At 41.9% G+C, this 72,089-nt stretch overlaps 1 pseudogene across 1 annotated transcript; it reads left to right on the top strand.

The window, feature by feature from the left end:
- The first annotated feature begins 6,222 nt into the window (after positions 1 to 6,222).
- On the top strand, positions 6,223 to 6,810 carry LOC309545551 (translationally-controlled tumor protein-like; annotated as a pseudogene). The gene has a single exon. The product of its transcript is annotated as a translationally-controlled tumor protein-like (transcript).
- The last annotated feature ends 65,279 nt before the right edge of the window (positions 6,811 to 72,089 follow it).

Consider the following 72,089-nt stretch of genomic DNA (forward strand, 5'->3'; position numbering starts at 1 on the left):
TAGGCGTTTTTGCAAGCGTTTGCAAGCGTTTTACAGGCTTTTTTTTGGGCGTTTTTAACAGGTGTTTTTGGTGACCAATGGAAAAGCAGAGTGTTTTTTTTACAACATTTGCAAAGGAACCTCCCAGGGACCTCCTCCTCTGCATTGGACCTCCCAGGGACCTCCTCTTCTGCATGATCTTTTTTTTTTTTTTATGGTTCTGGACATGCTACAGAGCTGAAACTTCACAGGTACACTTTTTAGACCCACCAGACACTAAAATTAAAACTAAATCCAAAGAAATCTTTTTTTTTTTTTTTTTTTTTTACTTTTTTTAAATTTTTTCAATAATTGGCTCTCTATCAAAAACGACAATTTTTAAGAACTTTTTTTTGCCTGATTCATAGTCCCTGGGGCATGATCTAGAACCCTAGGCACTTTTTAGGGGCATTTATTGGGTTTCAGGGCTTCAAAATGGTGTTTTGATTCCATATATATATCTACATTACGGTCACCTTGGCATAGCAGAGTCAATTTACCCTAAACTACATTACGGTCACCTTGGCATGGAAGAGTTTGGTCACCCTGGCATAGTAGAGTCAGTTCACCTAAACTTCGTTACGGTCACCTTGGCATGGAAGAGTTTGGTCACCCTGGCATAGCAGAGTCAGTTCACCTAAACTTCGTTACGGTCACCTTGGCATGGAAGAGTTTGGTCACCCTGGCATAGCAGAGTCAGTTCACCTAAACTTCGTTACGGTCACCTTGGCATGGAAGAGTTTGGTCACCCTGGCATAGCAGAGTCAGTTCACCTAAACTTCGTTACGGTCACCTTGGCATGGAAGAGTTTGGTCACCCTGGCATAGAAGAGTCAGTTCACCTAAACTTCGTTACAGTAACCTTGGCATGGAAGAGTTTGGTCACCCTGGCATAGTAGAGTCAGTTCACAGTCACCTTGAGTTCGGTCACCCTGGCATAGCAGAGTCAGTTCACCTAAACTACATTACGGTCACCTTGGCATGGAAGAGTTTGGTCACCCTGGCATAGTAGAGTCAGTTCACAGTCACCTTGAGTTCGGTCACCCTGGCATAGCAGAGTCAGTTCACCTAAACTACATTACGGTCACCCTGGTATGGCAGGCTACGGTCACCTTGGTATGGCAGGGTCTGGTCACCTAAACTGCCTAACTGCTGCTCTCCATGTTTCAGGAAAATGTGCTCACAGCAGAGGCATGCCAAGGGGGTGAAGACCTGGGTGGAGAGCTGGGTGGAGAGTTGTGCTGTTTGAGCTGATCAGGAGCAACTAAACGCTTGTAAAACGCCTGTGAAACGCCAAATATCACTTTACATTGAGGTCTATGGGACAAAACGTGTGATCTGCCCAAAAAGAATCTCAAGTACTTTTTTGAGCGTTGGGCGTTTTCCTTAGGGCGTCAAAACTCTCAGATGTGAACAGGGGTCATTGCAATGAATGGGATTTGTCTTGTTGGGCGTTTTGAGAGCTGATCAGTGAGCAGAAAAACGCTCCAAAAACGCCCAAAAACGCCTACATGTGAACGGAGCCTTACTTCAGTGTCCTTGGTTGACCCTTTTGAGGAGAGTCCTTTTTCTCCTCTTCTTTCATGTTTATTTAGTAATTCATTGATCAACAAACACTAATTAGCCCACATGTGGGCAAATGCAACCCTTTTGTTGTATTGGTTGATTGCTTCTGCCTGCCTAGGACCTTTTGCCAAAAGCTCAGGATATGCAAGTGCTTTGAGGGTAAAATGCCAGAGGCTGCTGCAAGGACTGTGACTGCTCATATAGAATTTTAGGTTAAATTATTGTTCTCTCTACCTTTATTATTACTCTGAGGCTGCTAGTGAAGGGCCCAATACTGCTGAAACAGGACTTTGTTTAAGTATCTGTCCTCTAAGACATGTGTGTGTTTTTGAGTAGTGTACGCCCCCATCCCTCCTTCCTGCTTATGTTCAAGATCTGCAATAAAACTTCAAAAAGACACCCTGAATTTATCAGTGGCCTACTGGGACTTGGACCAGGGCTGGCAGCCTCTAAACAGGTAGGAAGACCTGTATATTTCCAGTGACTCCTTCTTGGGTGATCGCTACATACAGATCTTTTAAGTAAGGAGCTTGGGGGATACATTAAACCTGAATGTGAAGTTGAGTACAAGGTACTCCTTTAAAAGTGACAATAATTTTCTGACACCAATGTAACGCATATATGCGTCATCATGGAGGTGAACCTTTTTCCTTGGCACCTGTGTGCACCATTATTTCTGCTGGATGCGTTCTTCATGGCACACCCCCAACACAGAGATTGCGCTGTAAGTGACAACTCTATATCCCATTCTAGCAATTGGGTGATGAAAGGACTTGGCTCCAGAGCACATGATAATTGTGATAGCATGTGAAACCCATCCCTGTACAACATATCTTTTTCTCCTAGCAAGAAAGTAAATCAAAGAAAAACATCTGTAAAATAATAAAAATGAAATAAAGCTTAAATAGCTACATCAGGGCTAAATCTATAGTAGTTTTAAAATCATTGTCAGGGTCAGGATCAGCATGCTTTAGGTAGGATTAAAAGAAGAGCTCTTTATTTGTTGTCAGCATCAGTGTCATTGCTAGTGTCAGTGTGTTTTAGGTAGGATGGAAAAAGCAAACAAATCTATTTCTAGGTGCTACTACAGGGGCAAGCAACACATAACACACACATATATGATTGCATTGTGAATATCAAGTATAGCACATGAGTGTTTCTTGATCCTCAGAAGTAGGAGGGGACACTTTAAATATATATTTTTTTATTTATTACTTAATTTATTTTTTTATTTTTAGACTGTTGCTTTAAAAACATTATTTTTTATCACTTTTATTGGTATCACAAGGAATGTAAACAGCCCTTGTCACAGCACTAGGCATGTGACAGGTACTCTTTTAAGAGGGATCTGGGGGTCTATAAGACCTGCCCTTGAAAACATTCAAAAGATCTGTGTTTTTGGAATACTTTCAATTTTCAGAAAATGGCGCTGTTGACATCCGGGTAAACCGGAAGTGCTGTCATGTCATTGCTTCTGGGTTACAATGATGAACAACCGATCAAAGCCAAATCTGGCTTTGCTTGGCTGTCTGGCCAGCCGACAGACATGCCAGCTGGTTGCTTGGGTCTCCTGGAAGAACAGGAGAGCCCGAGAGAGCCACAGAAGGTGTCCCCCTCCCGCTGCTTGTAATAGCAATCAAGCAGGTAGTTAGCCACTCCGATTGCTATTATGGGAGAGCCGACCACCAGCTCTAAAAAACAGTAACAGGAGGATGCCTGCGGCTGTTGGCGTCCTTCCGGTATAACCACCTAAAGTCCAACAATGTATGTGTTCGTTAAGTGTTTATTATATTCAGATAAAATATGAGTTGTTACAGCAATTAGAATCTGGTTTTGTTTGGAGTTTAAACCAATGACATTGAAACTATTAACAACTGTTCCATTTCAAATCAGAAGGGATATATATTCAAATGGTTAATTTGAAGTGCAATTAAAATCCTTTACCTAATGTACCAGCTCCCTAATCATAATTCAATAAAAAAGATATTGATAGCTACCAAGAAAGTATCCTGCTCTTCAGGTGTTTTGTTTTTGACAGCTGCTCCTAAGTCCTTAAGGCAGAGCTGGGACAAAAATTTGCATAGCTGCACAGGGGTATCCATGGGTATTGAAAGTTGCTCCTGGGATATTTTATAGGTAGATTAAAGGTAACATATACACAAACACCTTTAACCAAACACTACATCTAACCTTAAACATTGCAAAGCAAAAACATTTCCTTTTAGTTTCTGCTACCCCTTAGCACAGGTCTCCTGAGTCCAATAATAAATCTGGGCTTGAGTCCAGAACATGAATTTCTCTAGCATTATGGACATACTTACAAGCTGTTAGGATAAGAACTTTTCCATATCCTTGTTTAAAATCAGCAGGAATGCCCACATAACCCACCTAGCTGTCATTTCAATTAACATAAATGATAATCCTATCTGGCCTCCTTAGTGCTTTTGAGTTCATCTGTAAACATGGATAGATAAGTGACCCTACATAAATCAACTGTTTCTGGCAACAAATTGTCTGCAACTTTTAAGGTAAAAAAAAGGGTAATTCATGACATTCTGATGTTGTTTCTATAATAATGTAATAAACTATGCAATTACCAGAAACTTAATAAAACATCAATCAAGTCCTTGGTAAAAAAAAAAATATATATGGAGTAATGAACTAATTAAGCGATACTCATTGTCCCAGCGACCCAGATCAATCCCTTATCTTAATTTGAGAAGCAGTATGTGAAAAGAGCAAGGGGAGACTGTGAACGAAAATCTTAATTAAGTAAAGAAAGATTGTTGCTTCCTCTGTACTGCCAAAGTCTGGTTTGCCGCAAAGACTCATGGGAAATAGTTAGTGCTTTTTGGCTATATTAAAAGTTTTAAAGGATTATTACCCTATAGATTGCATAGTCATAATTACAGTAGCTAGTTCAAGCTTGCTATTGTCTTTAGTAAACTCAAGGAACTATGTGACTTTTGAGAATTTATATTTGAGGAAAACAATTCAAACATAATAACGCTACTTTGTTATATATTTAATCATATTAAAATGCCTTTTGTCATTTTCAAGGAAAGGAGAATAGAAAACATTGTACAGTAAATAGAATAAATATGCAAACACACAGAAAGCAAAGACTTATCATTTGAACTTTGACTTAAAGTCTATTTACAACAGATTTTAAATTGATTTTTAAGGCAGTAGAATAATAAACTTATATAGTCTTTAGTATTTATTCTGTTCTCTTGTGCATGTAAATATATACGCATTCATTGTACCCTTTAATGAAAAAAAATACACTTTTTCAATGAAGGTCTTGCATTAATAGTTGCTGATTTTATGTGTTTTTGCAAGCAAGCACTAAACTCCATTTTTTTACAGTTTACACATGCCAACAAGCAGCTTGTAAACACTTCACATTTAAGTAAAAAGGTAGCTGTAGGGGGCTAAATTATCAACAATAATGCTTCTGAAAGTCTGTGGCCTCCCTACAGGGTAATAACAATTATTTAAAAATGTTTTTATGCTTTCTCTAGGCAATTGTTCAATGTGTTGTAAGTAATCGTGATGACATCATCAGCAATGAGCTCCGCTTACTAGACCATCATAAGCTTACTGGGTCAGAGCTAGGACATCTTGTGGTGAGCTATCAATTTATAGGAATTGGTTTATACCAAGTGGAGCATATATAATATGATGAGTGGTGATTTTTCCCCCTATTTGTGAAGGTGTTTTTATAAATTTTTTGTCTTCAATAAAGTCCACCAGTGAGCATGATTAGTTCCCTTCTATTTTGTGTTTCTTTACCTGGAGTCATGAGCTAGGGATGATCTTTGAAGGAGTGATAGTGAAGATCTTACTATCATCTATACCGTAGTTAGAGAATGCCCTGTTTTGACTTCTTTTCATCACTGAGGTCAGTACTTTGAGGTGAGCAGATTTATTTGTCATGTGGAGTGTTTTGTTCATCACATAGTGGAAATTCTGGAGAGAAGATCATGGATGGTTCAATTTGATTGAGATTCAATTACCTTTGGACTTTTCCACATATTGTACTTGTTTAGTTCATTTGTGATATATATACTGTATGTTATGTGAAGAGTTGTGCACAGTCATTTTGGTTTGCATGCTGCACTCTTTTATTTAACACTCTAAGTTTGATGGCATTTGTATTTTTATTTTTAATTTTATTGAACTGGACGATGCGGCCCAACATTTGGCTCGTGTGTACTAGGCTTTAATCTAGGAATCTTCAGTGCATGAGATGATTAGGTGTGCATAGGGTCTTGAATGGTATGGAACTGTGTCTTGATTACTAGATTACATGTGAAAACAATAGATTAATTGAAGACTGTTTGAGCTTCTAGAACAGCAATCCAGTATAATGATTGCACATTACTTATCTTTCTCACAATGCAACTCTGCCCAGAATGACTGAAATCAATATGATCGCTGGGGATGTACAAAAATCATTTTGCAACTTATCAAGATGATTGCTTCATTTTCAAACAGAACTATGAAAATCACAGATAGAAGCTGATTGGTTGATATGGGCATCAAGAAATGTACTTGTTACACCTATTTTACTCCCCACCCTTAGCCAGGGTTAAAGCTCCCGTATGCCGCTTCAGAACTCTGACTCATAATTCACCGTCACCATGATCATCTACAAGTGTGTCATCAGCAATGATGAAATGTTCTCAGACATCTACCCAACAAAAGAAGTCTGCAATGGGCTGTGTATTGAAGTTGAAGAAAAGACCATACCAAAAGATAAGGTAACATTGATGACTCTCTTATTGGTGGAAACGCATCTGCTAAACGCCAAGATGAAGGAGGTAATGGTGTAACAGTATCAAGAGTTGACATTGTGATAAACAACTTAAGGAAACTGGCTTCTCAAAGTATGCGATCAAACTATATATTAAAGACTATATGAAAACAATTCAAATTCATCTACAGAAGAATAATCCTGAAAGAGTGCACCCTTTCATGACCGGAGCAGCAGAAAAAGTCAAAGAAATTCTTGGAAACTTCAAAAACTTGCAGTTTTTCACAGGACAGTAAATGGACCCAGAAGGTATGGTGAGCTTTTTGGATTACCCCGAGGATTTTATAACCCCTTTCATTACTTTATTCTTACATGGCTTGGAAATGGAAAAATGTTAACCATTTGGGTCATTTGATGCAACCAACTGCTGCCGATTTTCATTCATACCACACCAGAATTAAAGTCTTATGACCACCTTAAACTGGACTGTTATCATCAAGCTTCATTTATTTCAGCCCTAAATTATTGGAGTGGAGATACATTTTTAAACTTTTTTTGTCATTTAGTCCAAATAAAATGATCATACTCCACTTTAAAAAAAAAAAAAGGAAAAAAAGTAATGTACTTGTTACAATGCCTTTCATACATAAAACCTTCCAAGATTATCTTAATTCTTTGCAGGATTAGGATAAAGCACACATTTGCCACCAGGTGATGGATATACATATCTGTATAATAAAGAAAAATGTACCCTTATGTCTCCCGTACTCTTCCTATACCAAGTATCCTCCTAATAACATACTTGAGATCAACTGGCACTATTGTGTGCTACTTCATAAGCTCCTACAAGCCTCTGTGAAGGCAGCAGCTGTCATATTTGGATGTCCAGTAAATAAATCTGGATTTTGACTCAACCTGGAGTGCTGCCAATTCCTTTTCCCTTATCAAGTTTTCACGGAGGCGAGCCGAGGCATGCACCAGTTTGAGTCATCAGGCAATCACACCACCTTGAGCAGTGAGTTCTTGTCTTTTCAAGGCAGCAGCTCCACTGGACGCCTATGAGGAGTAGACTGCACGCTCACAGTGCTTTATGGCCTATCAGCACAAAAGAGGCCAGAATCACGCAGCTATACTTTATATCCCAGGTCCCTATCACTTGTTGATCAGAAATCTGTACTTATATAGGGTAAATACATTATGGGATGATGAGTGGGGAGCATTAGTATTTAGTTTGCTGTAATTGCAGTTGCCCTGTAAATGCAATCCTGAAAATATGGAAAAAACTTTGCATAACATTTAAAAGCCACATAAAGAATGACAATTATGTATACAGGTATTTGGTATTGTAACTGATATGTGTGCAGTTAAATTTTAAAAGAACTATAAAAAAAAATAGGTTACAAAGCTTTTGTGAGCAACATTAACAATGGTTAAATAATTCTCAGTATCAACTCCTTCACCGATAGGAGGTCATCCTGTTAGCTATAATTTATATATTAAATGGCTGAACAGTTAATGACTCACTATTTACTTTAGAACACCTATGAGATGTGACAAGTAATTTATGTCAGAATTCTAGAACATTGCTCTAATTTGTATGGTCAATAAATGGAAATCCCACAAGACATCCACCTATAATGAACATTAAGAGGAAGACAGGACCAGAGACCTTGAATTGAACTCTGAGGTACAGAGACCTGTCTTCAGTAATTCATCAGATACATTACTGTGCCAGAACCCCACAAGCACGAAGATTCCTTAATTTCCAGTACAATCAGAAGTATTTATTTGATTAATATGCTATATACTATTGTACTACACAATACACTACAGTTATAATTTTTGCATCATTTTTATATATTTTATATAAAATGCATAACCATAATGAATGAGCCTCTGGCAATGCAACAATACATTTGTTTGTCTTCCTATTTGGCATTGATTTGGTTAATAATTCTCAAATATGTTTTTCAGACTGCATCAAAAGTATATTTTTTGGGATTTATTTTTACCAGCACAGGTAATTTGAAGAGTAACTCAGACGAATCGATTAAATTCAAAACTGAATACTCACCTTTACATGTGTAGCGGGGTCTTCCATTATACAAGTTCTAAAAGACTGCTGCTTGACATTTGAGAGGAACTCGGCTCCATCTAGTGGCCAAAAGGACACATTGCAGTGGCTATGGAATGTCTTTTGATGTTATTTTCCTTTCAGGAAGTTGAGCAGTCTTCATCGCCCATAGTGCTTTGAGAATACCAGGGTGCACTGCTGCACCGCACAGCCTTCTGGGGGAAGCTTTATAAAGGAAGGGAGGAGCCAGGCTCACTCTCTTGGGAAAGACACAGTGAGACAAGCAGGATGCCAGTGCTGTGGGCTGATGCTGTATGCTAGGCCGAAACTCCTGGGCCTTAAGTGACTAAGTTGCAGTGTTTCATCTCCAGTAGAGGATCCCTCCTGGAGGTCCCATCGATGTTCTACAGAGACCAGACTCATCCACCCCAAATACCTAGCGCGGCTGGTGACAGAGGCCGGAGACTGAGACAGCAGCGGAGGCTTCCTGGGAGACAGTCCTGTTGGTGAGAGGGCACCTGCCCAAAAACTGACTCTATCTATCAAAGAAGTAACTTTAGTCAGGATTAGCCTTAGAGTAGTAGAAGGCAATATACCAGGTGGCCCAGTACATCTCTCACAGAAGTTTTACCGGCAATCCTGCACAGACACCCCGCGGTGATTACTAACTGTTTGCTGCCATTCTCTCTATTGATCACCCATCCTCAATGTGGATTACAAATTGCGAGTGCACCAACGTTGCTAGCGAAGATATAGAGAAGAAACAGCGGACTCAGATAGGTCTGACATTCTGATACTGTGTCTAACTGAATGCTGAGCCTTATCTCCAAAAGTATAATAGTGATTAAGATGGCGGTCCTATAGGCTCTGAGACATTTCCTGAAACAATTAATGTGCCCTTGAGGAGTGATATCACAGTATTTATCTTATCTTTGATTAATTAATTAGTATATCCTTTTACAAAGTCATATTTTACTGTATCGAAACTGTTTATTTGATTCACAGTAAATAACTTTCCTGTTTAAAAGCAAGCTTGTGTGTGGTCACCTTGTATTACCCAGAAGGACTGCAGCTGGAGAGAGGTAACAGGTCATTATTATTTATTGAAGTGTTATATTCCAATCTGTGTAGCCATTTGGTATTCCAGTCCTATTCTGGGTCAGTTGTGCCTAGGGAGGGTTCGAGCCAATTCTGTGGGTTGTTAGGCAGGACGTAGACCCAATAATCTAATCAGCAGCTCCTGCGGGGGTGGTGCTACACGTGGGGGCTCGTCCGGGGTGATCTACAGTCCTGCAACACAACCCTCTCAGCCACAGAATCCCCCTCAACGCAGAAATGGATCCTACCGCTGCAGCCGAGTGGTGCAGGGAAGAGAATGTCGTAGTGGAAAATGGCCTGGTGGTTGAAATCAAGGGAGAGGTCTGGACTGAGGAAAAACTCCTCCCAGTTTTAAGGGCACTGTCCACAGACAGGAAATTCTGGGTGACTGACATAAAGACAGACACCATCGTTCCACACACGTATACATTGTGTGAGTGGAGGAAGGGGGTCCCTGATTACTTTAAGGGAACCAGTGTAAAGACTACTGACCAAACAGAACTTTTCTTAATACATCCAGAAGTCCTTACTGAAGGTCCCTCATCCACCACTCCTGGGGGATCCAGCAAAGAAAAAGGTGTCCAAGAAGGGAGTCCAGAGTCACCACCTTTGTCTACCTTTAGCTCAGAACTGTGTGCTGTTCTCGGGGAAATCGTAGCAAAATGTAGTAAGGACTCCCCAAACTATCTGATGACTGAATATAGGAAGCTCAGGACATTCTCTGGGAAACAGCCTGTGCCTTCGACAGAAGATGGGTTTGAAGAGTGGTTAGATACCGCCACTCAGGCTTTGGAAGAGTGGGAGGTACCAGAACAGCACAAGAAACAGAGAATCACAGAAAGTTTAAAGGGACCTGCACTAGAGGCCGTACGTAATCTCAAGCTAAGCAAAAAGAACTGTACTGCACAGGATTATCTAGACATTCTACAAGATGTATTTGGTCGGACGGAGAACGTGGCTGAACTTCTTTACCAGTTAGACCACTGTTACCAAGAAGAGGAAGAGAAGTTGTCCGAATTTATTAGACGCCTAGATAAGATCATCCACCAGATCTTGATAAAGAAAGGGATAGACCCCCGGAAGGTAGATGAGACTCGTGCACGGCAGGTGCTGAGAGGGGCTCAACCCTTAGATCCCATTGCCATACTGTTGCGAACTCGCCAAGATGGTGGCATTCTGGAATACCCTGACCTGATCCGAATGGTCAGAGAAGAAGAGGTCATGTTAGACAACAAAAGGAAGAGTCGGCAGTTTGACTCAACTGCTCGTGTCAGAGTGATAAGTGCAAAAGAAAGTGACTCGCAAGTTGAACTCCTAAAGACCCAGGTGTCCCAGTTGATAGAAATGGTGTCCATCCTGACTAGTCAGGCATCTACTCTACCTGATGGGAACGTGTCAGAGAAGCCGGATAAACCTTCTAACCTTAGAGTAGACCCGGAACCGAGACCTAGGAGATCGTTAACTTGTTTCAACTGTGGGGGAGTAGGACATGTTAGAGGAGTATGTCCCAGCCCAGGAAATGTCGCCTCAGAACCTCGCAAGCCAGCGGAAAAACTTCAGAGGGCACCCGTGAAGGAGTCGACCGGGTGCCCGCCAGTTTCAAGGGAATCCAAGAGACTCAATGATTCAGGGAATCTGAGTCAGGGAGTCAGATCCAAGTACAACGCCCCTAGTTCTATACTCCAGGCTACTGAGAGAAGGAAAATCAATGCACACCGGGCCCAGAGGGGACTGAAGTCCAGAAGAAAAAAAAAGAAAAGAGCCTGGGTGCAGAGAACTGAATCAGACAACAAGGCCACTTCAAGAGAATTCCCAACTAACTTGGTCGGGCCTTCCCCTGTAGTCTCTGTCCAGGTAGAAGGAATTTACACAAGAGCCCTCCTTGACACTGGGGCCCAAGTGACTCTTCTGTATAGAGACTTCTATGATAAACACCTTACCCATCTACCTCTGCAGAAGTTGGAAGATCTGGAGATATGGGGTATCGGGACTCAAAGTTTTCCCTATGACGGGTATCTGCCAATCAAGTTGACCTTTGACCCATCAGTGGCTGGTGAAGCTGAAACCTTCGACACCCTAGCGGTGGTCTGTCCTCGTCCGCCAGGGGCCAACAAAAGCTCTCTCATCGTAGGGACCAACACTGACCTAGTAAGGCGCCTCCTGACACAACTGGTCCAGGGACAGGATGCTCCAGCGCCAAGGATTCACCCCATGCTACGGCAGGCCTATCAACGATTAGTATTGGAGCAAGAGACTCCTGCAGAAGGAGTTGGAAGACTCTGGAAGTTGGACAGAACGGAAAAGGTCTTGCAGCCAGGAGAGGTGGCTTGTCTGAAAGCTTCCGTTAAACTCACATGGAAACAGCCGGGCCCTTTTATCATCTTTGAATCAGGTCCACAGGAAGAGGAGAGAGGGATAGAAGTAATCCCTGAAGTGATCCCTTTGAAGGTGTTACAGAAAAACCATGGAAGGGTTTTAGTGAGTGTCAGAAACACCTCTACTACACCGGTGAAGGTACCGGCCAGAGTGCTGTTGGGCCAAGTTAACCCGGCTACCCCAGTTGTCCCATCTGATCTTAAAGAGGAGGGAAGGGGTGAAGATGTTATAGAAGAGCTCTGCTCTGGAAACGCTGCCCTCCCACCAGAATGGGTGAAGAGGGCCAAGGCACAACTTGCTGGATGGCGAGGAATATTTTCTAGGGCTGAGTTCGACGTGGGATGCGCCAGGAGTGCCACTCATAAGATCCGCCTGAGTGAGGACAAACCTTTCCGAGAAAGAGTCCGGCGAGTTCCCTTAGGTGACTTAGAAGATCTACGTCAGCAGCTGGCGGAACTCAAGAAGACTGGGGTTATTCGAGAATCCAGGAGCCCATATGCTTCTCCGATAGTGGTAGTCCGGAAGAAAAACGGATCTCTGAGGCTTTGTATCGACTACCGAACACTGAACAGAAGAACCATTCCAGACCAGTATACCACTCCTCGAATCGAAGACGCCCTACAGAGCCTGTCAGGGGCGAAGTGGTTCAGTGTGATGGACTTAAAGAGTGGGTATTATCAGATCCCCATGCACCCTGAAGATCGGGAGAAGACAGCCTTCATCACCCCTGTGGGGTTCTTTGAGTTCAATCGCATGCCTCAGGGATTGTCAGGGGCCCCTGCTACCTTCCAAAGGCTGATGGAAAGGACCGTTGGAGATATGAATTTGATAGAGGTACTGGTATACTTGGATGATGTTATCGTGTTTGGCAGAACTTTGGAAGAACACGAGGAGAGGTTGGAAAAGGTCCTGAAGAGGCTACATGAAGAAGGCCTGAAACTTTCTCCTGAGAAGTGCCAATTCTATCAGTCCTCGGTCCATTACCTGGGCCACATCGTGTCTGAAGAAGGGGTGGCCACCGACCCGGACAAGCTGGATGCTGTCGCCTCCTGGCCGAGACCTACAAATGTGACCGAACTTCGGTCGTTCCTGGGTTTTTGCTCCTATTACAGGAGGTTTGTAGAGGGGTTCGCCAAGATTGCCCGACCCCTCAATGAGTTACTAAAGAACGAAGAAGATGACGTTCCTGAACTGGTCAAGCCAATGAAGTCCACCATGGGACCCCGGAAGGCCAAGGAGTCCATCCAGGATCAGTGGACCCCAGAATGTGAGGGGGCTTTCATTCAGTTGAAAAAGAATCTAACCACTGCCCCTGTGTTGGCCTACGCAGACCCCACGAAACCATATGAACTACATGTCGATGCCAGCCGAGATGGGCTGGGTGGGGTACTCTACCAGGAACATGGGGGCCACCTGCGACCCGTAGCCTACGTGAGCAGGAGTCTACTACCTGCTGAAAGGAATTATCCTACCCACAAACTTGAATTCCTGGCCTTAAAGTGGGCAGTGGTCGACAAACTGAAAGATTACCTGTACGGAGCTGAATTCATTGTCAAGACGGATAATAATCCCCTTACCTATCTGTTGACTACAGCTAAGCTGGATGCAACAGGACACAGATGGTTGGCTGCCCTCTCTAGCTTCAACTTCAGCCTGAAGTATCGGCCAGGAATCGGGAACAGGGATGCAGATGCCCTATCCAGAAGGTTGCATGCACCACACGAACCTGATGAAGAATGGACCCATTTGGCTCCAGAAGGGGTGCGTGCCCTATATCAGGGAACTGAACTTCGATCCAGAGGAGGATCAAGAGTCGAAGAGATTGGGGTTTCGGCTGTCGGAGTACCCAAATACTATTGCAGGGTGACCCAGGTTGAAGGGGAAGATTTACCCCGGCTGTCCAAAAGGGACTTGAGGAAGGAGCAGCTGGAAGACCCTCTGGGAAAACTTCTTTTGGAAGCCTTGGAGATCCAGCGCCCTGAGTTGCTTCTCACCGACTCTCCTCAGGGGGCCCGTCTGTTGCATAGAGAGTGGACCCGGTTACAGATCCGAGAAGGGGTGGCCTACCGAAGAGGCCCATCTGAAGATCTGGAGGAGAAGTGGCAACTGTTCTTACCAGCTAAATACAGGGAGAGAGTTCTGGCTGCTCTTCATGATAATCATGGCCATCTGGGACCTGAAAGAACTTTTCAGCTTGTCAGAGACAGGTTCTACTGGCCCTGTATGAGGGCCGAAGTTGAAGGATACTGTCATTCTTGTGTCCGATGTATACAAAGGAAGACTCTGCCACGTCAAGCAGCCCCAATGGGCCATCTGCAAAGCCAGGGACCCATGGAACTGGTGTGCATTGATTTCCTTTGCCTAGAGCCTGATCTGAGTGGCCAAGGGAATGTCCTTGTGGTAACAGACCATTTTACCAGATACGCCCAAGCATTCCCAACAAGGGATCAGAAGGCCTCTACAGTAGCCAAAGTTCTTGTAGAAAAGTTCTTTGTACACTATGGGTTACCACAACGCCTCCATTCAGATCAGGGAAGAGACTTTGAAAGCAGACTGATCAAGAGACTGTTAGATCTGTTAGGCATCCAAAAGACTAGAACTACTCCCTACCATCCACAAGGGGATGCCCAGCCGGAAAGATTTAACAGGACTCTTTTGGACATGTTGGGGACTTTAAGCTCAGAGAAGAAACAGCATTGGGGCAAACATGTAGCTGCCATTGTGCATGCCTACAACAGTACTGTCAGTGATGCTACTGGATATTCCCCTTATCGTCTAATGTTTGGACGAGAGGCTCGATTGCCAGTGGATTTGGCCTTTGGCATCTCGCCCGATCACACCTCTTCAGCATCGCACAAGGGATATGTGGACCGACTGCGGAAGAGTCTGAAATCGGCCTATGATAAAGCTCAGGCCACATCTGATCAACGTGGACTGAGGAATAAAAGGAATTTCGACTTAAAAGTTCGGATCCAAGACTTGCAACCAGGGGACAGGGTATTGTTGAGGAACTTGGGTGTCCCGGGAAAACACAAGTTGGCAGACCGCTGGAAGTCCCAACCTTATGTTATCTGCAAGCAACTACCAAACCTCCCTGTGTATCAAATTCGGCCTGAAGGAAGTGTGGGTCCATTGAAGACTTGGCATAGGAACCATTTACTGCCTCTCTCTGAAGCAGTTCGCATGCCTCCTGTCGTAGATTCGCCAGAGACCCCTTCGACCTCTCGCCTGTCCAGACCAGTCACCAGATCTCAGTCGACACTCCCAGATGTGAGGGAGGGAAATTCTCCATCTGAAGATCTGGAAGATGAAGGGGAGGTACCTGACTGGATGTGGTCGTCTCAGTTACCAGAACCCACACCTGCCTCCCTGTCTTCATCCGAATTGGCTGACAGAGGAACCCTTCGGGCGGAAGCCCCCGAATTCATACCTTTCCACATGCTTCCAGAAGAAGTAGTTGATGATGAAGATCCTGAGGAGGAGGTTGCACCTTCCTCTGAAGAAGAACTGACCGCTCTTGAAGCATCAGATTCCTGTGTGTTGGAACATGAGGAGGAGGACATTGAAGAATCCCCAGAAGTGGCTGGTCCTAGTACCTCTGAGATCGTGCATCCCAAAGAACAGAGGGAAAGAAGAGTCATTCACCCGCCCAAAAGACTGACCTATGACCAATTGGGTGAATGCTCAGAAGAGGCTATCTTTACTTCCAAACGAACTCTTGATCAGCCTAGTTCTTCCACCGCAGATTTGGTGGAGGACAACCCTAGCTCACCCCCAGGCACATCTGTACAAGCCACTCAAGTGTCAGGGGTCTGTGAACAGAATTACCTTCCCTCCCCTGACAATTGGTGGGAGGTTCCTATGTCGAACCTGTGTTGTAATATGCAGTTGTTAAGTTTGAACTCTGCTTATGAAAAGGAAGATGATTCCCTGTTATGCATATGTTAATGTTTTTTTTTTGTGTACTGCCAACATATGCACTGGAGTACATGCTGTTGTCCTCTTTGGGGACCAAAGTTTCTCAAGTGGGGGGAGTGTGTAGCGGGGTCTTCCATTATACAAGTTCTAAAAGACTGCTGCTTGACATTTGAGAGGAACTCGGCTCCATCTAGTGGCCAAAAGGACACATTGCAGCGGCTATGGAATGTCTTTTGATGTTATTTTCCTTTCAGGAAGTTGAGCAGTCTTCATCGCCCATAGTGCTTTGAGAATACCAGGGTGCACTGCTGCACCGCACAGCCTTCTGGGGGAAGCTTTATAAAGGAAGGGAGGAGCCAGGCTCACTCTCTTGGGAAAGACACAGTGAGACAAGCAGGATGCCAGTGCTGTGGGCTGATGCTGTATGCTAGGCCGAAACTCCTGGGCCTTAAGTGACTAAGTTGCAGTGTTTCATCTCCAGTAGAGGATCCCTCCTGGAGGTCCCATCGATGTTCTACAGAGACCAGACTCATCCACCCCAAATACCTAGCGCGGCTGGTGACAGAGGCCGGAGACTGAGACAGCAGCGGAGGCTTCCTGGGAGACAGTCCTGTTGGTGAGAGGGCACCTGCCCAAAAACTGACTTTATCTATCAAAGAAGTAACTTTAGTCAGGATTAGCCTTAGAGTAGTAGAAGGCAATATACCAGGTGGCCCAGTACATCTCTCACAGAAGTTTTACCGGCAATCCTGCACAGACACCCCGCGGTGATTACTAACTGTTTGCTGCCATTCTCTCTATTGATCACCCATCCTCAATGTGGATTACAAATTGCGAGTGCACCAACGTTGCTAGCGAAGATATAGAGAAGAAACAGCGGACTCAGATAGGTCTGACATTCTGATACTGTGTCTAACTGAATGCTGAGCCTTATCTCCAAAAGTATAATAGTGATTAAGATGGCGGTCCTATAGGCTCTGAGACATTTCCTGAAACAATTAATGTGCCCTTGAGGAGTGATATCACAGTATTTATCTTATCTTTGATTAATTAATTAGTATATCCTTTTACAAAGTCATATTTTACTGTATCGAAACTGTTTATTTGATTCACAGTAAATAACTTTCCTGTTTAAAAGCAAGCTTGTGTGTGGTCACCTTGTATTACCCAGAAGGACTGCAGCTGGAGAGAGGTAACAGGTCATTATTATTTATTGAAGTGTTATATTCCAATCTGTGTAGCCATTTGGTATTCCAGTCCTATTCTGGGTCAGTTGTGCCTAGGGAGGGTTCGAGCCAATTCTGTGGGTTGTTAGGCAGGACGTAGACCCAATAATCTAATCAGCAGCTCCTGCGGGGGTGGTGCTACACATGTAAAATAGGAAGCAGGACAAAAAGGAATGCTCTCACAAACAAATGAGAGCCCAGGACTTTTAAGGTGCCAGTAACTGTGGTCAACACATTGAGTAAAATTCAAACATTTTAATTATATTTACTAAAAAACATATAATGACTACATGTTAAAAGACAAAAGGACCAATCTATAATCGCTGTCAATCAAAGTGATTAATTGCGATAAGGAGTCGCAGGGTAGCAATCCCAAAAATGTTGTTGACATGTTAGTATATATTTTTACAAAGCAATATAACACCACATGCAAGCACCTTGCCAGACACAGACAAAAGTTTATTTTGCAGCTTACCAGACCTTAGATGTGGCCGCTGCCCTCCCACGATCCTCAGGGAATTTAAATGAAGACCCTCCTACTTATGTAAACAAAGCAGGCGGATCTTCTCTGTGCCTGTCACAGAGCCCCCCTCACACAGTGAGTAAACATTTGATCACTCCCAGTTTTAACCCCTTCCCTGCCAGTGTCATTTATACAGTATACAGCATAATATTTAGCACTGATTACTGTATTAATGTCACTGGTCCCCAAAAAGTGTCAAAAATGTCAGTTAGGGGTCCGATCTGTCCGCTGCAATGTCGCAGTCCCGCTAAAAGCACTGATCGCCGCCATTACTAATAAATAAATAAATAAATAAATAAAAAGTCCATAAATATATCCCGTAGTTTGAAAACACTATATAACTTTTGCCCAAACCAATTAAAATACGCTTTTTGGGATTTTTGTTTTACCAAAGATATGTAGCAAAATACAAACTGGCCTAAACTGATAAAAAAATAACATTTTTAAATATTTTTATTGGGAATGTTTTATAGCAGAAACAGAAAGTAAAAAATATGGAGCTTTTTTCAAAATTGACTTTTTTTGTTTATAGCGCAAAATCTAAAAATCGCGCAGGTGACCAAATACCACCAAAAGAAAGCTCTATTTGTGGGTAAAAAAGGACATCAATTTTATTTGGGTACAGCATAGCACGACCACGCAATTTTCCATTAAAGTAACGCAGTGCCGAATCGCAAAAAATGGCCTGGTCATTAAGGGGGGTAAAACCTTCCAGGGCTGAAGTGGTTAAATACTTTATGACGTTTTAAGGGCTTGCCTGTCCCCTCTCATCTTGCATATCTTACTATTGGCCAAAGAGGCAACATAGTGTGTGAGACAAAAGAGAGACACAAGTGGTTGAAAAAAGAACCACCTAAGAATGAAAATTGTTATTGTAGTGCAACATCACTGCTTAGAGATGAGCAGTCTTTTGTTTTCTTTCATGTAATACTCAAAGCATCTTTGTAACTTGGTTGTTTTATAAGTGTCTTCAGGGGCAGACTGGCAACTTTCGGCCCAGGGGGCAAGTACAAACCAGAGGCCCATGGTGCAGGGACTCGGCCCCCTTACAACTTTCCCTCACCCTCTCTCCAACTCTCACAACCCTCCTCCTGACCCCCATTCCAAGCTGAACCCCTGCTCTAGATACACGCTACTTACCGGCTGAATCCAGCAAGGGGAGGTTGGGGGGAGGTGGGACAGCTCGGTAGGGGCTGGCCGGGCAGAAGAGTCTCTAGTGGGGCATGGAATCGGCCTCTACTTAGACATAGTTTACACCATCCATCCTGAGGGGGGAGGCCTGAGCTTTGTCCTGGTCTTCAAGTCGCATTAAGTAGGTCAGTGGCAGGGACTTTTTACTTCTTTTCACCAGGAATCCTTTAGGCATGTCTGTGGCAGAAGCGGTGCAGCCTTTTTACGGGGCATCAGTACGGCCCAGGGGGCAATTTCCCCCCTGCCCCCTGGACCAGTCCTCCTCTGAGTGTCTTTCATAATTACTGAACTTAGTTGGGACAAAGGTAGCTGGGCACTGATTTACCAATTCTCCACTGAAAGGGAGAGAATACAACTAAGTATCAGACCAAACAGCTCTCTCTGGGTATTATGGCTGTATAGTTACAATAATTTAGTTGTGGATATTCAGATTATTTGAGACTTTCTCTTAAAAAAAACCTCTTGAAAACCACAAGAATTATACTTGCATGTCACATACGTTCATCTTAGATGTATTCAAAACTTGTTTTACCTCTTGTCTTATTCTACATCTGAACCAAATCAAATCTGAGCAAATATAGAGTGCAATCTTTTGTTTGCTGCGTGATCTTGTTTGCCGCTTGTACTTGTTGCTCCTCCAAGGAACATCGGAAAGCATACAAGTTTCATTGCTTTGCAGCCAAACATCAGCCCCTTCTGTGCTGACAATATAAATGCAAAACAATCAGGTGCTTAAAAACCCCTAGCCAATTTCTGCAGGTTCTTTTATTGTATTCTAAGCTATTTCTTTCTAATGTGCTTCTATTGTCCTGAACATCTATGAAGCAGCTGTCTATATGCTTGCAATTTCCTCTGTGGGAACACTGAACTTGCAGGGGGTTTCTATTCATATCGAGTGAATGAAGGAGGCCTCTTACAAGATCATTTTTCCTGTAGCTTCAGACTACTTGAAAAAATTGAAGGTGATGTATAGTGTTTATGTATATATTTTCCTAAATCTTCATTATGCTCAGAATTAAATGATAACAAAAACCATGTACATTTGGCATATTACATGTGAATATTTCATGTTGACCACATTCAGCCAGCAGGTGGTGCACTTAAGGAATTTTTTTGCACTTTTGCTTAGTCATTTTGCTGCTATGCTCTAAATAGCCACACACATCTGAATGAGTTGGAGAGGGTACTCCCATGTCTAACTCGTATGATTTTTTTTGAAGCAGAGGGTCAAAAGTTGTCAGCCAATGCTTAGCCATTGTATTAGACAGCACAGTACATTCTGTATCCATAATGTAATCAAAGCACCCTGTAATAAATGCAAAATACTTTTTAAAGAAAGCTCTAAGATCTACTTATAAATTTGCAAATGTTCAAAAAATACCCACAATGATTTTAGATTCCTTTTGAATAACTTTTAAAAGTTCAAAAAATACCCACAACGATTGTAGTTTCCTTTTGCATAATTTTAAAAGCTATGACATAACTAAGGTGCATAGCTGCTTCTGAGCTCACATGTTCAGAAGACCTCCATTTCTAAACTGTAAGCTCACATTTACTGTCATCCTGTGCCAAATTAAACAACATTTACCTAATTTCCTTGTTCTGTTCTTTTATCTTTTAATTGTGTCTGTAGTTGCATGGCTTGAATTTGTAGAGTTTGTCACACTTCTGGAACTTACTCTTGTCACTTATTCTTCCTCAAACATCCATCTTTTAACTATGATGTGGAATTTGTTTCAATAAATGTACTATTTTTCATCCAAAGTTGCTTACACTGCTCAAAACTTTTTAACCATTCTTTAAAGTGATTGTAAAGGAAAATGATTTATTACAAAAACATTACAAACATGTCATATTTACCTGCTCTATGCAGTTGGTTTTGCACAGAGCAGCCCCGAACCTCCTCTTTTCGGCTCCTTTGCTGGCACTCTGGGCCCCTCCCCCTTTCCGAGTGCCCCCATAGCAAGCCACCCTAAGACACAGAAAGCGTGGCTCAGTCCCACCCCTGCTCCCACCTCACTGGCTGTGAATGACAGCAGCGGGAGCCAAAGTCTCCTGCTGCTGCATCTCAGCCAATCAGGAGGGAAAGACCCCAGAGAGCTTCAGATCTTGTGCACATTGCAGGACCAAGATCGGGCTTAGGTATGTATTAGGAGGGACCGAGGGGGGAGCTGCACACTGAAGGTTTTTTATCTTCATGCATAGAATGCATGAAGGTAAAAAACCTTTAGCCTTTACAACCACTTAAAATAGTTTGTTTTTTATAAACACTAAAACTAAGACAGAAGTAGAGGATAAAAAAAAAACATGTGGATCTAAAGCTGACGTTGAGCTAAATATATATTTTTTAATTGTACAGCATTAGTCATATTACTTACCTGTAATGAAGTATGCGCCATGTTGTGCAGTCAGTGAGATCCTGTAGAACTCTTCACTGCAGGGATGTCGGTCTTCTTCTGGTTTTTGAACTGCCATCTCTTTTTGGGTTAATATCTTTGGGCTCCAGGCTGAGCTGCTGTAAAAAGGCTGCACTGGGGACCCTCCTGCTTCTCCCTCCTCCTCCATTAAAAAATGTTCATTCCTTGTTTACACTTGTTATAAATAAGTTTTTATTGGGTTTTCAGAAAAGAAAGGGTAAATACAAACATTGTAATGAAATACGTCACATCCATGTGCAAAACAGCAGATAACTCTGGACGTGAAACTCACATCCACAAACTTACATACTTCTACTTGAGTAATTACCAGTACATTGCATTACAACAACAGATCAATGAGCAAATGAAATCACTGGAATATGCCTTGTGTAATTTAGACCGCTGTGGCCTTCTAGCCCGGTCAGAACCCACGCGGCCCCCAATTGGGATCACCATGCGCCGCGTAGGATCGGCCAGGCCCAGGCCCTGTATAAAGAGGGGTAACAACACAAAGAGGGGACAAAGAAGGGTAGGAAAGACACTTTATGAAAACAGGTGAGGTGATAGAGCATCAAATAGGTCACCTAGGAAGCTCTATATGCTTCCCACAACTGCCATCTGGTTTTGAAACTATGAAACGTCAGATTGGAACTTGACAGAATGCTTTCATATTCATGAGATTCGTCCACAATTTGAACGACCTCACGAAGGGAAGGTGAGACATTGCTCTTCCAGTTGCGAGCGATGACTAGCCTTGCTGCATATAGAATATGCTGTACGACAACTCTACACATCGGTGGGTACCAATCCAGCCCGATACCCAAGAGTGCCAGCTCAGGATTCAATTTGTTTAGGATACCTGTGACCTCCGCTATCAGCCTATGTACCGATGACCAGTAACTCCTCAGTGACTTGCATGTCCAGAACATATGGAAGAGCGTCCCTACATGTCCGCAATCTCGCCAACACATGTTAGAGTAAGAGCGATGGAACTTTGCAACAATGTACGGGGTTCTATACCATCTCAAGTGAATTTTCATCGCTCCCTCTCTAAAGTTAGCACACCTAGTCAATGAGTAGTTTAATCTAAAAGCCTTCAGCCATTGTGCGTCAGTGAATGTCCTATTTAGGTCCCTTTCCCATTTCAGTTGGTGATATGATTTGGTAAAGTGCATACGGTCCTGCATGGCACTGTAGAATACACCAATGCCATGTTTGGAAGAGGGAGCAGTGAAACAGTACTCGAAGACTTGTCTGGGGAAACAAATATATGTGTTGGGTAAAGATTGAGCGATGTGTAAGATACGTTTATAAGTCAGGAATTCTGTCTTAAAGTCCGGGAACTTGGCACAGAGGTCCGAGAACGGGATGTAAACGGATTGAGGGTTTAAGTCTGAGAGTAAAGATAGGCCATATTTAGCCCAGTGAGTCACATGCAAGTCAGGTGATAGTGCCTGTAGTGTGGACAGTGGGATGGGCATACGGCGGGTGTCAGAGGAATCAGAAGCATTCTCCCAAAAATATTTCCAGGCCAGTAGTGTAGCGGAAATGGTAGGATGGGGATCCAATGGTCGTTTACTAGATAGATTCGCGGCCAGCACTAGGTCAGCCAATTGTACTTGTGGAGTACTAAACTGCTCCAGGGAGCACCACAATGGCAGGTTGTGAGTTGAGAACCAGGATTTAGACTGTGCCAGAATGGCCGCCATGTGATAGGCTCTCACATCTGGGACCCCCAATCCTCCCACCCGGACATGTTTGGTCAATGTCTTATGGGACGTCCTGGGCCTCTTATCCAACCATAAGATACTTCTAACAATGGATTGCAGTGCCTTGTAGAAAGCAATTGGAGCTATGATAGGGAGGGCCCTAAACACATACAGGATTTTCGGTAAAATCAACATTTTAAATGCCGCGTTCCTCCCTGACCAGGAAAGGAAGAATTTCCTCAATCTCAGTAGATCCTGTGTCGTGGTGTGTAGCAGGGGAGAGAAATTGGTCTTACAGAGAGTGTCCGGTGAGCTAGTCAATTTAATGCCCAAATAGTCCAATGAGTCCCTTTGCCACTGATAATGTACTACTTGTTGGATTCGTGTCTGCATACTGTGTCCCACATGTATCCCTAGGAGATTGGATTTAAGTTCATTGACCTTGTAGTAAGAGACTGATTGGAACTCTCCCAGAATGTCCTGAACATGCAGTAGGGACTTCTCGGGGTCTGTGCAGGCCAATATGACATCATCTGCGAATAGTGAGATAACATGAGGGGGGGAGTCTGCCAGTTTAACACCCGTGACACCTGGGTGGGATCTCATCCTCTCCGCCAAGGGTTCCATGAGCATGGCAAAAATCAGGGGCGACAATGGACACCCCTGACGAGTGCCATTGGTAATATGAAAACTTTCCGAGAATAAACCCTCCGTAAAGACCCTAGCAGATGGGACTGAGTATAAGGCCATAATGGCCTGGACAATCTCCCCCTCAAAGCCGAACTTCTCCAATACCTGCCGCAGGTATCCCCAATGTATCCGGTCAAATGCCTTTTCGGCGTCTAGCGACAGGAGCACCGTGGGGATCCCGCGAGCAGCTACATGATGAATAAGGCCCACCAACCGTCTAGTGGCATCCGTGGCCTGCCTTCCGGCCACAAACCCCACCTGATCTGGTTTGATGAGATCTGGGAGGCACTGGGAAATACGGTTGGCAATGATCCTAGCATACACCTTTAAATCTACATTTAGTAACGAGATGGGTCGGAAATTTTGCGGCTTATTAGGTTCCTTACCGGGTTTTGGCAGTGTGACCACCGTGGCCTCCAACATTTCGGCCGGAAAAGTAGCCGTAGTCAAGGCCTGATGAAACACCCTACCAAGGCAAGGGACCAAGATGTCCAGAAATGCGGCATAATATTCGGAGGAGAAGCCGTCCGGTCCCAGGGAGACTTTCCGTTCGGTAAAGATCTGATAACTTTGACTATTTCTTGATTAGTGATAGGGGCATTCAACTGCGATAATTGAGAGGGGCTTAGGCTCGGGAGGGAGATAGAAGACAAAAAGTTTTGGATGTCCGATGATGATGGTTGCGGCGTCGAATCATCTAAATGTAGGTTATAAAGTGAACCATAATACTGGCTAAAGGCGTCTGCTATGTCCTTCGGGTTGGAGAGCCGCTCTCCCGTGGCATGATGTAGTAAGTACTGAATTTTTTGTTTCGATATTTTATCTTTCAATTGAGCCGCCAACAGCCGACCCGCTTTATTGCCATGGGAATAGTGGGAGGCCTTGAGCTTACGAAGAGCTCTGGAGTGCTGACCAACCAGAAGGACCCTCAGTTCTGCCTGAAGTTTGGAAAGCTTGTCCGCGTTAGCCGCAGTTGGAGTACATTTATTAAGTTGCTCTATTCGTTTAATGGATTGAAGGATAGAGTCCAATTGTTGTCTTCTACGCCTCCGTTCCCTCGCCCCCTCTGACATCAATAAACCTCGCATAAATGCCTTATGGGCATTCCACAGTGCGAAAGGACATTTAACGGAGCCATCATTAATATCAAAAAATTCAATGAGTTTAGAACACATAGTCCTCCAGACCTCCGAATTGTCAAGTAGGCTGGCATCAAATCGCCACCTGTTGGCCCTTGTGGTAAAGGGCACGTCCCCGATTTGAATAATAACAGGGGCGTGGTCCGACCACGTTATGGAACCAACAGACGCGCGAGTGACCCGCTGCAACAAAAATTTGTTTGTGAGAAAGAGATCAGAATAGAAGGAATAGTCTCTCTCTGACGAATTGTGGCAACGCCACACATCATAAAGTTCCGTTGCAGATAGAAAATTGGCCAGGTCGGCACGATGGAAGCGTCTAGGGTAGTTCAGTGAAACATCCAGTTGGAAATTGGGGACAGCATTAAAGTCACCACAGAGAATGACATGGCCCTGAATAAGAGGTTGAATTTGTTTCCAAAGCCTTTTCAAGAAAGGGATTTGACCCGTATTGGGGGCGTATACCGCCACTATGGTGTAGGTGGCTTTGTTGATGTTGCATAAAAGAACCAAGAAGCGACCTTCCGGATCTGCAAATTGAGACAGCTCGCTGAAGTCCAGGGAGTCCCTAACCAATACAGCCACTCCGCACTTTTTCTTAGGGCCGTTAGCATAATACACTTGGGGGTAGTCTTTGGATGAGATTTGTGGGTGGTTGCCAACCATAAAATGGGTCTCCTGGATGACCGCCAGTTCACATTTCAAGGTCTTAAGCTCTCGCCAGAGCATATGTCTTTTGTGAGGACTGTTCAGGCCATTAACATTGAGCGAAAGCATTTGGAATGACATCGTGAAGGGTGAGGTTAGGCAAGCCTGCACAAGAAACTGAGAGGCACTCACTGGTATCTCGTTGAAGTGAAAGTCCTGATCCTGGGCACACTGGGTAGGTAGGTAGGTGAGGGGTATCCGACGAGGGCAGCCGCCCGTGAAGACCGGTCAAGGTGGCGTGTCCGGAACACCGAAAAGAAAAGAGCAGGGTTAAGTACAAAGTCTAACAAAAGTAACAAAGGGGAGTCAGGAGAAGAGTGCCCTCGGCAGGTGGCACGAAAAGGGTAAAAAAAGATGACTCCTCAGGGGGGTCTGTACGGTATGAACCGTTTGAAGAGGGGGTATAGAGAAACAATCGTTAGCCGAGCATGTCTTCTGGAGCATGGTCGCTGGGAAGTGAGAATTGTAGGGGGTCACCACAATCGTTAAAAGGCACGTTACACAGCCCAGTTTCATTCCATCTGAGAGGGATTTGATTCTCCGTCTGGATCTAGTATTCCCCATTTTTTCAGCAGAGCCAGGCCGTCCTCCAGCGAGGAGATTCTGTAATCCCTGTCCCCTCTGGTTACCACCAAGGTTGCTGGGTAATTCCATCGGTACGGAATATGATGGTTCCTGAGGGGTTTGGTAACTGTAAATAGATTACGCCTTCTATTCATTGTATGCGCAGATAAATCGGCATAGAAGGATAGATTGTTTAAAGCAGGGGGAAGATCAGTACCTTTCCTCACCAGGGACATGAATTTCTCCTTCACTGTGTAGAAATGAACACGGGCTATAGTGTCCCTGGGCAGGGAAGCAGCAATATGTTTCGGTTTAGGCAGTCTATGGATGCGATCAATTGCCATGTCACACAAGGGGACATCTGGAAGAGCTTCCTGCATGATGTTGGTGAGGAATTCAGCTAGCTCATGAGGTTTCACTGTTTCAGGGATCCCTCTAATTTTAATATTATTGCGTCTAGACCTATCCTCAAGGTCTGCAACTTTCGCCTTGAGCCAGGTAATGTCGTCCTCATGTTCATTATGGGCATCCACCATGGTATTAAAGGTGTCAGCAAACTCCCCCATTTTGGTCTCCACATGATCCACCCTGTCACTGACTGCTGCGACCACAGTACTGCAGCGGGACATAAGTTGGAGCATGTCAGCATGTATGGAACTCCGTAAGGACATCATCATTTCTTTTAATAAAGAGTCCATGACAGGTTTGCCTGTAGTGGGGAACGAGGATATGGTGTCATGAAACACCAGAGTGTCATCCATGTTTCCGCCCTGGGCCCCCTCATGTTCTGGAAGTTGCAGCCTGATTTTCGATTTGGCTGAGCTGGCACATGCAGAGCTAGGGGTAGATACAGCCTGTATTCCCTCACAAGTGTCCGAGGGCTCTACAGGTGACAGCTGCGGTCCCTTAGGCCGTGCCGTTGGAGGGGATGAGTGAGGAGGAGGCCGCGAGGCACCGCTGGAGGAAGCGCCGGCGCCATCTTGGCTGTGCATCCCGCCCGCCGGGTGGAAGAAGTTGAGGAGCTTACCAGGCTTGGTTTTCCCCTTACGTTTCCCCGGGACCTGCGGGCGACTTCCAGGCATCCTGATGGTTAGTTCGAATTGAGCTGCGGTGACCCTCCGCTGTTCTAATGGCTCCGATCGGACTGCTTGGCGAGGAGCTGTGCTGCTAAGCGTCCATCTCTCTCGCCGGCCGGCTCCGCCCCCCCCTTGTTTACACTTGTTTACACTGCCTGTAACAGAACTTCTGAATGGGGGGAGAGTCTGAACCTTGATTCTGGCAAACTTTGGATGTTCAGACATTTGGAATATTTGCCTGTTTGGCCCTCTGTTCAGCACAGGCCAAAAATCATATATAAAAGCATATATGACAGCTTCTCACCCCAAAATATTTGAAAGTAGACAGTCCAAGGCAGGCAAAAGGCATTGTGAGCTTTTTGAAGTTGTCAATTTTTTAGAAAATAAATAAATAAAAAAACAATCAACCACAATTTTTTTTTTACATCATGTCAGCAGTCCAGTACAACGTTGACAGATAATGGGTGTGGCAGTCATTGGGGAAACTGACTGGTGACAGTAGGTAAAAAAAAGAAAAAAGAAATGTAAAGAAAAAAATGTAATACATCATTTTTTAAAATGTATTTTTCTTTTTGTTACATTTTTTTCCCTCGATATTTCCAATTTCGTTAGGCACACTGTGACCAGAGCAATATAGTGTTACCATAGGACCAGTGTACTACTCTGGGGCAGTGATCAGGATTTTTTTTTTGTTTTAAACATTATGATTGCTAAAACCAATTAATTTAATTGGTATAAGCAACCAGTTCTACTGAATGAAACTGATCCATTCAGTGCCTTTTGTTATGATTAGATGTGTTTGGCCAAAACTAATCACATGGTGCAGATGGGCTGCAGCCATCTATGTACAGTATCCCACAAAAGTGAGTAAACCCCTCACATTTTTGTAAATATTTTATTATATCTTTTCATGTGACAACACTGAAGAAATGGCACTTTGCTACAATGTAAAGTAGTGAGTGTGCAGCTTGTATAACAGTGTATATTTTCTGTCCCCTCAAAATAACTCAACACACAGCCATTAATGTCTAAACTGCTGGCAACAAAAGTGAGTACCCTCCTAAGTGAAAATGTCCAAATTTGGCCAAAGTGGCCACCATTATTTTCCAGCACTGCTTTAACCCTCTTGTGCATGGAGTTCACAGGTTGCCACTGGAATCCTCTTCCACTCCTCCTTGACGACATCACAAAGCTGGTGGATGTTCGAGACCTTAAACTCCTCCACCTTCCATTTGAGGATGTCCCACAGATGCTCAATAGGGTTTAGGTACGGAGACATGCTTGGCCAATCCATCACCTTTACCTTCAGCTTCTTTAGCAAGGTGGTGGTCGTCTTGGAGGTGTGTTTGGGGTCTTTATAGTGTTGGAATACTGCCCTGAGGCCCAGTCTCCAAAGGGAGGGGATTATGCTCTGCTTCAGTATGTCACAGTACATGTTGGCATTCATGGTTCCCTCAATGAACTGTAGCTCCCCAGTGCTGGCAGCACTAATGCAGCCCCAGACCATGACACTCCCACCACCATGCTTGAATGTAGGCAAGACACGCTTGTCTTTGTATTTCTCACCTGGTTGCCGCCACACAGGCTTGACACCATCTGAACCAAATAAGCTTATCTTGGTCTCATCAGACCACAGGATATCACAGTTCCAGTAATCCATGTCCTTAGTCTGCTTGTCTTCAGCAAACTGTTTGCGAGCTTTCTTGTGCATCATCTTTAAAAGAGGCTTCCTTCTGGGATGACAGACATGCAGACCAATTTGATGCAGTGTGCATCATATGGTTTGAGCACTGACAGGCTGACCCCCCACCCCTTCAACCTCTGCAGCAATGCTTGCAGCACTCATACGTCTATTTCCCAAAGACAACCTCTGGATATGACGCTGAGCACATGCACTCAACTTCTTTGGTCGACCATGGCGAGGCCTGTTCTGAGTGGAATCTGTCCTTTTAAAGCGCTGTATGGTCTTGGCCAGTATGCTGCAGCTCAGTTTCAGGGTTTTGGCAATCTTCTTATAGCCTAGGCCATGTTTATGTAGAGCAACAATTCTTTTTTTCAGACCCTCAGAGAGTTCTTTGCCATGAGGTGCCATGTTGAACTTCCAGTGACCAGTATGAGAGAGTGAGAGCGATAACACCAAAATTAACACTCCTGCTTCCTATTCACACCTGAGACCTTCTAACACTAACAAGTCACATGACACCAGGGAGGGAAAATGGCTAATTGGTCCCAATTTGGAGATTTTCACTTCGGGGAGTACTCACTTTTGTTGCCAGCAGTTTAGACTAATTTTTTAAAAAACATAGTGACTTACAGTTTGAGATTTCAACATTCAGCTGAATCGGCTAAGCTGGAGCTTTGTATCATGCAGGGGACACCGTTCCGCATTCCAAAAGCCGAAAGTGATGTGGTACTTATCCCAGTCCAGTCTTGACACATTTTGTCAGCAAATGCCATGACCCTGATGACGTCAGACGCTTGCTGACGAAACACTTAGGGACTGGGATACATACTACCTCACTTCAGGCTTTTGGAATGCAGGTGGAACGCAGAACGGCATCCCCTGCATGAAACAAAGCTCCAGCTTAGCCAATGCGGCTGAATGTTGAAATCTCAAACTGTAAGTCACTATGTTTTTTAATAAATTACTTTTTAACAATACTACACCATGAGAAGCCTTTCTATCTCCCTTCTATACCTACCTGGATAACTTTATTATCTACCGGCCTCGATCTGTGGACCTCCAAGTGGAATTAATAGGACAACTGTTCAATTTTGATCTAGACAATTTGATCTGGTGCCTATTTTTGACTACCTGTAATAGGGGTTAAATTTATCTGGTAAGTGTTTGTGCATGAGGATATCGGTGGAGGATATATCTACTACACAGACATGGGTGGCTGGTTTTTAAAGGAGAAGTTGTCATTAATTTATATGGGACTTTTTTTTGAAACACTTATTTCACTTATATGTGTGGGATTCACAAGCCTAATGTTTTAATAGTTTTTTGGTATCTTTGAGCGCGGTCTACTAACTTTTTCATCAGTACATCAGGACTGATCAATTTTTAAATATATATACCATAGTTTGTAGACTCTATAACTTTCACGGAGACTAAATAATATGCACTGATTTGGGTTATTTTTACCAAAGAAATGTAGCAGACTCCATTTTGGCCTATATTTATGAAGAAAGATTATTTGCATGCAAATTTTTTTAACAGAAACTAAGAAAAATTTGTTATTTTTTAAAAAATGTTGTGGATTTTTAAAATGTTATAGCAAAAAAATAAAAACCCAGTGATGATTAAATATAGCCAAAAGAAAGCTCTATTTGTGTGAAAAATAATATAAATTTCATTTAAGTACAGTTTTGCCTAACTAAGAAATTGCCATGTAAAATAGCACAATGCTGGATAGCAAAAAATGACCTGGTCATGAAGGGGGTAAAAACTCCCAGTGGTCAAATGGCTAAACAACATTTTTTTCCCTTTTTAAATGTCAGCTTTGCTGCAGTAGGTTGTATACATTATACAAATGTGGCACTTCAAAGGTGTGTTAGGGTCATCCTCCCAGGTATGTTATTTAAAAACAAAATCCTCATTTTTAATGTTGCCATTAAATCATTTTTAAAATTGCTGTTCCCCGCTTAATTGAGTTTAAACTTTTTTTTTTTTCTTAGGTACATGTATCCAGAGCAGTTCCTATCCATCCATGTCATTTGGTTGACAGCTCCTTGCCTATTAGCCTAGAAAATTACTATTAGCCTAGAAAATGACCTTTACTGTTTTTAACATGCCTCGAATAGAGCCTAGATACTTTAGGCCACCCCTAAAAACAAGGGGTTCCAGTGATAGTGCTGACAAACCCAAAGATAGAGGAAATCCCTGTCTTGTTCCTCTATGTGGCATAAAGGTCAGTGACAATGTCCCCAGCTGTGGGTGCTAAGTACACTACTAGTATCTAAAAGATGAAATTAGGACCAAAGCCCAATTGTCGTTACACTGCCTAGAGGTTCTCCCATTCAATTGAATTAAATGTCTTTTTTTTACATCAAGGGAGGCCATTAGTTCAGATGGCACCATAGATTAATATATGTTCCCTTATCTAAAACCTGACTGGTCTGCATGGATCAGTGTCAGGATAACCTTATTCAGCTGTATGGCCCTTATGTTGTTAAGTATTTTAGGATTAACATTTAAAACATTAAAACATTTCAGCCTATACGAAGAGTTTAGGTCAGGATTGTATCGGGCTTGGGAACTGCAATTATAATTGCCTCTGACAATGAGTCAGTACCACCTCTTTGGCAGTGACAGGGTCAGTGGAGAGCAAATGCCAGTAAATTTATCCTCGATCACATAGGTCAGGGTTACAAGAAGAAGGTGACACTCAGCACGCCCTCAATATGACACCAATACACGATTAGCAATAGCGGTAAAATTCTAATCAAACTTTTAATGCTTTAAACCTAGAACAAATGCCACGAGCTGTCACAGCATACAGCAAACAATTACAGCTGTACAACTAAATTACAGCCTTGTTGCTGAGATCATTAAAAAAAAAAAAAAAACGAAATTAGAGACTGCAAAAGTCTATTAGCAGTACAAGTTCTAAAGTACTATTTTTTTTATAAACTTTGCTATAATGTTGGCCATACATATGGCAATGTTTGAGCAACCCTGCTTCAAAATAGTCCAAAAGTGTAACAAAAGGCAAAAATTCTTTTTTAGTTTTGGATAGAGTAGAAAGGGATTAGAACATCTGTCAGTTTTTTTTTCTGTTGGTGCCCCCAGTTTGTCCTGTTTCTTGTTATCATATAAAGTAATAATTAAAAAAGACTGGGTTCACATCACAACAATGGGGACCTTAATTCTGGTGACCATGGTGACACATAATGATTCCCTCACTTTGGAGGGATTTCATCTCACTTCCTGTTTGGCTATGGGACAGGGGTTATAACCCTTCCCTAATCTGTCTAAAATGAAGAAAAAAAATTGCCTTTAATTAAACTTTAGGCATTTCATGTAGTCTAGATGCAAAGGCATAAATGTAGGTCTAAAATAATTAATTCGGAAGACCATCAGTCCTAGAGGTCTTTCCAATTTGAAGTGTGGTGACAGCAAGTTATTTTTTCTCCATGGTAATCTTCCCCTCCATTTGCCTACAGCATAGAAGGGACAGAGTACACAAACCAAGAGAATCTGGCTTTACAGGCAAGTAATAGGTGGTATAATTACCTATGGGGGCATATAGGGTTTTGTAAAAAGAGAAAAAATTGGAAAAAATAGAAACAAGATCCTTGAAGAGAATGCGCCCTCCCCTTCTCCATAGTCCATTTTTCTAGCTACGCTAACTGTAGCAGATTGTTCCTTACTAGAAAGGTTCACCTGTACACTTTTGCCTATTTGGCCCTGTCTGGCAGGAGGCAAAAGACATACATAGACGCAGTATTACTAAAGATTTTATATTTGACAGCTTTGGTTCCCAAAGACCTCATAGGTGCTTGCAACAACTGTGCCCCCAGGAATCACTGACATCCCTGGGAATCCCCACAATATAGGCAAAGGGGCAAAAATAGCAGTGACATTACTGCCCAAATATGGCCACTGGCCATATTTAGTCAATGGACATTAAACACAAATAGCTATGGCCATATTGGTCAATGATGTCACCACCATCCCCACCCTTTCCCTTATTTAGCTGATGACAGCTTGGGGAGCTGTCATTTGGTTGGGAATATCATCAATATGGATCACGTGTTCTTGATCAATGGGTTATTTTTTGGTATGTTAGAGGGCATTGTGAATGATGTATTTACGAGGCTCTTTTGTGAAATTTTATTTTTTTACTATTTCAGCACTAAAGCAATATTTTCATTTTTTTATGTATGTAAAAATTTGCATTTTTGGGCAAAAAATCACCTAAAAACCCAGAACATTATACATTTACCAAAACCAGAGAACCTGTAGAATACATAGATGGTTGTTGCAATATTTTATATTTGCACAACTGTTTATTTAACACTTATTTTTAGGAAAAAATATAATAAAATACATTTTAGTGCAAACTCACACAATATAATACCCAAGTTTTTGGTAAATTATAAAACATGAGGTTGCGTCAAATAAATGGATACCAAACGTGTCAAGTCTTAAAATTGCGTGCGCCTGTGATATCGTAAAAAATTATGGTACCTAGTTTAACCCAGAATAACCGTGAGCTCTGGTACTAGAATGTTTGCTCTCACTCCAATGTTTGAAGTGATACCCCATGTGTGGTGTGACCACAGTTTACATACCCATGTGCAACCTAAGCGCTCATTTGCATTTTTGGGTGTGTGCGGGACAGTGGGGGTTATGTTTACATTTCTTTTTTTAAAATACATTTTATTATTATTTTTTAAAAACCGTTTTCTTAATGTTTTTTATTCAACTTTACTGCTATCACAAGGGGTTAAAAAACTCCATGTGATAGCCCTGGGCAAGTGATAGATACTCTTTTTGGAGGTATGTGGGATGTAATAGGCCCAAATGTTTCCCCTGCCCTCCAAAACATGTAACTAAGCAGAAATCTGTTTTGTGATTGTCTGCATAATAGCAGAAAAGTTGATCTGGTCTAGAGAGGAAGGGTCACAGTCCTCAGTCTATGTTGCTATGCTGCCATGCTATGCTGGCTACTTTCCTACCATTCCAAACAGATCTCTGTATTCTCCCATCTGACACAATTACACTGTATTTTTGCTTCTGGTCAATACCCTTTGGCACGTGAAGAGCATTAAGAAGAGATAAAACCCTTCTGGTTAATGTATAATCCTTCTACTTATATATGTATAAGTGGAAGTAAACCTATTGAGTTTAAAAAAACAGTTGCATTCCCGGCCAGTGCTAGGAATGTAACTGTCACATTGGTTGTGCTCTAAACCAAATGGTCAAACCATCCAAAGGTTGGTGTCATAACTGATCACATGTGCAGCATCATGGCAGTTAAAGATTAAAGGGCCCAAGATGGCAGCTTCCTTGGCTGAAAACGATAGGAGGGTTTACTTCCAATTTTACCCAAATTTTAGAAGTACCTCTCATCTTGGATTCTTTTCATTCTTTTTTTTTGGTTGCCCTTCATAGGCACCCCTAAACATTCTACAAAATTGGCCACATATATTCTCATGGCTTCTAGAAGATTAATACCTTTACATTACCAGACTAATAAACCCCTATCCGATCTTGAACTTTTATCTTCTATATCTAAATTCATTTTATCTTCTATATCTAAATTCAAAGACACTTTGGAACTGTATAACAAAATCTGGACCCTATGGGACCTTTTTTCATATGGTATGCCACCCTCCACTTGATACTTCCTACTATGTTTTTTTTGTTTTAAAACGTCACACAAGCGGATTACTTTGGTGACTACTGGTATATGTTCAGCTAGTTTTACTTTTCTTTTGTACTGTTAGACCTATAAAATGTATCATTAGAGTTGGGATTACCCCAGATTCGGTCCTTTAATTGCTTAAATATATCTTACTACACACTAATGAAACTGGCTGGAAAGGGGTTAAACATCTAGGGCAATCAAAGGGTTAAATGTGTGCCTAACCAGTATTTTTGTGTACTATGTGTGCTGTTTTAAATAAGGGAAGTGATGGATTTATTTACTATTGCAGGAAAAGAAAATTTATCACATCCTGCTGACAGAACAGAGCTTTACCTTGTTTACATAGTTCTGTGTTTTTCCTCACCGATCTGCGGGAGCCGACGGACATCCATTAGCCAGCACCTGCTGATTGGCTTGTGCTGTGTCTAACTACAGCACAGCTGCGGCGGCGTCGGCGCGCGCCTCCTACCTGGAAGTGGTGGATCACGTATTAGGTACGTGATCTGGCTCAGGAGAGCTGCTCTAAGTTATGATGTTGGCTAGCAATTAAGTGGGGACCTGACTTGAGATGTACATTATGTTTTTTTCTATGTTGCACCTATGTTTTTAAGACTTGGAACTTCAATTGTATAGTCAGATTGTATTTTTTTGTAAAAACAAAAAAAAAAACAAAAAAAAAAAAAAAATTCATAAAAGAACAGGAGAGAAGTCAGAGGGCTAAATTTTTTTTTTTTTTTTTTTCAGAAAATGTGCTAATTAAGAACTGGCAACCAAGCACTTTTACTCAAGCATCTACTCTGGTCACCATCTTGGGCGTGACCCCCAAGGACAACTTTTTATGCTTCAGACAGCTGTTTTTTTTCCTGAGATAGCTTTGATTTTGCCCTGTGAACCAATGAATTTAGAATTTGTTTCATTTATTAGGGCATGTCATGCAGCTAGGACAAAAATAGAAAAGTGATAAATTAGCTCTAGTGCATTGAATTAGGCAATTAGGTACTATGCAACCAGTTATTTAACCCCCACCCATTATGTTTTCACAGTAAACCTCACATTGTACATAAAGCACTGCATTTCTTCATTACTGGGGCTGTCCTAGGTTTTCACAAGTTTTTCCAAATTCTATCATCACTCCTGCGTCTAGTTAAACCCATCTATAGTCAAAAAAAGACATGTTGGAAACATGGCTTATTATTCTAACATTTCCATTGGACAGATCTTCACAGGACATATTTTGAGCAATGCAAGCAAAGTGAAGCCTATATACGCTGCTCAAAAAAATTAAAGGAACACTTTTTAATCAGAGTATAGCATCAAGTAAATAAACTCCTGGAATATTCATCTGGTCTGTTAAGTAGCAGAGGAGGTTGTTAATCAGTTTCAACTGCCTTGGTGTTAATGAAATTAACAGCGGGAGCACTAGATGGGCAACAATGAAACAACCTCCAAAACAGGAACGGATTAACAGGTAAAGACCACTGACTTTTTTTCCCTACTCATCTTTTTTGACTGTTTTTCACTAGTTTTGCATTTGGCTAGGGTCTGGGACATTATGTTTTGGTCCATCCAACGCCACCAGATTGCACCTCAGTCTGTTCAGGAACTCAATGATGCCGTGGTCCAGATCTGGGAGGAAATACCCCAGGACACCATCCGTCGTCTCATTCGGAGCATACCCTGACATTGTAAGGCATGCATACAAGCACCTGGGGGCCATACAAACTACTACTACCATTTTGATTTGCTGCAATGACATTTCAGCAAAGAGGACTAGCCTGTTGCATTATTTTTTTCACTTTGATTTTCGGGATGTCTTTGAAATCAGCCCTCTGTAGGTTGATCATTTTAACCACTTGCCGACTGCCTAACGACGATTTACATCGGCAGTCAGCCCCTCACAGGCAAAGTGACGTAGATCTACGTTGCTAGCCTGTGAGGGTCTAGGGAGCGACCGCGCGCCACCCCCCCGGGCGTGTGACCAGCGGACCCGATGTCCGCCGGTCACTCTGCGATCGCCGCTGCAGAGGGAGAAAGTCAGGCAGCTAGTGTAAACAAGCCGCCTGTCATTCTCCCCTGTGTAGAAACAATAATCACACGGTTCTACTATGTAGGACCGTTGATCATTGTTCCTACAGCCCAAGCCACAGCCAATAACAGTTAGAATCATGCCCCTAGGGACACACACAGCCCCTCCCTCTCAAAAAAGTTAACCCCTTCACTGCCAGTGTAATTTTACAGTAACAGTGCATATGTATAGCACTGATTACTGTAGAAATATCACTGGTAACCCCAAAAGTGTCAGAAATGTCAGTCAAGGGTCCGATCTGTCCGCCCCTATGTCGCAGTCCCGCAAAAAAAAATCACAGATCGCCGCCATTACGCGTTAAAAAAAAAACAACAAAAATGACAAAAATCTTTCCCTTTGTTAGTAAACGAGATAACTTTTGCGCAAACCAATCAAAATACGCTTTTTGCGATTTTTTTACCAAACATATGTAGCATAAAACAAATTGGCCGAAAATGTTAAAAAATTTTGATTTTTACATTTTTTTGGGGGAATTTCATATAAAAAAATGTGAAAAATATTGCTATTTTTTCAAAATTGACGCTCTTCTTTTGTTTATAGCGCATGATCAAAAAATCACACAGGTGATCAAATACCACCAAAAGAAAGCTCTGTTTGTGGGGAAAAAAGGACATCAAATTTGTTTAGGTACAGAGTCGCACGACCGCGCAATTGTCCGTTAAATTCACGCAGTGCCGAGTCGCAAAATACCCCCTGGTCAGGAAGGGGGTAAAATCTTCCGGGGCTTAAGTGGTTAATTTCCATCAAACGATGTGGCACCCTTTCATTCCTAACACATTACCCAGTCCATATCAGTATAGATATCCAGCATGATATTTTTTCCCCATTTAGATCTTATATGTTTTCAAAGTGTTCCTTTAATTTTTTTGAGCAGTGTATTTGTTATACAGCAAGAACTGTATATGATGATTCTATGACAATATCCATGTATCTGTTGCAGACAAAGGTACAAAGGCAGACAAAGGCAAATGGCAACAACAGTGACACTTACACAGAAAATATTCTCTAAGTGGCAGTAGGCGTGATTGCAGAAGCAATTACCAACATGCTTTAGAAACTGGAGAATGTTGTGCAAAGGTTACAGCAGCACAGTCTACATGCAAAGAGTGACTTTCAAAATGTGTCAAAACTGAGTAAGACAGGGTCAAGTTGTATGAGGTGTGAGGATTGCTAGCTTTGAAGTGAGATATAGAGTAAAATCATCCCAAAATTGCTTGGTAGGACAAAAAGATGGATAGTTCTGCTTGGAAAAAAATGTGTATTGAAGAACAAAAATAGCAGGGTCAGTGTGTGCTTTTTTCATTTTAAAATGCTTGCAGGTTTTTTTTTTTTTTTTTTTCATATTCTAATACTAATTTGTAAAGCAGAACTACAATAAAAAATTGCGTTTTACATTTATAATGCTTATGACATGACTTTTTTAATGCCTGGACAGTTTATATAGCTTAAAGTGGAGTTCCACCCTATTTTTATACTTACCTCCATCTTCTCGCTCCGGGTCACCTGAAAAAGAAATGGATAATCGCATATTTTGTTTTTTTTTACTTACCTCGTAGCGAAGAAAAAATACTTACCTTACTTCCTTCTTCCTCCTTCCTCGGCCGCGGCCCGTCGTCACTTCCTGGCTCTGCAATGATTCCTGGGAGCTGAACGTCATAGCTCCCAGGAATCATTGCAATTGCACCGGCCCCGACGTCAGTTCCGGGTCGCGCGCGTCATCCCCTTCTAAACTGCTTCTGGGCATGCCCAGAAGCTGTAGAGGGATGACGCGCGCGACCCGGAAGTGACGTCGGGGCCGGCACAGAGCATCGTGGGACCAAAGAAGGCGGAAGAAGACGCCGAAGGGGATCTCGCTGGCTTCAAGCTGCCCACACCTGAGATGGCAGCGCTGGACAAGACGTTTGCAAGGTAAGTATTTGTCCTAACAGGTAAGTGCAACCCGGGACAGATCAGAGGCTAGCCATTGTGGAATGTACTAGCCCTGACTGTCCCGGGGGTATTAAAAAAAAAAAAAAAATCCAGGGTGGAACTCCGCTTTAAACATGGTGCTTATAATGCAATGTTTGGAGTGCTGTTTTTTTTTTATTTTCCTTGCACCTGATTGGGTATTCTTTACAAAGTGAAGCTTCGTCCATATTTACCAAGCTTTGAATGCAACTGCATTAGCAAAGTTCACAGTCTATTTGCCTTTAGTAAATCAACCCCACTGTGTCCAAATAAATGTGGGGCCACATCTGAGCCCCTGCACAGTGTGTCTGTACCCACACTTTTACAGTCACACATCACACTAATGGTCCACAGGGTAGAGCCATTAGCTACAAAACTGGTAGCTACTTGCACAGAACAGTTTTGGGGTGCAGGGCACTATGCAAGGAATTTGGTGAAGTAAGTATGCACCTTCTTTATTCACAAACATATGGATGTAATAGGGGAGCATTTTATATACATACATATACATATTATTAGACAATACATTTTTTCAAAAGTTTTACTTCCTAAAAAAAAGCTTGGTGATTATGATAGACCCCCTCATACTGAACACACATATGATTTCATAATGACTGTGTCCTGTAGGAATCATGAGAAATATGAAATTAACTTTTAACTTTCATTTTTTTTATTGAAATATTGTAGAATACAGAGAAGATGGCGAGAAGAAATAACATCTTGCAGTTAAACATAGGACAAGGCACACATAGGACAAGGCCTTAAAAAAAAGGGGGGGGGAGAACAGTATACATTACAGAAAGCACCCAATGAGTCAAACACAAGAAAGGTAAAATACATATAGCAGCGTATACAAAAAAGCAAACAATAATAGATATACAAACAGGAGAGACAAGTGAAATACAATAACCCTCCCCCAAGGAAATGATCACAGGCCTCAGGGAAAAAAAAGAAAAAACGGTAATTTATGCAGAGGACTTGGCCTCTGCGTGGGATTTAAAGGAAGGAACTTTGCTTGCCCATGCGTTCCTTTCTTGAAACTAGCAAGATGACTTGACAGCGACCAGGGTAGTGGGAGTCAGGGTACATAAACCAAGAACGATATAGGGATATTATAATGAAATTTACTTTTAATGACTATATTGTGTTTAACAGTATAATGTTTCCAACACGCTGCATGAGTTCAACAGGGCTTTAAGAGTTTTGCTGCTGATTTTAATTTGTACTTGGGTGCATCTCGCTGCATTGTCTAACAATAGTCAGCCCACATTTCAGTTGCCTTAATACCATTTTTCCATTGTGGCAATGTCCTGGTGAAACCTTCCATCAAGTTCTTCATTGACTGCACCTAGATTTTCGGGAAAGAAGTTCCAAGTGTGAATGCAGAAAATGAATCTTCAGTGACATGTTGCACTCCATGATCTTGTTTGTTATAAGACGTTTGTTGTCTTGTAGTTGCCAAGAAAATTCTCAGTGACATCCTTGAAAACTTTCTAGGCAATTTTCTCTGGCCACACTAACAGATCTTCAAATCTTGTCATTGATGTAGTAGCTGAGCTGTAGAGCAGAGGTGTCAAACTCAATTTAACCGAGGGCTGCAACAGCAATATGATTTCCCTCAAAAGGTCCGGTTGTATCTGTAAGACTAGATGCCCAGACCATCCCCTACCTTTTCATAAGACGTCAGGAGCCTTCCCACCATCAGAAGTTGAGCCCCCCACCCTCCATTACATTACAGTGCACCGCCCTTACTTTGTGCTGCTGCTGGGAAGAAGCTAGAGGCTGCTGCTGGAAAACAGAAAGCACAGGGTCTGGAGGAGGGCTGGAGCTCTCCTGCAGCTGTAGGAGAGGTGCGAGGGCAACATTAAATGGCCCCGGAGGGCAGGATTCAGGTCCATGGGCCTTGTGTTTGACACATGTGCTGTAGAACAACAGAAATGCTTTAGTAGGGATAAGATGATGGTTCACTCTGAACCTTGGCTGTTTTGGCATTGGGACGAATGTCCAAAACTTTTGCTCATTCAGTGGGAGTCAAAAAGCATATATATAGCAGCAGTATTTATAATGCTTCTATATATGACAGATTTAGTTCACGAATTAATATGCAAATTAAATAGAGTAGCGCAAGTAATAATAAAAGTTCAATAAACTCAGTCCATAAACCGTGATAAAATCACATCACCACTGTGCCAAACATAGAAATAATATATTCAGTTTTCCAAAAGTGCCATGGGTGCTTCCACCAAATGAATGAATTACATGCTCACCTCCATATTGGTCCTTACAAACAAGGTCAAAAGTTAAAAAAATCATTCCCCGGTAAGACGATGGAATCAGACAGTCAAATCTGTTTGCTTATATCACCAATTCACGGTCCATCTCTGGCTCCAAGGACTATTCACTCTTTCATTCTTGATATTACCATTCATCAAAAAGCATGTATATTCATAGAACAGAGAAGAAAACCCATAGTGGTCACCATATAAATAACCATCAGTAGGGTGAAGTCCAATCACAAATCGTTTATATGGAAAGAGCATACTATGGGTTTTCTTTTCTGTTCTATGAATATCCATGCCTTTTGATTAATGGTAATATTGAGTATGAAAGAGTGAATAGTCCCAAGAGCCAGAGAAGGACTGTGAAAGGTTGATAAAGGAAGCAGTTTTGTCTGCCTGATTCCATATTCTTACCTGGGACTGACATTAAACGCTATTTGACCTTGCTTGTAAGGCCAAATATGGATGTGAGCTTTTTTCTTTTTTTTTTTTTGCATGAAGTCATCCTTAAAATCCATACCAAAAGTTATGTGGTTCTTCACAGCCAGGATTAGGGCACCCCCAGGCATGTTATTTAAAGCAATTGGACATTTTTTTTTACAATAGAATTTTTTGAAAGAAGTAACAGTAAAAAGACATAATAGAAGTAACGAGACAAGTGCTGCTTACAATAAAAGATGCAGTAACATGGATTATGCATCAGAGTGCTAAAGGAGCACTCAATAGGGTATACAGGGTATTTTGCTCTAAATAACTGGTAAAGGCAGAGAAAGATTTGTTGTACCCTGTTCACTCGTAAGAGGGGGGAGGGGGTTGATTACTATCAATCTTGCTAACACAATAAGAGAGCAGATTAATATTTTTCATGTCATCTCTCCTGGAGGCTCTAAAGGGAGATGAGTTATTTAAAGGGTGTCCTCCTTGCCGTACAGCATTTGGAGACCCTTGTAGTGGGAGAATGGTCCCTCAAAGGACTCAAGTTCCTCATGGTACATTGCTGTGTTTATGAAGGCCTACCACCTTATGTAGAAGTGTTTCCTAGAAACAGTATGGTTGAAGTCATTATTGTTTTTTTCCTTGTAAAGTAATAGCTGTAGTTCCCGTTTAGCCAGTAACATTTTTGGGCAAGAGGAAGATGTCTAGTTTTTTTAGAATAGATCTCCGGGCCATTAAGAGAGCAGATTAATAATTTTCATGTAATTTTCATGTCATTTCTCCTGGAGGCTCAGAAGGGAGATTGGTTTTTTTAAGGGGTGTCCTCCTTGCCGTACAGCATTGGGAGACCCTTGTAGTGGGAGAATGATCCCTCAAAGGACTCAAGTTCCTCATGGTACATTGTTGTGTTTATGAAGGCCTACCACCTTATGTAGAAGCGTTTCCTGGAAACAGTATGGTTGAAGTCATTGTTGGTTTTTCCCTTGTAAAGTAATAACTGTAGTTCCCGTTTAGCCAATAACATTTTTGGGCAAGAGGAAGATTTCCAGATTTTTTAGAATAGATCTCCGGGCCATTAAGAGGCAGATTAGGATCTAAGCTTTGTGTGCAAATGGACATTTTTAATATTTTTTAACATTTTTAATATTTCACTTTAAAGGATAAGTTCCCCTTTAAGAACATGTTACATGTAACATGCATCAGCACATGTCCCCCTACCTCCATGACAGTGGGTGAAAGATCCTCTCCCTGCACCTGCTGTCATATTTTGAAAACAGCACTCTGTGAATGAAAGAACTACAAGTACCGTCTGGCAGCTTGTAGCTCCCAATGAATCATGAGGGTGCTGATGAGAGTGTTCATAGTTCATTCACAAGCCCTGCAGTTTTGAAACTGATTGCCTATACAGAGTTGTAGGGCTTGTTTGCAGGAGTCTGACATTGCACTCACGATCTACTGCATGATTTTCTGCAAAAATATGTGCATATGTTATGTGGCAGAGTTAGAGTTAGGGGTCAAAGGTCAGGGTTATTGAATTGTAATTAGTTAGCTTTTTTAAAGTAGTATCAATGTCAATTAGTGTCAGTGTGTTTTACGTAGAAAAAAAACAAAAAAAAAATGTGCAAAAGGTACAAAAAACAAACAACATATGTGTATCACTGCCATTGTCAGGAACAGGGGGGCTTATTTTGGGTTGTTCTTTGGTGCTAGGTTATGATAATAGCAAGAAATATACAGCTTTAAAAAATATTTTTGTTTATTATTTTTGTTTATTCATTTGGGACAGTATTCCTTTGTTAATAAAATAATTCAGGAGACATCCCTTACCATTACCATCCAATAAAAGCACAATTAGTCCTGAAAAAGAAAAAAAAAAAACAAGGTATAATCCACCACGATACACTAGGTAGTTGCAATGATATGTACAGTCTTATTAACACATATCAGTTGCAAAATCATGTTCAGGCATTAGGATTGGTTTTACCCCATCATGAAGGGTTAAGGGAATCAGTGCCTGTTTTGTTTACAACAAAATGAAGTAGCTGGGGCTTTTTTTTTTTTTTTTGAATCTGCATTTTGCTGTAGTATGATGTTGTAAACGTTATAAAGGATCACCAATTCACAGGTAGGTCAAGGCACCCCCCAGGTTATTGCATTTGCCACATGTCCCCCTCATTCGACTCCTGTTGATTTCAACGGAATTTAGATTTGGCCTCCGAACTTGAGAAATGTTAGCTGAACCTGCTCCTAAGCAAACATTTAGCTGTGTACCATTTGAAAACTTAGCATTAACCCTAATTATTACAGTCTTCACTGTATTAATAAGCTAAAAGACAAGGCACCTGTATTTACTGTGTCATGCTACTGAGCAAAATAAACTGTTCAGCACTTTTTTAGCCAAAATGGTTGTTCCTATTTATTTGAGGAAACATAGGAGTCATTTATGGTCACATCACTTCCAGGTCTGGTCCTTCCAGTCCCAACTAATCAGGTGGAACGCATGCTCAAGGGCATAAGTGGTGTGGCGGCGATCCCATATATTGTAAACAAGTGGACTTTCTAGTGCCGGAGAGGGCACTTTATATGTAAGCAGCCTGCGCACATGATTTATATTATTATATTTTTTAATTTTTTAAATGGTATGACACTATATAGTCTTTTCTGATTTATGGTAGTATGGTGGAGTGGAGGAGTTTTGGATCCATGATACTTGTGTCATATATGTGAAGAGCCTTAAGGAAATTCAACATTAAAGCGATTATTGACTTTCTTTTTAGTAAAGAGGTCATGGCAGTCTGGTGAGTGATTTTTTTTTTAATAGAGCACATCAGATGTGAATGAATATTAGTGGTAATGGTTTAACGATAATCCACACTGAAGAATCAAGAACATACATTTGGAAGAGCACAATGAACTATACGAGGGGAGGCCAATAAGTTCTTACTCTCACTATGATCTAGATGTGCTAGGGAGTGTGTAACCATCGTAGATGTATATGTTGAGAATGAAGAGTCAGTGGACTAAATGTCAGATCCCTAGCTCATCTGGATCTTGGTGAGGGTAAGAACTTATTGGCCTTCCCTCGTAAATAATGCACTTTAATTGTTGAATGCACTTTATCCTTTATATGCACATTGATTTTGTATGTTTTAGTTAATTTATTGAATTATATTTGTATGTCTTAGTTTATTTCTTTATTGAATTCCATAGGTAATATCATTCTTAATAGTATTATTCACTTGATTGTAGTGCCCCACCCCACCTCATTTTTAATTTTTAATTGTCAAGTGCTTTACACACAATTGGGCTCAGCAGCTTTACAGTTCTTGTTTACTTTACAGAGCTTTATATCTTACATTTCAAATCCCTTTTTTATTAATATTGTTTTCAAAATAATTGTTTGCCATTTGGAAAGTCCAGTAAGTGCCTATGTTTCAAATGCCCCTCTACAGCATTGTGGGGTCTGTTTAGAAAAAAAAAATAGCGTGTACATTTGTTTCTGTGCAAATAGGTGCAAAAAATGGATGTTATGAGCCCATTTCCAGTTCTGGTTGAGTGTTTAACAATAATTCTAAATGGAAAATGATCCTGAGGGTTGTACAAGCAATTTTGTTACCATAAATCTAATAATAATTTAGACCAACCAACTACTGTTCAATATGGGCCAGGGGGCTTGGCTCTATGGCAAATAATTATTTGGGCCATAACCAGCTGCCCTGGACATCTATTACAAAGAATACATTGGAGTATCTACTTTGGAATGTTCCTTCTGCCTTGTAGTGGACATGCTCAGAAGAAATATGAGCTCTCCTATGACGGACAATATGGAATCAGTGGCTCTTAATTTGGGTATCCAGAGCAGGCCAGTAACAATCAAATTCCAATTTAAAGAATCACCACTGTGTAAAATCGTATGTGTTGAAAACTACATGGAGCTAAAATATGCAGTGATTGTGTTATAGATTTCATTTTTAGCCCCTGTTCACACTGAATCCGACTTTGAAATTTCAAAGCTGCGGGTCATTGTGACTTCAGGTGTGGCTTGGCTGACATCTGTGTGACTTAATGCACAGATGTGTATGCAAGTCGCACCTAAAACTGCAAAAAATAGTACAGGAACATATTTTTTAAATCGATGCGGCACCGCAAAGTGGGATTCACACCGATTTGAACAGGTCCATTGCCGACAATAGGGTGTGATTTGTCCTGCTCTTTGGACATGTCAAATCTCATGACAAGTCGCATGGGTGTGAATGGGGGCTTATTTTACCTGCCTTTATTTATTTGTTATCTTACATGCAAGACAAATGGCCTGGCAAAAGTGACAGTGTCTGAAGTTATGACAAACTACTGTTTAACAAAGCAATAGTTACCTTTACTTAATATGGTTTATTTTTTTAATTTTTTTTTTTTTTTCACTTTTTTAAGAAACAAAACCTGTGGTAGTATATAAGATAGATACACATACCTTAGGATCCTTGCTATACTAGTAAAATAATAATGAACCACTAATTGTTCTGCGGCATTAAATATTCTAATTGACTTAATGGCTTCACTTCTTTAACTTTATTGGTGATCAAGGGGTTAAATGTATGCCTCATGCTTACTGACGTGTGTGGGGGAAGGGGATTGTGTGACACAGACACAGATCGCAGGTTCAGCTATGCTGAATCCTGTAATCTGTCACTGTCTGTCACAGAGGAGATCCGCCCGCTTTGTTTACACAAGTGGGCGGATTTCCTCACTCTATCCCCGATGATCGGGGAAGAGCGGCGGTGATCACCGCCTCTCCTCCCCTGGTCCGACTCCCGCTGTGTCTGAATACAGCGGGAGTGAGCCTCCGAGCGCCACCGAGAGGGGGCGGGATCCAGCGACGTAGGTCTACGCCGCTGGACGATAACGAGCCACTTTGCTGCAGTACCAGCTCAGTGAGCGGTCGGCAAGTGGTTAACCCCTTCCCTGCCAGTGTCATTATTACAGTAACAGTGCATATTTATAGCACTTATTACTGTAGTAATGTCACTGGTACCCCCAAAAGCGTCAAAAATGTCAGTTAGGGGTCCGATCTGTCGGCCGCAATGTCACAGTCCCACAAAAAAAAAATCGCAGATCGCCGTCATTACTAGTAAAAAAAAAAACAATAAAAATGACTAATCTTTCCCGTAGTTAGTAAACACGATAACTTTTGCGCAAACCAATCAAAATACGCTTATTGTGATTTTTTTTACCAAAAATATGTAGCAGAAAACAAATTGGCCTAAAATGTTAAAAAATTTTGATTTTTAAATTTTTTTTGGGAATGTTATATATCAGAATGTAAAAAATATTGTTTTTTTTTTTCAAAATTGTCGCTCTTTTTTTCAAAAATTAAAAATTGCACAGGTGATCAAATACCACCAAAAGAAAGCTCTATTTGTGGGGGAAAAAAGGACATCAATTTAATTTGAGTACAGCGTCGCACAACCGCGCAATTGTCCATTAAAGTAACGCAGTGCCGAATCGCAAAATATAGCCTGGTAAGGAATGGGGTAAAATCTTCCAGTCTTAAAGCGATTAAAAATACACTCATTGAGGATTATTTTGTCAAAGACATGTAGCTATATACATTTGGGCCTAAATATATGACAAAAATTGAATATACTGGATATTTTTTAACTGTCAAATTAGAAAATGTCAAATTTACACTTTTTTTTATTAATATCGCAAAAAATGAAAAGCGCAGAGGTGATTAAATACCACCAAAAGGAAGCTCTGTTTGTGGGAAAAAAAGGACGTAAATTTTGTTTGGGTACGGTGTTGCATGACTGCGCAATTGTCAGTTAAATTTGCGCAGTGCCAAGTTGCAAAAAGTGGCCTGGACGTAAAGCAGGAAAATCCTCCGGTGGTAAAGTGGTTAAAATGAAAAGGTAACATCATTTTTCTATTCTTTCACTGTGCTGTCATATAGGCCATATTGTAAAATATTTATTTTGTTTTCCAGAACAGTATTTTCTCAGGATATGTGCTATATTGTGAGTTGGGGAAGCAACAAAGGAAAAGAAATATAGTAATTTTGTCAGTTATCTAAAATAAAAGGTAATATAGGACATTTTTAGAGCCTTATATTATTAGCCAGCTTTATTTATTTATTTATATCAGGCAATCTACTTTTCTCCTTCTTGACGCTTTGTGTTGCCTCTATCCCCCAGAAATATATTTTTGTGTTTCATTACTTTAAAGTGTGCGTCAAGGCAAAATGAAAAAAAAAAAAAAAGCACTACATCTCTACAATACATGCACATTTCCGCATGATTACCCCTTTCAAGACCCTGCAAGTACAGAAAAGTATCTGCTGATGTGCCAGAAATACACTCAACCCCTGATGTCTTGCCCACTGTCCTCATCTCTACAACAGTGGGACTAACTGTTTTGTAGTTCAAGAACTAGGAGGACTAATTTGACTCCTTTAGATAACACAGGACAGCTCTGACTTTCTGACAAGTTCTAAAGGTGTTTAGCACTTATCAAACAGACATAATGAAACAATTTGATTTGGTATATTTTACCCCTTTGCGCCTAAAGCCTGGTACACACTCGTTTTTTTTTTTTTTTTTAAACTGACAGCTCTGATTGGGAGCCATGGGAGGTTAGTCCAGTGATCTCCCCCGCTGAGCTGTTGTGTTCTGAGAAGGGGACGGCTCCCCCCTGCTTCAATCAGCACTCTCTGAGAGCCAGGGCCATCTTTAATGTGAGGCAAAAGGGGTATCTGCCCAGGGCCCTTTCATTGTCGGGGGGGCCCAAAGCAGCTGCCCCATGAGCCTGCGCTGCTGCCTGCCAGACTTCCGTCACCACCCACGCTGGTCACTTGCTGGCTGCTCACTGCTGTCAGTTGTAAATATAGAAGTGCTGTAGTTTTTTAATTGTAGCTGTTTATTTATTGCTACTACCATAATCTTTCACCAAGAACAACCTAAAATAAATTTTTCTGCTCCTGAGGATCACAGCGATACCACATATGTGTATGTTAGTTGTTGTTTCTACCCATAGTTTAGCCCAAAACAATAGTGCACATTTTGCTTATTTTATCCTGCCTAAAAAAAAAACTGACACTAACTGGCACTAATACTAATTAAAAAAAAAAAAATCTAGTCCAAAAAAAATACTGACCCTGACCTTGACCAAAACACTAACCCTGGCACTGTCCTAGATCAAACCGTGATCTAGGTATTTTTTTGCATTTATTATTATTAATATCTTTTTACACACATTTATCTCCTCTATTCACAGAGAGAAAAAGCGGGGAAGGGCTTCACACTGACTGATCACTGTGATAGCCAATCAGAGGCTATCACCACAATCAGGTAATCCGGAATCGGGAGTTTCGGGTCCGGATCGTTAGTAGGGGGGCCAGAGCTCTCTGCAAGACCCCGGTCTCTGTGCTGGGAGCGTGATGTGTGGCGTGTTCCCAGCATAAAGGGAGATATGCAAATATGCAGCCCCTAGATGTTAACCCCTTCTCAGCCAGTGACATCAATACAGTGTCAGTGTACAGTATTATCTCTGATCACTGTATTAGTGTCACTAGCAATATCAGTTGGTGACCCTCCCAGATAGTGTCTGTTAGCTCCAAATTGCCTTGCCACCCTATCAAAGTCCCACTATAAGTCGCTGATGACTGCCATTACAGTACAGCGCCTATAGCTGTGTAAATCCAGTATACATACTATATTTTGTAGACACTATACCTTTCGCACAAATCAATTAACCACTTGCCGACCGCCCGCCGCAGTTTTACTGTGGCAGACTGGCTCGGCTACGCAAAACGATGTAGTACTACGTTGATCACACACGTGGTGCTCCCGCCCCCACTAGGCAGCGGGGATGCCGATGCACGGGACCAGTGGCCGCGATTGCTACATGGCATCGGCGATCGCTCCCTGCTGAAAGAGAAGAACTGTCAGCTGTTGTAAACACAGCTGACCTTTCTTTTCTCTGAAAGGATCACAGAGTGCCTGTGAACATTCTATAACAGGTCTCTATGGTTATTTCACAAGCCCCACCCCCTACAGTTAGTAAAAACTCCCCTAGGCTCACATTTAACCCTTTGATCACCCACTAGGTTAACCCCTTCCCTGCCAGTGTCCTTATTACAGTAACAGTGCATATTTTTAGCACCGATTACTGTAGTAATGTCACTGGTCCTTTAAAAGTGTCAAAAAGGTCAGTTAGGGGTCCGATCTGTCAGCCGCAATGTCGCAGTCCCGCTCAAAATTGCTGATCACCGCTGTTACTAGTAAAAAAATAAAAAAATAAAAATGACATAAATCTTTCCCCTAGTTTGTAGACGCGATAACTTTTGCGCAAACCAATCAAAATATGCTTTTTGCGGGTTTTTTTTAACCAAAAATATGTAGCAGAAGACATATTGGCCTAAAAGCATGGAAAAATTAGATTTTTACATTTTTTTTTTGGGGGGGGGGGGGGGATGTTATATTGCGGAATGTGAAAAATATTTGGTTTTCTTTTCAGAATTGTCACCTTTGTTTTGTTTGTTTATAGTGCAAAAAATAAAAATCACACAGGGGATCAGATACCACTAAAAGAAAGCTCTATTTGTGGGAAAAAAATGACATACATTTTTTTTCGGTACAGCATCGCACGACCGCGCAATTTTACGTTAAATTAATATAGTGCCAAATCTCAACAAATGGCCTGGTCATTAAGGGGGTTAACATACACTTATTGGGATTTTTTTTTTACCAAAGAGATGTAGCAGATTACATTTGGCCTACATTTATGAATAAATTCGATTTTTTTGATTTTTTTTTATATCGGATATGAATCAAATAAAATATTTTTTTTTCTAAATGTTTTGTTTTTTTTCTGTTTATTTACTAAAAAATAAAAATCCAGTGGTAATCAAATACCACCAAAGGAAAGCTCTATCTGTGTGAGTGAAAAAAATTATAAAAATTTAACTTGTGTACAGTGCAATTGTCAGTTAAAGGAGCATGGTGCTGAAAAGCAGAAAATGTTCTGGTCATGAAGGGGTAAAACCTTCCGAAGGTAAAGTTATTACTTTTGATACAATCTCAGGTGTTTTGTTTCATCTGAGAGTCAGTGTGAACTGAAGCAAATTTTTTTCTCCTTGTGTCAAAGAGGAAGTCAACTCTGCTTTTTTTTTTTTTTCCTTACCTGCAGAGTAAAGGCACAATGTGCTAGGATTATGGGACACTTACCTGCAAACAAAGCCTTCGTCGTCCCCACTGGAAGCCACATTCATCTTCGCCTTTTCCTTCTGAGTCCGCTGTGAGTGGCCGGAGCCACGTGACATCCCTTCCGCACGATCACGGCACAGGGCTCTGAAGAAACGGCATTGGCAGCTGTTCCTTGAGAGCACATGCGCCGATGTTGTCATACAGGAAATAGTCATACAGAAAATATCTCCTAAACGGTATATATTTAGGAGATAATAACAGTGCCTATAGGTAAGCCTTAATATAGGCTTACCTATGGGTACAAACATTAGAGGGAAGTTTACTTCCTCTTTAACTGATCTCCTCTTCATTTTTTGACATTTACTAATCTGGATTGGGAACATGTACCATGTGCAATCTTTCTATTTCCAGAATATTTTTATTAGCACATCTTTTTATATGTACAGTATCTTACAAAAGTGAGTACACCTCTCTAATTTCTGTCAATATTTTATTATATCTTTTTATGTGACAGCCCTACAGACATGACACTTTGCTAAAATGTAAAGTAGTGAGTGTACAGCTTGCATAACAGTGTAAATTTGCTGTCCCCCTCATCATTGTAAATTTGCTGTCCTCTCTTGTGCATCATCTTTAGAAGAGGCTTCCTTCTGGGTGAACAGCCATGCAGACTAATTTGATGCAGTGTGCGGTGTATGGTCTGAGCACTGACAGACTGACCCCCCCACCCCTTCAACCTCTGCAGCATGAGCACTGACAGACTGACCCCCCCACCCCTTCAACCTCTGCAGCAATGCTGGCAGCACTTATACGTCTATTTCCCAAAGACCATCTCTGGATATGACGCTGAGCACATGTACTCAAATTCTTTGGTCGACCATGGCATGCCTGTTCTGAGTGGAACCTGTTAAACCGCTGTATGGTGTTGGCCACCGTGCTGCAGTATGGTCTTGACCACCGTGCTGCAGCTCAGTTTCAGGGTCTTGGCAATATTCTTATAGCCTAGGCCAGGGATGGCGAACCTTGGCACCCCAGATGTTTTGGAACTACAATTCCCAAGATGCTTAGCTACACCGCAGAGTACATGAGCATCATGGGAAATGTAGTTCCAAAACATCTGGTGTGCCAAGGTTTGCCATCACTGGCCTATGCCATCTTTATGTAGAGAAACTATTCTTTTTTTTCAGATCCTCAGAGATTTCTTTGCCATGAGGTGCCATGTTGAACTTACAGTCACCAGTATGAGAGAGTGAGAGCGGTAACAACGAATTTAACACACCTCCTCCCCATTCACACCTGAGACCTTGTAACACTAACGAGTCAAATGACACCGGGAGGGAAAATGGCTAATTGGGGCCAATTTGGACATTTTCACTTAGGGATGTACTCACTTTTGTTGCCAGTGGTTTAGACAATAATGGCTGTGTGTTGAGTTATTTTGAGGGGACAGCAAATTTACACGGTTATACAAGCTGTAGACTCTCTACTTTACATTGTAGCAAAGTGTCATTTCTTCAGTGTTGTCACGTGAAAAGATATAATAAAATATTTACAAAAATGTGAGGGGGTGTACTCACTTTTGTGAGATACTGTATGTGCAGGTCTGAAAGAGATCTAATGTGTAGGAAACTCAAAAATGTTGGTTTTCCTACGTTTCTATCCCTTTATATAACTTTGTAATTCCTTAAAACAATTATTGGTTACATTTGCATTTTTTATTGACTTCAGGTTTGCTTTGCAAAGTCAATTGGATGACCAGTCTTGTCGAATATTGCATGGAGCGGATTTTCATACAGTCTCTCTTCTCTTTAAAGCAGTAATTATAGGAAAAATATTACACACATTTTCTATTGATATTGCAGTTCTCCTTTTATATGCTCCAGTAAACATTAATATGATGTTAGCTGCAAATATAATTGCACTTCTATGCCATCAGGATTTTAGTAAAGACAAGCTGTTTAATTTCAGCATTACCTAGTATAATGGCAAAAGGCGACATACATATTGACCAGAGCTGAGCAGTTTCATCACTGTGACAATGCAGAGCAGTGGTAGGGAAGATTAAGAAGACAAAGCACAGCATTTAATAAAATAGACTGCACTGTGTCTTGTAAGTAACAATGTAAAGTAGGATTCACAGCCTAATGCTTTAAACACACTCATGCTTATAAACTGTGCATGCTGCATACAATTAACAGGTAAGTACCAGCTAATCAATGGCAGATTCATTAAGAAGCTCTTTATTGGATATATTAAGCTGAACAATGTAGTGGTAAACTATTAGTCTTACCGGCCAAATGATTAAAAACAAAAGAACAAAGAATACACTCTTTCAAATGGTATTATTAAAGCAACAGGACTAAGTTTAACATTATTATTTAAATAGGTTATAACACACAGAGAAACACTGAAAAGTTTTTTTTGTTGTTGTTAATATTTCCATAGCATCAAATGCATTACTGCGCTAGAGTGTGCACCCCAAAGCTTAAACACACATGCCTTTCTCTACAGCGTCAGGTGAACTGAACAGTGAATGAATGGGAAGTGCTCTATGCTGTGTGCCTTCCTGTTCATTGAAGCATGGTAAACACAGTTTACTATGTTTCAGCTATGATTTAACACAGTGAGGGAGTGTGTTCATTTAGAAAAGAAAGGGGTTGGTAAATGACATATTGATTAGCCCATTCCCTCACTCTCCACCCTGAAACATCACCCATAGCAGCCAGGGGGGAGAGGAGAGGAGGGAAACCAGAAGCCAGTTTTTGGGGGGCATGCAACATAGGGGAAAGCCCGGGAAGAAGGGGGGAAATGGCACTGCGCAGAGTGATTAGGGTGTGTCCAGGCACACCTGTCACACCCCCTACATGCCTATGCATAGCATTGATTTTATCAAGGCCACTCCTGATGACGTCACTCTGATGAAACGTGCCGAGCGTCACCGCGCTACTTCTGCCCCGTCATTTCCAGTGTTTGGAACGCATTGTGCTCCGGCACACCCTGAACAAAGAATCCACTTTTCCGACATACATTTGCGTCTACGAATTTTAATGTAAGTTTACTGCTATCAATAAATTGTTTTTTTCTAAATGGATTTATGCTATGCAAGCCTCTTTTCTTATACACCCGTGAGGAATGCCCCCTGGAAACGTTGGAGAAGAGTCACTCTTTTACACACAAAGGGTCCATCTGGGTTGATCGGTACCACAGTGATTGGGAAAATCTAACCTGGTTCTGGCTGTATACTCCCGACCCCTGTAGGGGTACTCCCATGGGGTGAGTGCGGTGCTATTTGGGGAGCACCATTTCACTGGCACATACCTGCACAGATTGATTTTGATAACCACAGACATTTTCTGCACCTTTTTTTGCACTTTGCACCCATTGGAATATTTGGACTTCATAATTCAATTTATTATTTATACGATATTTACTTTGAATTGATTTGTGATTTTCAGCACTTTTTATAGATTTGTGATTTTCAGCACTTTTTATATATTTTTTTATCATTATACTTATTGATTTTTATGTATTTATATTTATGACTCTGAACATATGATGAAATGATTTCCAACACTACGGCTAATATTTTGAATTTTTGCACTTTTTATACATTAAGATCACTGGACTTTATAAATATGTATGTATTGTTTTGTAATTGATTCAGCATTGGTTTATACTTATTTAGTATTAATTTTCATGGATTACTATTGACTTATTCAAATATCTTTTCTTAAACACATTTGAGCACATTTATATATATATATATATATATATATATATATATATATATCACACACAGCATCTATTAATTTTTTTAATCCTTTGTACATACTGTATATTAATTTGTTCTTTAGGCAGTTCCACCATACCTTTCTTCTTCTTTACACTGTTGTACCCCTTAAGGGTATTTGAGGTAGGCTGCAGCCTTTCTAGTCCTTAAATATCCTGGCGTGGAATCTACACATATTTCACTGCTGATGTATTGCTACAACATCTTCATACCTTTTTTTCCTGTGATGACCACCCCGAAATCTCTATCTCTACATTGTGGAATGCCCATAAGGCATACATACGAGGAATCCTTATTCAGTTAGGTGCTAAAGATAAAAAACACTATCAAATGACTTTATCTCCAATCCTACAGGATATTCACCAACTAGAAGCCAAAAACAAATTATCTCCTGATCCACAGATCGCCACCTCTTTATCCACACTCTGTTCCGAGTTGCATAGATTATTAGTCCAAGTTCATGACAAATACATACTTTGTATGAAGTTCTATGCCCAACATAACAAGGCAGGAAAGTTTTTAGCTGCCAGACCTAAGACTCGTAAGGCTAAACCAAGAATCCCCTTCCTAATCCATCCCTTTACTAAATCTAAACTACTTAACCCGCAGGATATAGCGGACATTTTTTGCGGACTATTAAAGTTCTCTGTATAACTTGAAGGAGGATAAGTTAACTCCCTAACCATCAAAAGAGGACATTTGCTTCTTGACCAGTATATGCCTTCCGACTCTCTTGAAATCCCAACTAGAACACCTAAATTCCCCATTTACAACTACAGAGAATCAACAACTGACACCCTTCCTTTAGGCAAATCCCCGGGCCCAGACGGCTTCAGTAATGAATATTTCAAAAGTTTCAAAAATACTTTAGCACCATATCTTTTACGGCTGTTCCAGGAAATAGCATTGTCCGCAACTCTCCCAAACGAAATGCTACGTGCCCAAATAGTGAACCTAAACCTGATAAAAATCCAGATACTCCAGCCAACTTTTGCCCCATTTCCCTGCCTAATTCTGATATTAAAATATACACCAAGATATTAGCTAGACAAATCTCAAACATCCTCCCGACTCTAATTAAACCCAATCAAATGGGATTTATAAGAGGTAGACAGGCGTCAGATGCAACTAGACATATATTAAATATTATTCAACATGCTGAGATAAACAAAGTGCCTTCTCTGCTTCTCTCCACAGATGCAGAGAAGGCGTTCGATAGGGTTCACTGGAAGTACAGTATCTCACAAAAGTGAGTACACCCCTCACATTTTTGTAAATATTTTATTATATCTATTCATGTGACAACACTGAAGAAATTGCACTTTGCTGCGATGTAAAGTAGTGAGTGTACAGCTTGTATAACAGTGTACATTTGCTGTCCCCTCAAAATAACTCAACACACAGCCATTAATGTCTAAACCACTGACAACAAAAGTGAGTACACCCCTAAGTGGAAATTTCCAAATTGGGCCCAAAGTTTCAATATTTTGTGTGGCCACCATTATTTTCAAGCACTGCCTTAACCCTCTTGGGCATGAAGTTCACCAGAGCTTTACAAGTTGCCACTGGAGTCCTCTTCCACTCCTCAATGACGACATCATGGAGCTGGTGGATGTTAGAGATCTTCTACTCCTCCACCTTCCATTTGAGGATGCCCCACAGATGCTCAATAGGGTTTAGGTCCAGAGACATGCTTGGCCAGTCCATCACGTTTACCCTGAGCTTCTTTAGCAAGACAGTGGTCGTCTTGGAGGTGTGTTTGGGGTCGTTATCATGTTGGAACACTGCCCTGCAGCCCAGTCTCTGAAGGGAGGGAATCATGCTCTGCTTCAGTATGTCACAGTACATGTTGGCATTCATGGTTCTCTCAATGAACTGTAAGTCCCCAGTGCCAGCAGCACTCATGCAGTCCCAGACCATGACACACCTACCACCATGCTTGACTGTAGGCAAGACACGCTTGTCTTTGTACTCCTCACCTGGCTGCCGCCACACACGCTTGACACAATCTGAACCAAATAAGTTTATCTTGGTCTCATCGGACCACAGGACATGGTTCCAGTAATCCATGTCCTTAGTATGCTTGTCTTCAGCAAACTGTTTGTGGGCTGTCTTGTGCATAATCTTTAAAAGAGGCTTCCTTCTGGGACGACAACCATGCAGACCAATTTGATGCAGTGTGCGGCGTATGATCTGAGCACTGACAGGCTGACCCCCCCACCCCTTCAACCTCTGCAGCAATGCTGGCAGCACTCATACGTCTATTTCCCAATGACAACCTCTGGATATGACGCTGAGCACATGCACTCAACTTCTTTGGTCGACCATGGCCAGGCCTGTTCTGAGTGGAACCTGTCCTGTTAAACCGCTGTATAGTTTTGGCCACTGTGCTGCGGTTCAGTTTCAGGGTCTTGGTCTTCTTATAGCCTAGGCCATCTTTATGTAGAGCAACAACTCTTTTTTTCAGATCCTCAAAGAGTTCTTTGCCATGAGGTGCCATGTTGAGCTTCCAGTGACCAGTATGAGAGAGTGAGAGCGATAACACCAAATTTAGCACACCTGCTCCCCATTCACACCTTAGACCTTGTAACACTAACGAGTCACATGACCCCGGGGAGGGAAAATGGCTAATTGGGCTCAATTTGGACATGTTAACTTAGGGGTGTACTCACTTTTGTAGCCAGCGGTTAAAACATTAATGGCTGTGTGTTGAGTTATTTTGAGGGGACAGCAAATTTACACTGTTATACAAGCTGTACTCTCACTACCTTACATTGTAGCAAAGTGTCATTTCTTCAGTGTTGTCACATGAAAAGATAAAATAAAATATTTACAAAAATGTGAGGGGTGTACTCAGTTTTGTGAGATACTGTACATGTTTTGTTACTAGAGACCTTAACTTCCTATATTTTCAGCAATTCTTGCATTATACTCTAACCCATCTGCCCAAGTTTTTACCTCCGGCCTCCTCTCAAAACTCTTTCACATATCAAGTGCCATTTGCCAGGGTTGCCCCCTCTCCCCTACCATATTTAATTTAACGATAGCAGAATCTAATTGGTCTTACCCTAGCAGAATCTAATTGGTCTTACCCCCACATCTCAGGGTTTTAATTCCTCAACCGACCACATGTTATAAGCTTATTCGCAGAAAATGTGATCTTTCCCTTTGTACACCAACTGTTGACTCTGTTTAGCTCCATGTCATATTACAAAGTGAATTTTAACCACATCTCTGATCTTAGATTTGGGAGTACAGACTCAAACTAAGAATCCCCTATCCCAACTTTTGCTTTACACGTGGGTATCTGAAAGCATTTCATATCTTGGGATCATGCTGACCCCCTCTACTTCATCCCTAGCAAAGGCTAACTACATCCCCCTGCTTGCAAAAATTCAACAAGAACTGACCCACATATTCACTAAAGTGTTATTCTGGGCAGGTCGACCAACTGCATATAAAATGATGGTTCTCCCTCAGATCTTGTATATATTCCGTACACTACCTGTTCCAATCCTCTTCTGATACTTATCTTCCCTTACACATTTGCTTAATACATACATCTGGCAACATAAATGCCCTCGATGCTCCATAACACACCTGATTAAAACACAAAAACGTATGTGGTTTTGGAATGGTTGACTTGAAAGATTACTACCTAGTGACAAACTGACCTAGATTAAATACTGGTTTCAAACTTCACAGGGAGTTCTTTGGCCACAAATAGAAGGGGCTATTGTGAAAATGCCTCACATGCATAATCTCCTCTTAGCAGCAGATCACTGGAAACCGCTGAAGCTCAACAATTTTCCTCTAACCGTCCAATCCTCAATTTTGGCATGGAGAGTCTTAATGAAACACTTGGGAGATTCTTCTAAATCTCAACGTATTCCCATGCCCTTACCACATTGGAAATCCATATCCCATATCTGTCTGTCACAAAATGATCCTCCAAAGGTATTCATTGGGTGGAAGACATCTTGGATACTAACACAACACTTAAACCCTTCACTGGAATAACTAGACAATATAATATTCCTGCCACAGAACTTTATAAGTACATAAGGATTTCTAAGTTCATACGTTCTAACCCCCTCCTGCCCCTTACTCTCCCCCTTCAGTTGTGGCAATACTTTAACACTTAATCTACTTCCTTGAAAGGGACTTCTATTCTATATAACACCCTCCAAAGCAAGACTACATTCAATAAATCTAAACCCACACTGCAGTGGGAGGATTAACTTCCGAGCACATACACCAAAGCACAGTGGCTACAGGCCTTTAAGTACACACATACTGTCTTAAGATGCGTTAACCACTGGGAACTTTTACAAAAAATTATATCCCGTTGGTACCTAACTTCCTTTAGACTGTCTCAATATTATCCCTACAGATTACCACTGTGCTGGCAAAACTGTGGTCAGATCGGGAACCTTCTCCATATACTCTGGTCATGTAAAAAACTCACTAGTTTCTGGAATCAAGTTTTCCATCTCATATTCTCAATCGCCGGGATTTTAACACCACCCTCCCCAGCTTTTGCCATTCTAAATTTAGGTATCGATAATTTTCCATCGACTAACAGCCCACTTGTTGCACATATCCTCCTGGCCTGTAAATCCGTCATCACCAGACATTGGAAAAAAGATATAGCTCCTAATATATCTGAAGTAGTAGCTTCCGTTAAAGTCACCTACCAGTATGAAAAAGCTTTGTCTCTACAATCAAGCTGGAAAAAAATTGACTATAGATGAAAACTGTGGGTTTCATGGGTTACCTCTTAAGGTTGTCGACTAAATACTGTAACTCTGACTTCAATTGTATTGGATGTACCTTATGTTGTTGTACTCTACATTCTGTTTTATGTTCTCTCTGATAAAATCCCAATAAAATATGTATTGAAGAAAAAAATGTAACTGAAAAAAAAATTGAAATTGGAAGCACATACTCTATATCAGAATATAGTTAAAGTTGCAAGCAAACAGCAAGCAGGCAAACAGCTAATGTTTTAACTGTTTTTTGTTAAATGTTTAACTGTTTTAATTATATAAATTATATAAATAGGAGGTGTCTCATCTAGCCACTTTTTTTTTTTTAATTCTTTTTATTGAGTTTAAAATTAGGTACACAAACAGAGGCGTCTGGAATACCCAGGTTAAAAAAAAACAATAAGACAAAAGAAAATAAAAAAAAAAAAACTATACCCACAAAATCCCCAAACCGTGGCTGCTGCTTTTAGGAAGAGCATGTGCAAACTATAATGGGTAATGTGTGCAACAAGAGCCAACCAGTTCCCTCACTTCCCCCCGGGCCGCAATGTGTTAGTAGAGGAAGAGGAACAGGGCGTCCCAGTAGCAACACCCTGGTCAACAACAGTGTCCTCCGGTCAAGCCACAGACCTTAGTAAATTTGTTGGGACAACCCTGGTATGCATAGACAGCCTTATATAACGGAACAACTGAGTTCACCAGAGCCTTCCACTGAGATATCGTAGGGCCCCTAGGATCTTTCCATCGCATCACCACCAATTTCCTGGCATAAAAGAGTAGGAGCCCCAGCAAGGTGCGAGTAGACACAGAATGGGCCAACGTATTCATAAGCCCCAGGATACAGGTCTCAATCCGAGAAGGTACAGCAATGGTAGTCAATCTATTGATGAAGTGCAGAACTTCAGACCAAAACGACTGTAGGGACGGACAGTGACAAATCATGTGGGCCTAGGAAGAGGCATCTGATTGACAATGCCAGCAGGAGTTGGGAACATCAGGGAACACTCTGTGTAACCTAGATGGTGTGAGATGGAATCTATGGAGAATTTTGAACTGTACTAAGCGGTCCCTGGAAGAGACCAGATGTTTGAAAGGATAATCCCAGATATCCTACCAGTCCTCTGAATCCAGCTCCAGTACCTCCACCACCCAGAACTCCCGCAACCCCTCCAGACCAGCATGCACACTAGGCAACAAAGAGCCATAGATGGAGGAGAGCGGTTTCTGATGGCCCTCATCACAGAGGAGCAATTCCAAATCCGCTGGAGAGAAGTCAGGAGAGGCGCCCCCAAATTGAACCTGGAAGGCGTGGCGGAGCTGCAGGAACCGGAAAAAGTAGGAGTTTGTTAGGGAAAACCTGTATTTCAACTGATCAAAAGTCATGAGTGAATCTCCCCGGCATATGTGGGACAGCTGCTGGATACCCCTAGTGGTCCAGATAGAAGGGTCTGGGATGGAGAGAAATTCAGGGAGCTCCAGATTCAGCCACAAGGGAGAATTCGGAGAACACCGGTTGGGGCCAGATTTGGCGTAGGGGGACACAAGGGACCAAGCCCCCTCGGGTCCAGAGTTGCTGTAACAGGTACAGTCGGAAACGGGGAGGGCGAGATCCCCACAGGAACGTGGTAACATAGGAATGCAATTGTTTAGATACTCGTTTCGGAATCTACACAAGAGAGTGGCACAATATATACAGGGGGGGGGGGTAATAATTTCATTTTGAGGAGGTTAATCTTGCCAATCAAGGTAAAGGGAAGGTTTGCCCACGTCCTAAGCTTGTCCTTAAACGATTGCAGAAAGGGATGTAGATTCAACTCACAAAAGTCCTGCACTCTAGGAGAGATATTCACACCCAGGTATCTGATCCTGTCCATCCAACATAAGGGGAGAGAGGGGTCCGCCTGTGACCTAGCCCCATCATCAACCGGGAGCAGAAGAGACTTGTCCCAATTGACCCTGAGGCTGAGAACAAACAGCTCTGTGAAGCGCGAAAGCAGGTCCAGGGCAGACCGGAGAGAAGGGGCAGGGTCCAGAAGAAAGAGAACAATGTCATTGGCGTACAACGCCAGCTTCTCCTCCAGGGACCCAACCCGGATCCCCCCGATCCTCCCAGAGCCACGGATAGCCGCCGCCAGGTGCCCCACCGCCAGCGAAAACAACGCTGGCGACTGTGGGCAACCCTAACGGGTGCCATGCTCAATGCGGAAGGCAGGGGACACCCTCCCACGCTCAATGCAGAAGGCAGGGGACACCCTCCCCCTCCCACCCAAACTGATCTGGGCCTGTGGTTGACTATAAAGAATAGTGATCCATTTACTGAAGACTGGTCCAAAACCGAAGGCTCAGAGCACCTCACCAAGGTAGGGCCAGGCAACCGAATCAAATGCTTTGTCATTGTCATTTGTAATGCTAGCCACTTTTTTAACTAGATATCCTGCCATATAGCAACGCTAGATTGTTGTCCTCAGTTTGTTTAACTAAAGTTCAGCAACATAGCTAAGTAAACACCCTGCCATATTCTGTTGATTGGTCAATGAAAGAGCAGCTGCACTTTGATGTTCTTTCCGAGCTAATGCATATCACAGTGCAGTCTCTCCCTTTCTCAGTCTGATTACTCCTTTGCATTGCTAAAGACTGACATATACAGTTCAGGTATTTACTCTAGCAGTATAGTGTAACAGGATTAATTATCGCCCAAATATTTAGACAGTGGGTGGCCTTAACTTGAACTGTACCGAATAAATGCAGAGTAGAAACTGACAATGCCAACAGAGTCAGAATAGCAAAAAGCTATGCATATAACATAATACAATATATAACAGAAAATTGAGAGATTGCAATAATAGAGCCACCAAGGAGCAGTTTCCTTAAAGGGTCACTGGGTGGAAACACAGTCAATGAGACACTCAGTAAAGACAAATTAGCAGTCAGTACTAATGGTTATTTACCTTTTCCTTAGGGCAAAACCTTACTCACAGGGAGGTAGGAAGTATTTGGCAGTACAGATGGGCAGCTGAAGGTATCCCAAAATCTGCTCTACAGGAATAGCATAGATTTAGAATAGGAATATGCATAGAATAAAGACTGCACGCACAGGATCACCCCATGTTAGGCTTGGCACTTCGGATGTAGCTGACACAATGGGGTTGATTTACAAAAGGCAAATACACTGTGCACTTTGCAAAGTGCAGTTGCACACTGCAAGAGCAGTTGCTCCAGAGCTTAGTAAATAAGGTAAAGATTCACTTTGCAAAGAATACCCAATCACGTCAAAGGAAAATAAAATAGAACTGCATTTTTGCTTGCACTCAATTGGATGATGGAAGTCAGCAGAGTTCCCCGCTCATTTACTAAGCTATGGAGCAACTGCATTTTGCAAAGTGCATAGTTTCTTTGCCTTTTGTAAATCAACCCCATTGTTCTATATAGCAAATGCTGTCCCTTTCCACTGCCACCAGAGTCCTCCTGACTGGCTCTGCACCCATCCTAGACTGCTCCATCCCAGTCCTTTCAAGCGTGCCTCCCAGTCCTCCTGACTGTAGTCACAGCAGTAACAGTAACAAATTGACATGTCAAATCGCATGTCAATTTGGAGCCAATTGCCAGCAATGGAATGGGCCGAATCAGTGCAACACCGACTTTGCAGCGCGGCCCCGATTCCCAAAAGTAGTTTCTGTACTACTTTTGATGATTTGTCATCAAACAGTAAGGGGAGATCAGCAAACGGGTGTTCGCTGATCTCCCTTCCCTCCACCTGTTGGTATCTGCCATGCCAGTCACAGGTCTGCCAATGGGTGCATGGAGCCCAAGAAACATGGCTGAGGACCGGTGTGTGTGTGTGTGTGGGGGAGGTGGCCAGCACTAACGGGGGGGGGGGTTTGTGGAAGTGATCTGGTGGCTACACTGCTAATGGATTGTTTCCATATGACAGGCAACACTTGGCTTTTCAGGTTTATACACAGTAAGTGAGATGCTTTATTTTAAGCCTTGTTTTCATTTACAATTTCTGGGGCAGTAAAAATGCATGGCTGAGCCACGTTTACCACCACCCAACAACTCCCCTTTATGCTGCAAAGGCACTGTCATACATAGTACATTAGTGGTGCCAGGGGGTTTTACACACATGCCCAATGGCTTTATCCACTGGGAATGTGTAAAACCCTCAGCCGCCACTGCTGTACTACATACTATGGCGGTAGTGCTTTTGTAGCATAAAGGGGAGTGATATACGTGGCTCAGCCATCATTTTTACTGCCCTGAAAACATAAATGAAAACAAGGCCTAAAAGAAAGCATCTCACTTGCTGTGTATAAACTTGACAAGCCAAGTGTTGCCTATCATATGGAAACTATCCATTAGCAGTGTAGCCACCGGATCACTTCCACACACCCCCGTTGGTGCCGGCCACCTCCCCCCCTTCCCCCCCCACACACACATACACACACACACACACACACCTCAGCCATGTTTCCTGGGCTCCATGCACCCATAGGCAGACCTGGGACTGGCATGGCAGATACCAACAGATGGAGGTAAGGGACAGATCAGTGAACATTCAGTGTGCATTCAATAGTGTCAATAGTTTGAACATAAAAACAGATTTGAAATTGCTAATCAGACAATTAATTCTTCTACTAAGCTTTTGCATCAGGTTTCTCAAACCTTTGGATGCCTGTGCTTGTGCTGTGCTGTGCTTTGGATGCCTGTGATAATGACTAAGCCCCTCCCCTTCATGACATTGTCAAAAGGGGCAGAGCATGGGTGACCTTAAAATTACGTTCCCCCCCCCCCCCCTGAAAAAAGTTCTGCGGATGCCCATGCGTGACTCCTCTATGCCTGTTAGGCTTTGCACAGGCTTTTTGGCCTGGGGATCCCAGCCACAATAATCCACTGATTCTTGGCACAAGAATCCACTTGTACACCCATAATTCTCCATGTGAATGTAAACTTACTTTGCTAGGAAGTCAGACATGAAAAGAAAACAATAGGAAATGTCATTTTGTGGCAAATGGTATTTTTTCTTTTTTAAATGTCACTTTTGCTTGTAGCACATCCTACAGATGTGACACTTCACAGGCAGGTTTAGGGCTTCCCCGAAGCATGTCAATTAACGGAATTTTACATTTTTAATGATTCACTTTAACCACTTCAGCTCCAGAAGGTTTTACCCCCTTAATGACCAGGTCATTTTTTTTCCGTTTCGACATTGCGTTTAACGAAAAATTGCGCGGTCGTGCAACGCTTTACCCAAATACAATTGATGTCCTTTTTTTCCCCATAAATAGAGCTTTCTTTTGCAGATATTTGATCACCTCAATCAATATTTTTTACTTTCTGCTATTAAACATTCCCAATAAAAAAAAATTAGAAAATCACATTTTTTTTATCAGTTTAAGTCAGTTTGTAATCTGCTACATATTTTTGGTAAAAAAAAAAATCCCAAAAAGCGTAATTTAATTGGTTTGCGCAAAAGTTATAGCATTTATAAACTACTGAATATATTTTTGGACTTTTTATTTATTTATTTTTTGTTTTTATTAGTAATGGCAGCGATCAGGGATTTTTAGCAGGACTGCGACAGACAGACTGACTGCGGCTGACAGATCGGACTCCTAACTGACATTGTTGGCACTTTTTGGGACCAGTGACATTAAAACAGTAATCAGTGCTAAATATTATGCACTGTTGCTGTATACATGACAATGGCAGGGAAGGGGTTAATACTGGGGGTGATCAAAGGGGTTATTGTATGCCTAATAATGCTTACTGGGGGGGGGGGGGGCTCTGTGACAGGCACAGAGAGATTGGGTTTCAGCTTTGCCTGTGTAAAAGAAGACCCGCCTGCTTTGTTTACATAAGCAGGCGGGCAGCTCCTCTCGCTGCCTGACTCCTGCTGTGTCTAATCACGTACTAAGTGATTATGCACAGCCGAGCTGTCCTGCCACAGTAAATCTGTGTGGGGCCGTCGGCAAGTGGTTAAAGAGTAATTCCACTTTTGTTGAGGAAAAACATTCCCCTCTGGGTGATCTATGCACATTGCAGGGATTTTACAAGACTTTGTTGCAGATTCCTACCTTTTGTTAATCTGAACAAATCTGAAGCAATAGCTGTTTGTTTCTCTGTGTCCATGTTCAAAGTGAATCCAACCAGAGTGATTTTATAATTATCAATCAGCTACTGCACTTGCAGGGTTCTAATGAGGAAAGTGGTAGGATCCACATCCCTTAACCGGTTGCCGACCGCCGCACGACTACATACTGCGGCGGTCAGCCCCGGCCAGGCAGAGTGACGTATCGATACGTCACTCGCCTGTCACTGACTTGCGAGCCTATTGCGGGCGGGCGCGCGCCCGCTGCGGCTCGTTCACAGACAAGTCAGTGCGTGTGACCGGCGGACTCGATGTCCGCCAGTCACACTACGATCGCTCCTGTGAAGGGAGAAAGACAGAGCGGCTTGTGTAAACAAGCTGCCTGTCAGTTCTCCCTGTGTAAAAGTGAAGATCTGACCATTCTACTATGTAGAACTGTTGATCTTTGCTTTTACACCAATAGCAATGTCCCTGCACAGTTAGAATCACGCCCCTAGGACACACTTAACCCCTCCCTGTCCAATAAAGTTAACCCCTTCCCTGCCAGTGTCATTTTTGCAGTAACAGTGCATATATATAGCACTGATTACTGCAGTAATGTCACTGGTACCCCCAAAAGTGTAAAAAATGTCAGTCAAGGGTCCGATCTGTCCGCCGCAATGTCGCAGTACCGAAAAAAAAATCGCAGATCGCCGCCATTACGCGTTAAAAAAAAACACCAAAAATGACAAAAATCTTTCCCTTTGTTAGTAAACGCGATAACTTTTGCGCAAACCAATCAAAATACGCTTTTTGCGATTTTTTTTACCAAACATAGGTAGCATAAAACAAATTGGCCGAAAAATGTTAAAAAATTTTGATTTTTACATTTTTTTTGGGGAATTTCATATAAAAAAATGTGAAAAATATTGTTATTTTTGCAAAATTTACCCTCTTTTTTTGTTTATAGCGCGTGATCAAAAAATCGCACAGGTGATCAAATACCACCAAAAGAAAGCTCTGTTTGTGGGAAAAAAAACGTCAAATTTGTTTAGGTACAGCGCCGCACGACCGTGCAATTGTCCGTTAAAGTCACGCAGTAAAAAATCGCAAAAAAACCCTGGTCCTTTAGCAGCCAAATCCTCCGGGGCTTAAGTGGTTAAAATGTGACTTTCCTTTGGGAGTATCTCACAAAAAAATTTAATTTTTGTTTCAGGGGATGCCCAAAATCTGGCCTGAGTTTTAGGGAAAACTTCTGGAAAAACTATTTAACCAATCACATAAGCAGGGAATTACATATCTTGGGGGTGAGGGTGTGTGTGTTGGGGGGGGGGGGGGGGTTCTGTACCCCATCTGTGTACAGAATGCCTCCAGGTTACCATATTGCATTGCATTCTATAGAAGATTGAAGCACTGCAGATTGAAGACAAAAAGTAATTTTTAATAACATTCAATTACAATATGACTTATGTAGAAATTGTAATGTATATGCTATATTATTTGCTATATAATTTTTATATTTTTTTATTACTATCTCTTTTTTTCTCATGAAAGTGGGTAGACTTACTCTTCAAGCATATATTATTTTTTATTATTTAAAAAAAACGTTTTTTTTGTGTTGCTACATGTCCCTAGGGCAGTGCCCAACTTCCCAGGGCCACTGATAGGGGGGGGGGGACTAGTCCTTCTGTAGGGGGCCCGGGCACACAGGGGGGCCCAACAGCACAGGGAATTGGTGTGACTGGACAGAGGGGCAATTACAAAAGAAAGCCCTGTTTGGCTTTCTTCAGTAGCCGAAAGCCAGTTTCTCCCCCTCCTGACAGCTTTCAGCTGCTGTGGGGAGAGACACAGACGCAGGGCATCGTTCCTGTAATTGCTTCTCCGACACTGATTCCCCTCCCTGTTCTGCCTGCTTCTGATTCCCACTCTCACCGTGTGCCCCCCTTTCACTGTGCCGCCCCCCCCTGCAGCGCTGGAGGCTTCCCTGTCCTGTAAAAAAAATAACAAATTGTAAAAAAAACATAATCATTAAACATTGTAATAAATTATTTAAAATAATTTTAAAATAAAATAATTGTAAACATTTTTAACAGTTTTAAAATAAATTATATTTTTTTTTTGTATGTAAAAAACAATTAAAATTGGCTGATTCACATAGGTTCTCTGTGATGTTTGTTTCTGCTAATAATGATTTTAGTGTATTTTTATTGAAAACATTGTCTTGATATATTTGGGTGGGGGCCCTGCCAGGTAGGCTGTACAAGGCCCCATGATTTCTAACAGCAACCCTGCAACTCCGCATTCCCTTTGTTTCACAACTCCATGCCTATTAGCCTTGAAAATTGTTAGTATTGATTTTAAAGTTTCAGCTCCCATCGACTTCAGCGGGTTTTAAATTAACATAAAAGTTAGGAGCAACTCCATGAATGTCCCATGACTCAAACCCAGGTACATCATCACTAGCCCTCATCACTAATAAAAATTTCCAGGAGAAAATATATATTTTAAAGAACAACTTCTCATGGAAAATCAAATAAGGAAAATCAGTGAACCTCAAGTACTGTACATTAAAAATTGCAATAGTCGTAAATTTGGTAAGGCCACTGCAACAACATTAAGCTTTTCACGTGACAACTCACACAAAGACCTGAATAGGGCTTAGAACTCAAGATCTCCTTGGTCAGATATTTTACAAACTTCATATTAGCGCCATGCACAATATCAGAACATTTCTAGTTTTAGGAATTTCATAGTTGGGGCATCTAGTTACATGAATAGATAGTTGAGATAATACTGATGAAAACTGGATATTCTTAATGAACCTTAATAATTATTCAAGCTGGTCATCTATCTGAGTGATCCTCTCCAACCCAACCTACTCCACCAGTACTTGAGATCAAACATTTTTTTTACTTATATGTTAAAAACTAGAACCACTCCACAATAATACTGTACCCTGAGTGAGATTAAATGGGGATTTTTCTCTTGTAGCATGACGTATATGATAACCAACAATCCAGTTATTCACCTTCTAGTCTCTTTAAGGTAAAAGTTCATCTAAATAACTCTATGGTCAACCTAAGTTTAAGAACTAACCTTCCTATTTGTAGGAGCTTGAGTGAATTGGCCCAGTTTTAAATCCTATCACGCTCAGAGTGTGATCCATAATATATATTGCTTTGCTAAGTAACTTTCATGAGATATCACTGCAAAGCAATATTAAAAGACAGTCATATTTATTAAACAATACAGTTACAATACAGTTATGTTTCTTAGCTTTGCATTCTGCAGCATTGTCAAAATTTTGACCCATCTTCTAAAGCAATAATAATTTAATGAGGCATCTTAATGTCATGAGATAAGCATCATCAACCTCAGTACGACTGATGCAAAAATGTATGGATGGTGGGTGAAGGTTTAACCCATACATGGGAGAATATTTTCAGTAAGATGGAGAATTGATCCAATGCTCATCTAATTTGTGGTTAAATTATTAAAGTCTCTAATCAAAGAATACTGATGCATAACATTTTGACAACACAGCTCTGTGGTTTGTAATAGTGTATGACAAAATCTCATCAACAAAAGTCAATAGTAAAACAAAATGACTAATATAGTCACAGGATATCAGTTGGATCAGCATTTTGAAATGAATAACCACAGAAACCCTGCACTGGTAAGTTTGAGCAAGCAAATTACTAAGCACCCTAAATGTCCCATGCATACACATTTTCATTTAATCCTCTGTGGGCAATGACTGCTGCAATTTTTTTTCATCTGCCCTTGTACTGCATATGTTCCCAAATTATGTTGTCATTTATTTAAATACAGGGAATCAAACTGTTTAAAACAAATTAAATTTAGAAAGATAAAACATAATATATACAGAATCAAAAACCAGAAGCTGAATAAAAGTAGTTAAAATATCTGTGGGGTGAAGAATAGTAAACCTGGGTAGCATGGTTGTAGGCTCAAATAACATATGTAGCACCATCTTTGGTAGGTGCTAGGATAAGATGTATAGAGTTAGTATGTATCTTCAAATTTAGTTGTCATCTTGTAGCCAGTGTGGCTAAGATTGTTTGTCATGTAAAAACATAGTTTTCTCACTGTAATCAGTGCAGCTGCATTCTGCTATTCAGGTCTGCACAGCGTGTTCAGCTGCTGCCAGTCCGATAGCTCCTTCTGTTTCCAGACAGTGTGAGAAGCTTCTGGATGATAGGCATAGAGCTATGCAGATGTCAGCATGAATATTGACACAGCCCTAGCCAATCTGAGGGAGACAGGCTCTGAAGGCATGCTGGGAGACTGTATATATCTTGAGCACACTGGTCTTTTCCTGGAGAGGATTAGTCCAGCCTGGACGCTATGCTGCCCTTCCAAGCTACAGTATGCTGCTATGACTGCTGTTGGGGGGCCTTAGGTGGGCTACCTGAGGGCCTGGGATGCTTAGACCCTGGAGCTAGTAAGAGAGCTGACTGAAGGGACCTTCCACTGAAGATCTAGTCTGGTATCACCTGAGTAAGGTGCCCTTTGTAAGGTGGCAACCAGCTGTCCTTGGGCCTTGTGTGAGTGCAGAAGCTTCTGCTGTTGGCTCCCAATGCTGTCAATCACAGCCAGTGAGCTAACCATGAGACAGAGGGGGTGGGTCCAAGCCATGGCTCCGTGTGTGAATGGACACATAGAGCCACGGGTTCTGATCTCGCCTGCTTGGGTGCCCCAGAGCAAGCTACTTGCTTTGGGGGAAACTGGCAGAAGGGAGGAGCCAAGAGTGCAAGCATGGGGCCCGAGAAGAGGATAATCCGGGCTGCTCTGTGCAAAACCACTGCACAGAGCAGGTACTGTAAGTATAACATGTTTGTTTTGTTTTTTGTTTTTTTAAATGAGACTTTATTATACCTTTAAGTTTATTGTTTGTTACAAGTACAGACTTTAATATAGCTTGTCCAGAAAGAATATCTAAGTCATCAAGTGTACATAGTTCCTGTTTTGGAGTATCTCACCTAATTCCCTCAACCCTCTCCAAGTTCTCCAAAAATAAAAACAACAAAAACAACACTCCTGGATTGGTCATTGGAGAAATGTGTGGATTAGCCCATGTACAATCAACAGAAATAGCCCCTGCACATGCTGGAATCCAACATCTACATAGGGTTATACTTCACCAGCCTGTGGCGCTGATCATGTGTCCACTTCCTACTTTTTGTATGTCTTTAAGCAGGTATGTCCTGGCCTCTGCAGCTCCTCTTACACTCCACTGGGGGGGCGGATAAAAAGCAGGTTCCAGACTGTAAAAGAGGGAAGCTCGGGTAATATCGCTTTATTATGGGACAAACAATACGGTTAAATCACACTCACATTTCCATCCTTGTTGCACAAGCACTTCAGCATGTCAATAGAAGCTCCTCGCTCCTCCCGTCCCTCTAAGTTTTCCTACGGTCTCCTCTCTCGCGGCTGCCACCGCTATGAGCCCGCTCTCTATCACTTCCTGCTCGCGGCTCTCCCGCCGGGTCACTACGTGCTGGTACTAGTGCGCCTGTGCATCAGTCCACCGCTGGAAGGGTAAGCCTAAGCCTCGGCCGAAGCTATACGCTGTGTGGGGCTACGGAGTGGAGGGATCCACAGGGGTGTGCTGCTTCTGCTGCTTGCCATGGACAACGCGTTTCGGAGGTGGAGCCTCCTTCTTCAGGTGCCACCTGAGGAAAACTTGGAGGGACGGGAGGAGCGAGGAGCTTCTATTGACATGCCGAAGTGCTTGTGCAACAAGGATGGAAATGTGAGTGTGATTTAACCGTATTGTTTGTCCCATAATAAAGCGATATTACCCAAGGTCCGTGTGCGCTTCCCTCTTTTACAGTCTGGAACCTGCTTTTTATCCGCCCCCCAGTGGAGTGTAAGAGGAGCTGCAGCGACCAGGACATACCTGCTTAAAGACATACAAAAAGTAGGAAGTGGACACATGACCCGAGGTCCGCGTGCGCTTGCCTCTTTTACAGTCTGGATGAGCCCATGTGCCTGGGTGCAGGGCCAAGCTTGCTGCACGTATGGTCTGTAAGAAGTTAACATTGTAGGCCAAGCACAGAAAGTCCTAATAAAGAGAAGATACTTTTAGGATAAGTGGGATTTCAATTGCTATTTATACTGACAATAATAATGGATAAATACTGTAGATATGAATAATCTTGAAATGTGATATTTTACTGTGACTGAAGCATGAAATAATAGTTTTTGATTTTTTAGGTTTATATACATTTTGAGGGTCATTTCTGCAAGTAATAATTGCCTGTTATGTGGCGTTACTGGTGTTTGTTTTCAAAACCTTATAGTATATGCTCACCGAGTTTTTCAACTCATGAGCAAATGAGTAAAAAATACTTATTTTTGCCACAGTGCTGATTTCAGAAAGTATAAATTAATTTAGTTGCCAATATTTAGTCCAACATATTCAAAAGACTAAATAATATAAAGTAAAAGTTCAAATAGTAGCAAATATTTAGTCCAACATATTTAAAAGAATAAATAATGTAAAAGTTCAAATAGAATATTTAAATAGTGTGAAACAAAAAAAAAAAAAATACAAAAAAACTGGTTCATTCTGTTGTCAACATATATTAACCACTTAACGACCGGCGCACGACGATCTACGTCGGCGCTCAGCCCCGGCCAGGCAAACTGACGTAGGCCTACGTCAGCACTTTTTGCCGGCCCTGTGCGCGCTCCCGCGCCCCGCCGCCGCCGCCGATGACTCGATTGGGTTCAGAACCGATCAGTCATCAGGTCCAGGCCAATCATTTTTGGTCTGGACCTGTTGATCGGTCCTGCCCAATCAGATCTCCCTCTAAGCCTGTGAAATGTAAACACAGGCTTAGAGGAGATGTGCCCTCCCCTCCCAACGGTCTTTTCGGATCCAGCGTGAGAGGAGAGCACATCTTACTGTGAGTAATTGCACCAAGCACATCACACACAGCTAGATAGGCACATTTCACCCCCGATCGCCCCCCCAATTAACCCCTACAGCACCTGACACAACACACACTATATACAGCATATAGCATATACCTATATACCTGTATAAGTGTGATTTGTGAA

The sequence above is a fragment of the Pelophylax lessonae genome (genome assembly GCF_965119305.1).
Source record: "Pelophylax lessonae genome assembly, chromosome: 2".
NCBI classification, from domain to species: Eukaryota; Metazoa; Chordata; class Amphibia; order Anura; family Ranidae; genus Pelophylax; species Pelophylax lessonae.